Raw genomic sequence first — 62025 nt, forward strand, 5'->3', positions numbered from 1 at the left:
AGTCCCAGCTACTCGGGAGGCTGAGGCAGGAGGATGGCTTGAGCCCAGGAGTTTGAGGTTGCTGTGAGCTAGGTTGACGCCATGGCACTCTAGCCCGGGCAACAGAGTGAGACTCTGTCTCAAAAATAAAAAAAAAAAAAAAAGAAGAAAAACAAAATAATGTCCAAACGGGGAAATGGCTAGGAAATGGGGAAGGAATTCTGCATTTCTTCCGAATATTTTTAGAAAAGAGTCAGCATGAGGAACAGGAAATACCTAAGCAGCTACTTTGTGGGGACCAGTTCCTTCTTTTTCCTCTATGTGTTGACCTGAATTAAACTCTCACTTTATCCTACTAGTATTAATCCTGAGTTTCAGGAGAAGTACTGGGATTACTTTTTTAAAAATTAATAATTTATTAACTTAAACCCTCGGCATTTCGCACTCACCTCAAACTTCCCTTTGGCTTTTGTGTTCTGTTCTGTGAACCTTTGATTTGCTGTGTTTCAACTCAAAGAGAATCCCTTCCCTGAGTGACCCCAGGGTTCTGTACATGCCAGCACTCCCACCCCACCCCGTTTTAGGGATGGCTTTCCCATTGAGAAGGCTGTGAAGAGCCAGCCTACTGTTTCCCTTTCCTTTGTGCTGATCAGAAGAAAAATAGCTGCAGCTTTTCGTTGTTCCTTTCAAAACACAACTGCAGTGTGTTGCCTTTGATCCTTTAACAAACGTTATCCCCTTGGAGCAAGGACGAGCCATGCCTGCCCACCTGTGTCCTCTGTGACCTGAACTGGCCCAACTTGCCCCTCGAGGTTCCATTAGGGTTGGCTTAAATGCCACAGATCCTTCATGTCACAGGGCAATGTGTAGCCTCCTCTTGCGTGTCTTTGATATCACAGTGACTGGTTATCTGTAAAATCAGGTATTTTTCTGTGGATTCTATCAAAAGAAGAAATGTGAATCTTAAACCAGTGCTTGTGAAAAAGAAGAAATACGTGTCTTAAACCAATACGTATCAAGTTTGTTTTAAGGTCTTTATGCAAGAAGGGTCCCCTTTGCCCTGTTCTGGCCCCAGTGTCTGTGCCCAGCCCCAGAGGCCCCCAGTGCCCTCCAGCTGAGCTGCTGGCAGGGGCAGCTGTGCGGGACAGACTGCGCAGGCTCTCCTTGTCTCACACCTCCCTACAGGCTTGGGGGAGCTGAGGAAGGTGATGACAGAAGCAGACAATTCCAAAACACAGTGTTGGGCTTGGCATTTCCTTGGCAGTGCTAACACTGTGTGCCTTCTAGGAGTGTAGGGTGTGTGCATTTCCTGAACAAGAAGCAGCAGCTGCCTTAACCTTGTCTGTCCCCGCAGCAAGATGCTTCCCGTGCAGTTCTGCATTGGAACTACTGAACAGCAGGGAAAAATGACAGGCTGAGGGGGCGGGACTTTTCTGTTTTCTGGCAAGGCAATTGTTGGATAGCAATAACTGTTACTATTTTAAACATGAAGAGGCTTTCTCATTGAAAAAGTACGCTCCCTGGTTATAGTGTTGTCCCCCACCCCATCCCCACCCAGAAGTCCCTGTTCCCAGCTTGCACATCACCTTAGCTCTAATCCGTAACTGGTTCGGGAACATGAGGAATCCATGCCACAGAATCAGAAACTGGGGGAGACAAGCTGTGTGCAATTGGATAATTCTTGGCATATCAAAGATACCCACCATCTTGCTGTGGAGGGCATCATTATTTCCCCGAATAAATTGTAAAATTCCTAAGATGCCTGTACTAGCAGTGTAACAACACCACTGCATTCGTCCTGGACTGGTTCCCTTCAGTTCAAGGTCACTGTTGATAAAGTCCAGGGGCTGGAGGGTAAGTTGGCATAAACTTGATAATCTATGCAGCTCTAGAATTCCATACTTCTGATTTGTTCTTTCTAACAGCATTTAACTGTCTGGAATTTTTCCCATTTCTACCAGGGAGGACAGACATGTTTTGAATTCTTTCATTTGCATAGATAAAATAGCTGGATGATCAGCATTTTTGGTGAAACATATGGGCATGTGGGATATAGCCAGAAGTATTTAAAGGAGGTGACATTTATTTTAAGGCCCAGTTGTTACTTAATGATGATTTGATTTTAACACTCATTTCTGTGTAGTATAATGTCTTTGTCAGTTTGGGCTACTATAACAAAATGACCATAGACTGGGTGGCTTAGACAACAGAAATTTATACCTCACCATTCTGAAGACTAGAAAGTCCAAGATCAAGGTGCCAGCTGATTTGGTTCTTGGTGACAATCCTCTTCCTGGCTTACAGACAGATGGCTTCTCACACGTCCTCACATGGTAGAGAGAGAGAGAGAGAGAGAGAGAGAGAGAGAGAGATCTCATTCCTATCTCTTCTTATAAGGGCACTAATCCCATTCACAGGGGCTCCACCCTCATGACCTAATTGCCTCCCAAAGGCCCCACCTTCAGATACCATCACATTGGGGATTGGAGCTTCAACGTATGAATGGGGACACAAACTTTCAGTTCATAGCATATAGTACACCAGTGGCCAGATATGGGCTCTCTCTACACAGTTATTGTGTTTTGGAATAAACTGGGTGACTTGAAGCATCACAAACTAAGAAAACCGATACTGACCTTCTGTGGAGCTTCTACTTCTTTTTGACCACAACCTCTGACAAGAATGCTGTCTCTGGATACACTGTCACAACCATCGCAGAGGGAAAGAGAGTCATAGCCTGTGGCAGTGCAGCGTGGCACTTAAGAGCCTATATTACAACTGCCCTCAAACCTCTTCCCTTTTGAGGGACTTCCTGTGAAGTCCAGGGTATCCACCCCACTAACTCTTTTTATGTTCACACACCATGCACACAGATAACAGGGACACACCATGCACAGAGACAACAGGAACACACCATGCTCACAGACAACAAGCACACACCATGCACACAGACAGCAGGCACACACCGTGCACACAGACAACAGAGAATTTCCAGTACCATCTTCCCTTTGTTTAGTTCAGCAGAGACTACCAGGGGAAGCTGTAGGAATGAGGTGCTACTGAGATTACTGGGGGAGGTGAGGAGCATAATGAATGTCAACAGTCAGCAGTGAGGAGGGATTGGAAGGGGTTAGGCATCTTGGTGACTTATACCCCTTGGAAGTGCAGAAATGTGTGGGGAGGACATTGATGCAACAAGCTTCCTACCATCCCCATGCAGCTGGTCTCACCATTCCAGCTCTGGTCTTTGCTTTGCAGGGAGAGACACGCAGTTCAAACCAATACCTGTGAAGTTGGTTTTTAGGTTTTTAGGCAAGAAATGTCCCCTTTATACTTTAGTCACCTGTAAAGCAGTTCTTTGCATCTCTTTCACCCACTAGACTGAGTTTCTTGAGAGCAGGACCTGCGTCTTTCTCAGCATTATCTCCAGGGAAAAGAAAAGAAGTTATAGAATATTTTGGTGCACACAAATGTTCATTTTAAAAAGACATTCTCCACAAGCACCAGGGGTAGGGAGTGTGTTAAGCAACTGTGCTATGTTATTCTCCAAACAGACTAGCGCAGGCCTAGAATGTTCTAAGGCCTCGGTAACCCCTAGAGGCCAAAGCCCTGCAGGCAGTTCTGATGACAGCAGCCTACCCTACCTGGCCTAAAGCTGGGATTCTGCCAAAGGGGGGATGGCCTCAAGTCTGAGCCATCATTTACATGAAGTGGCTCCACTGAGCAGCTTCACATCTGCGGTCTGGTTCACCCCCTCCTTCTGTATTAGCTCAAGGCTAAGAGCGCAGGCACCTGTATTGGTCTTCCTGGGCTGCCATAACAAAATACCACAGACTGCGTGGCTTAAACAGCAGACATTTACTGTCTCACAGTTCTGGAGGCTTGAAGTCCAAGGTCAGGGTGCTGGCATGGTCGGATTCTGGTGAGGGCTCTCCTCCTGACTGGTAGACGGCCGCCTTCTCACTGTGTCCTCACATGGCTTTCCCTCTGCTCACGTGCATGGAGAGAGAAAGAGCTCGCTGGTGTCTCCTCTTGCGGGGAGGTAGCTAAGCTCCCAGCAAAAAACCGGGTCCCTTTGGTAGAGTTGCAAGGGATAAGAAAATTAATAGAGAAAAATGGAAAATAAAAGAATACACAGAGACAAAGATATAGTTTTATACGTTTATGAAGATTATAGGCAAAGTGGGATCTCAGGGGGCCTAGACCTTCTCCGTGGGTCTCAAAAAGCCCCAAATGAGGTCTTACATGGTAACTTATAGGGAATAGTGATTAATTGCCAGGGGTCACAGATTTACATAACAACAGGTAGTTCCTCTCAGGTTAACAGATTTTCAAAAGGCTTCTACAGATCCTTTAACTAATTCTATCTATGTGAACAAATGGTTACAAAATCTTTCAAAGGTTGACTTGTAAGTTCTAAGGTAAGTTTATCACTTAACAGAGGGGTTAAACAGAGATATGTTGGCTCCATATTTATTAGGTTATTGTGAATGGAGACAGGTAGTCTCCAGTGTTTAAACAAGAGCTTGCTTTTAGCCATTCGAGCAGCTGTCTGTTCCGGGGGGCACTCCATTCTCAGCTCTCATCCTGTAGTTTTTAACAGATTTGCTTTGCTTTACAAAGCAAATCCAAACCTTTAGGTCTGAGAAACGAGGCGCTTTATGGGATACAGCCACTATTGTCTTTCAGAGACGCCAGCCCTTCCTAGTGCAACAGCATTTGAAATGCAAACCAACTTGTTCACATATTCCTTCAGGGCAAAGCTTTGCAAAACTCCTAAGACAAATCTTGTCTGCAAACACATCTATATTAATTCATGGAGCAACATCCTCTTACCAGGACACTAATGCTCTCGGATCAGGGCCCGACCCTTATGACCTCATTTAACCCTACAAACTTCCTTAGAAGCCCCATCTCCAAATACAACCCCATCTCCAAATACTGGGGGTTAGGTTTAGGGGGGGCACGTTTAGTCCATAATAACTCTGCAGACAAATTGGCTTTCAGTCTCCACTCTGTTGGATAACTAGCTGTGTGACCTCGAGGAAGTTCCTGTAGCTCTTCTAAGCCTCAGCTTCCTCTTGGCAAAAATGGGGACAGTGATGGTACCTATCTCAGGGCATGGTAAGGATTAAATAAGATAATGTATATGATGGGCCCAGTATATAGTAGGTGTCCAATAATTATTAGTTAATGTTATTAGTAGGGTCCTCTGAGTTCTGAGAACGTGTTCCCTCTACGGTGGCCCTAGGAGTGCAGTGTAGCCCCATCTGCAGGACGCTCAGGCCTGTGTGAATGGGCTTCCTGAACCAGGGGGTATTCTTTTGGGGGGTCAAGCCCCTTCAGAGCCAGGTTAGCCTCCAGAGATTTCCAGCAAGAAAGTGGAAAAAGACAGGTTGAGTGGTGGTGGCAGCCCAAGGGTTCCGGAGAAAGGGGGTAAGTGTCAGAGCTGGTGGTGGCAGTTCCATCTCCCCCTCCCTTGCCCGTGTCCTCCCAGGAAGGATGCCAGAGGGAGGGACTGAGCCAGCTGCACCTGAATGAAGAGTCACATTGAATTCCTTCTGGCTTCTTTTTTGCTTAAAGAAAAAGCTTTTGAACATACATTTTCAGATTAGAAAAGGTAATACAACTTATTGTATAAAATTTGAAAAATACAGAAAACTATGAAGAACATAAAAATCACCTGTAACTCTGCTACCCAGAGTTAGCTCCAATAACCTTTCTTTTAAGTCGGGTGGGCCTGGGCCTGAAGCCCAGACCTCCCCCTGAAGTTGTGTGACCTTTAATGGGCACCTGTTATTTTCAAAACCTCTGTTTCCTGCTCCTACAGTGGAGCTAATACTTGCTGCTTTGTTCCCACTTGGTGGGGTTGCTGTGGGTTAAGTGCATGTAAAGTACTGGGCATGGCGTGTTAATTTACTGAGAGCTCTTGTTTCTGGTGAAGATGATGCCTTTGGTTTTGTTCCAGCATGAAAGATCAGGCAAGAAAACCCAGTAAGTCACTATCACACCACCCTTCCAGGTTCTCCACCCGCCAGGTGTGTGCCGTGAGCACGTGAGCAAACCAGTGTTGTCATTTACAGCATTGACGTAATGACTGAGCAGTTCTGTAGCATATTCCTATTTTTCCTCTTACCTTTAAGCTACTTTAAAAGGTGAGGAGTTGCACAGAGGATTAAGTGTGTGTCCTCTTTCAGCAAACCTTACCACTACCATCATTTCCCTCTTCTAACGCAAAAGGAGAACTTGGACCTCTCCTTTTGTAGTCACACGTGGGCTTGGCTTTGTAGTGAGAGAGAGAGAGACTGCATCCCCCAGACTGTCTGGTCTTCCTTTGGCCAGAGTGGCTGTGGCCATTACCTTAGAGCCAAACGTATTTCCTTCTCATTGTTTATGAAATTCAAACTCCAGTTTTAAGATTTTAGGGCAAAAGGTCCCCAGAATCTGTTCAGCTTCATCCCAGATCCAGACAGTGGCTTGTGGCTGTGGCTGTCCCATCATCCCCAATCTCTCCAGCCCAGTCCTCCCCACTGCCTGGTGCCTTCCATACTAGGGGAGCAGGGTCTCTTCTCCCCAGAGGTCAGAGTGATACCCTGCAGGGAGCAGATGGTCACAGAGCACAGTTGTCACTCCCAGCCACCTGTCTTGTGTCCGCCCCAGCACTCCCTTGAGCAGCATCCTCCAAGGGCCAGCTTTTCCTGACAGCAGGAGAACCTAGTGGTCAAGGTGTAGTCAAGGTGCAGCTTATACCAAGAAAGTGTAAACTTTCTCGGTGTTGAGATTCCATGCTCTCCAGCCTGGCCAAGTTGGCAAGAAATGAGCCAGCTGCATCCAGGAGAGCAGGCTAAGCTCTCCAGATATCTGACCTATGTCCTTACGACAGGTGCTCCTTCAAGAGATCCCAAGGCCTTTTCATCCTGGGACACAGCCTTCCCGGAACTTGCCTGGTGGCAGGCAAAGTGCAATGAGCTGGATGGGAGAAGATATGTTGCTTCCTTCCCTCTGTTCGCAGTCATGTGCTGTATTAGGAGGGATGAGTGTTGTCTGGACACAGAGTTGCAAAATAATCCCAAAAAATGAATTGGCCTACAACTGACTGCTTTAAACCATTTTGATTGTGTTAGGGTGCAACAAGTAGATGAGGTTATTCATTCATTTATTCACCAGTTTTGAGTGTCCCATACTGGACGCTGAGGATGAGGAGGGGGCGGGGACAAAGATGACTGATAGGACTTTGCCTTTGGGGACCTTAGTCCGTAGGAGGGAGAGAATCTAGTGCCATGGAAGCAGCTGATCCTGTGAAGGCACAGAGAGAGCTTCTCAGAAGAGGGGACAACTGAGTTGGGTCCTGAAGAATGAGAAGTTTTCTGAGTATGAAATTTGGCTTTTTTGACCTCAGAGACACACTGCAATGGTGTAATCTCCCTCCTTCTGGTCATCTGCCCTATATATTCTAAGTCTAAATGCAAATATTTTCTGTTCAGATACCTAAGGGTCAAGAGAGTTGCAGATCCAACCAGAGTGTGCTCCCTGGATGGAATTCTAATCAACTCATATGACCATGGCTGTCTGAGCTGCCCTTGGCACCCACTCCTTTCCTGTGTGCACCCCGCTTCACTTCCTAGGCCCCCACAGTGGCTCCCCTACATCTCCCACACTCTCCTTAAGTCTGCTTGCTCCTTACCACTCCCAGGAGCCTGTTAATACGGTGGATTACGTTGATTGATTTTCAAATATTGGACCAGCCTTGCATTCCTGGAATAAACTCTACCTGTGTAGTGTATAATTCTTTTCAGATATTGATGAATTCTATTTGCTAATGTTTTGTTAGGGATTTTGCATCTGTATTCATGAGGGACATTGCTCTGGAGTTTTCGTTTTGTGTACTATTTTTGTCTGGCTTCAGTACCAGGCTAATACTGGCTTCACAAAATGAGTTGGGAAGGGTTTCCTTCTCTTCTGCGTTCTGGATGAATTGGTGTTAATTCTTCTTTAAATGTATGGTAGAGTTCTCCAGCTTTTGAAAACTATTGATGCTGGGGGCTCAATCTGGACCAAACAAATCTGAATCTCTGGCCGTGGGGCTTGGGCATAGGCGCTTTTCAAAAGCTCCTCAGATAAGCACGTCGTGCATACGGCTGTGGAGCTTCAGTGTTGGTAGGAACTTCTTGAGCCTAACTCAGGAGCGTGAACGAATAGAATCCTGTGACAGAATGTCATGAACTAGACAGCTGTGAGGCTTGGAGGATTCGGCTCTCTGAGACACGCCCCAGGAGCCTCTGGTACCGTCACAACACCATGTAATGAAGTGGAGACGTTGGTCATACCAGACGTGTGGGTTTGACTTGGCTACTTGGTAGCCATAAATTCCTTAGCAATTTCAGCTTTCTCATCTGTAAACTGCAACTCCTTGGGTTGTTTTGGGAATAAAATAGACAGTAGATGTTAAAATGCTTTAGAACTCACATGGCATTTTGGGAAGGGTCATAAATGATGTTTCTGTGGGCCCCTGCTTCCCCCTTAAACTGCCTCTGTGTCCTGAGTCCCAGGACGTCCCACTGGGAGGCCAGTGGCAGGGTGGTGACCGGAACTGGCTGTGGGACTGGTTTCCTCAGGCCGTGGAGAAACTTCCTCCCCTTCTCTGCTCACTTACCCGGACCATGGAGGTTGGGCTCTGACAGGAAGGGCTGGGACCCTGGTAACATGAGAAGGGACTTTGACCTTGACTGGTGCCCCTTCACCTTCTGTAGGAACATGCTTGCCAATTCAGCCAGCGTGCGGATTCTCATCAAGGGAGGCAAGGTGGTGAACGATGACTGCACCCACGAGGCTGACGTCTACATCGAGAACGGCGTCATCCAGCAGGTGGGCCGCGAGCTCATGATCCCTGGAGGGGCCAAGGTGATCGATGCCACCGGGAAGCTGGTGATCCCCGGAGGCATAGACACCAGCACCCACTTCCACCAGACCTTCATGAACGCCACGTGCGTGGACGACTTCTACCATGGGACCAAGGTAATTTTGCTCCTGCCTGCCGAAGGCGGCTTCCTCTTTGGCGTCTTTATTCTGCTGCTCCAGACCAGACCCATGTGAGCCAGTGCTCCCACTGTGTTGCTAGCAGAAAGAAGGAGGGTGTCTCAGGGGGCCACTGTGGCAACTAGGATAGGTATTTCTGGCTTAATGTCATAGACTGCCATGATTGTGGAAAAGGCGGCACTTAGGCCTGTTTTGCTGATCACATCACTTACCCGTGTACCCAGGCTGGGAACTGATTTTATGTTTATGTTCTTATGTCATGTAATAGAAACCTAGAGGAAGAAGAGAGTAAGCTGGTGTTTATTATTGTGTGTGGGGGGGTGTTGGACTGATGGATTCCTTTTATGTATGATAAGCTGAATTAAATCCCCAGAGACTGTGGAAGACAAACATGCCTCTTCCAGGCAATTAGCTAGCTTCTATTATCTCTCCTAGCTTGTTGATTATTTTTAAAAATGGCTTGAAAAGTACTGGTGGTGGGTTCTCTTTTCAGAGTGAGTTATCATGGATAATACTTAACAGTTCCCAGGCTGGACCTGCGCTGCTTGCCGTAAGTGCCTGAATGCCAAATACAAAAATTCCAACCTGTGAAACACATGAATTAGGAGGAAACTACATTTTGCAAAAAGAGCCACAAATGGGTTCTTTTACCTTTCCTATGTGCCCCAGGGACCTGTGTTGTTGCTGTCATCCCTCTTCCTTATAATGATCTGTCACATGCAGGTCTCTCCTGGGACATTAGACTGTGGGCTCCCTGAGGGCAAGGCCTGGCTGTGTTCCTCTGCTTTCCAGAGCCTGCCACTGACCTGGAACTAGCTACCCTATAAATACACGGGCAGAGGCTGGCCCTGGGGGCATGGGCCTGCCCACCTCAGACAGATGGCCCTTAAAGTCTCCTTGAAGATACCATCCCCTTCCCAATCCAGGGGCTGCAGCTAGACCCTTGGGAAACTGGGCTGTGAGGAGTCACAGTAGCCATTGCCCGGCCTATGTGGAGGCAAGGATGCTCCTTGGCCTAACACTCCGGCATCTGGCTATACCCGCCCACTCCAGCAGAGCCTAGGGAAGACAGGTGGTGTGGGGACCCTGTCTACTTCTCCTCTGAGAATTCCCTCGAGCCCTGCAAGTGATGCTTTGATAATGAAATGGGGAACCCCATTCTCATAAACTCAGGGTCCTCTTGCAGGGTATGCTGGTGGCAGTTGGGACCTTTCTGAAGTGAGTGGGCGTATCTAACACCCCATCCCCACGCCCACGCGCTGAGCCAGGCCAGGCCAGGCTCATAACACAACAGACTATTCAGTTTGTTGTTATTGTTGCCATTTTATTGAAGTGTAAAGTATGTACAGAGAAGTGCACAAATTGTAAGTATACAGAATTTTCACAAGTGAGCACACTTGTAGCCAGCCCCCAAGTTAAGAAACCAAACATTACCAGCATCCAGAAGCTACTTGGAGTCACTGGTCCCCACCAAGGATAACCACGACCCTGACCTCTAATAGATTTTTTTTTAAATAACAGCTTAATTGAGATATAATTCAAATACCATACAATTCACCTATTTGAAGTATACAGGTCAATGGTTTTTAGTATATTTATCATAGATTGGCTTTGTTTATTACTTTATGCTAAATTAAGCAGTGTGTACACTTGTGTTGGCTTCCTTTGCTCAAAAATTCATTCTCCATCTTCTGAACCTGTTTCAAAAAAGAAAATTCATTCTTTTGCGTGTTGTTGTAATCCATTCACTTTCATTGCTTTGTAGTATTCCACCATGTGATATACCACATAGTACTTATCTATTTATCAATGAGCATTTGGGTAGTTGCCAGTTTGGGGCCATTTATAAACACTGTCACTGTGAACATGTTCTTGTACATGTCTGTGGCAAACACGTCCGTACATATTTTTTAGGCATATTCCTAGGAGCAAAATTGCTGGGTCATAGGGTACACGTATGTTCAGCTTTAATAGATGATGCCAAGTAGTTTCCCAGACTGGCAACAATTTATCCTCCCAGCAGTAGTGTAAGAGAGGCCACAGTATTTAACTGCAACAAACTGATAACCCACCAGTCCATGCTGGAGTCCATTCTGTAGTATTCTCAAGCCTTGCACCAAAAATTGCAGCTTTCTGGTTACTGTCCCTGCTTTTGGGATCCCTTTAATCCAGGGTTAGATGCCACATGGCCACAATGCTGACTTCCAACCTCTCGGAGGGCAGGCTGGCCTTCTTTGTCTTATTTTCCCCATTGTCATCTGCTGGGGCCTCATTAGCCAAGAATGACAGGTTTTCCCCAGAGAGCCATCAGCTCGTTATAGCCGGTGAAGCTGTGCACGTGTATCTTTGTGCAAGGTGCGTAACTCTTGATCTTCTCCAGGCTCCTCATCGCCGGGGGAGCTGCCTCCAGAAAACGTCCGAAGGCTCCTGTGTGATTAAAGGCCCCAGATCTCCCATGCCTGAAGGTTCAGGCTGCCTCAGGAACCCCAGTCTATGCCAGGCCCTACTTGTGGGGAATTTAAGAGACCACAGACCCTAAGTCTCTTGGCTGCTGGTGTCACCTAAACTGACACTTTTTTATATCCATCCCCTAAGTAAGATCGTACCTTGTCGCTGTGCGCCAGCCCTCATATTGAGCCTCTGCCTTGGTGACACAGCCCCTGCCCCAGTTCTGCCTGGAGCCTTTCAGTGCATCCTCCCAGCCTCCTAAGAGCAAACTTCCCGCCCCTGCACCCCTCCTCTCCACTCCTGGATTTCCCCTCACGAATGCTTCAGCTTCCTGTTGCCTCCAGTTCCTGAAAATCTCCTGGGGAGAGAAAATGCTCTCCTGCTGAAACACTGATCTGGGGACGTGTGGATTTAATTATTCACACTGCCGGTGGTGCTCGTGCAGAGACTGTGCACCCTGATAGACCGCCGCTGACCTACTTAGTACACTCTGAGAAAGGTTGATTCACTTTAAGCATCTGGGTTTATAATAGAACAATAATCCCAAGGAAAAGCTCACCCAAGTGATTAACCAAGAGAGAAGGAGAGATCAAGTTGCATCTTTTTGTTCTTGACAGACAGATCACGGGGCCTTCAACCCTGCACCCCCCTCGGCTACTGAGTGCCTGTTGATTTGGCAGCAGCAGCCATGGCTAGAAAAACAAAACAACTGAAAGCCTGGCCTTTCTGAGAACATCTGGGTCTCCATTGTACTCGGTCTACAGGGATTTCTCTCTAGCACTTCTTTAGCAAATGCTTTTCTGGCCTCCGCCTCTTTCAGAGGCCGTGGCAGGCCCTGTGGCAGGCTCTGCCTGGCTCCCCTCTCACGGCCAGGTCACCTGACCCTCCTCCCTGCCCCAGGCACCGCCTCCCTGACACCCGCTGACCTCCAGGTCCTGCCCTCCCCAGGCCCAGAACCAGGGTTTATGGAAGATGCCAGCCAGGACCGCTTGCTTGCTGATAATACAGACCCCATTCTAGAAGGTTATCCCCATGGGGGCGGTGGTGAGGAGAGAGGCCCAGTGACACCAACTGCATTGGTCAAGGTCTGGGATTGTGGTCAGGTCCTGGGGTCTTGTATTATTATTCTGCTTAACTTATGTAGCAGTTACATTTATTCTTTGCTATGTATCTAATGTTGCAGAATAAAGAATGTTCATACAGGCTCTTGAGCTCCACCCACTGATGGTTCTCCAGGTGGAAATACCAGAGTCAGGTTTTTAAAACTTGAGGCATCAGCCCCTTCACTAAGGTGTTGATAGAAGGGGCAGGCATGTGCAGCTGAAAAAAGCTTCCTACATGCCTCTTCTGCCTCCCTCTCCTCCAAAAATATTTTAAGAACTGCTGTCTAGGCCAATGATTCTCAACCTTTGGAAGAGAATTACATTAGAACCACTTGGGGAATTTTTAAAAGCCGAGACCAGTTAAATCAATGTCTCTAGGTCTGTCTCCTCCCCCACCATCCCTGGTGACTCTAACCACTGGCGGGCAGATTATTAAGGGACTTTCTTGGTGGTTTTGAATGGCACAGCACCCTGGCTCTACTGTCGCCCGCCTGACCTGCGCCTGGGGTGCTCTGTCACAGCTAACATCTGGATCCCCTGTGGAAGCCAGGGCCTGCCTTGCCTTGCCTTGCCTTTGCTGGTCTTATGTATTTGATTCTCTCTTTTATTCACATTCCTGGGCCCCCAAACCCCAGGCTGGTGCCTAGAGCTCCTGTACTTGCTAAGATTTCCTGGCCTGGAAAAGAGAGGAGAGAGAAGTTGGCACTGGTAGAGATGTCATCAAACAGAAGTACAGGTGGGCCTGGTGCTCTTCTTTGAGGGCCCAGAGACGCCCTCTTGTCTGTGCCAGGGGCTATGCAATCACAGAGACAGCCTCCTGCGAACTCAAAATTAGCATCAGCAGAACTTTCCTTACAGTCAACCTACAGAGGAAGCCAAATCCTAACCCGAGGAGTGCTTGTCCAGCATGGGATCAGCCTAGGGGACATTCAGTGGCATAGATTAGGACAGCCTGCCACATCCCGTCCCTGATGGAGGGTCCTGACCCTCCCTTCCCCTCTCCTGCTACAGAGGCTGGGACCCTGTCTGGTAGGGCCCTGAGAGATGCCCAGCTAAGACATAAATAGATTCCCTTCGGTGTTCAACCCTGCCATCATCCTTACCAAGGACCCCATTTATCCATTGAGTAGATGATTTTTGCTATTTTTATCTTTGAAATTTGCTCTCTTGGAATTAAACCTTTATTTTAATTAATTAATTAATGTTTTGAGACATTGTCTCTCTATGTCACCAAGGCTAGAGAGCAGTGGCGTCGTCATAGCTCACTGCAACCTCAAACTCCTGGGCTCCAGCGATACTCTTGCCTCAGCCTCCCGAGTAGCTGGGACTACAGGCACTCACCACCACACCTGGCTAATTTTTTCTATTTTTTGGTAGAGACAGAGTCTTGCTCTTGCTCAGGCTGGTCTTGAACTCCTGACCTCAAGTGATCCTCCCACCCTGGCCTCCCAGAGTGCTAGGATTACAGGCATGAGCCACCGCATCTGGCCCAGAATTAAACCTTTAAATACGGCTCACTTTCTTTCCTCTTCTTTGACTCCAGTATTCTGTCCATTTCTGTTTAATTGTGGACAAAATATCCTTCCGGTCTGTAAGCTCCGCAGCAGCACTTCCTGCTTGCAGGGATCCAGATTCAACATGGTCTTGTTATTAATTGATGCTCCTAAGTTCACATATTTCTTCGTTCCTGTAAAAAGCCAGAGGGCTCCTTAGAAATCATCTGGTTCCACCTTCCCCTTGACAGGAGACCCAGACAAGATGAATGAGTTGCCCCAAGTCCCAGAGACAGGTGGACTGGAGTGAAGGTTTCTCAGTCTGAGACCTTTTTCGCCACCCCACTCGGGATCTCCTGGAACCCCAGACTGGGCATTCACCCCTTTCCGACAGCCTGTGACTGCTTGGTTGGCTGCATGCAAATACTTCCCATGACACTCCATGTCTCCAAACTTGCCTGGACCACGTGAGGGCATCTCAGAACTGACACATTTTAGGCAGACAGCTGAGTGCACCCTCTGCCTGCCCAAGACAACAGCTTTATGAAACACCACTCCTCCCTGCAGAAGTAACCTTGGGCTCCAGTTATTTAGAGCAGGACAGTTTTTACCACATATAAATGGTAGTTGTAAGGATTAAGTGAAGTGATGCATGACAGACGCTTCACGCAGTGCCTGGTGCAGAATACACAATAGGTAACTGTCAGCCCCCAGGCTGGGACTACCTACTTCCACCACCCCAGGCCAGGCCTTGGCTCTGTCTTCCAGTTTCCCGGTCCCTGGAGAGAAGATCCACCCACTTTGGCTTCACAGTGAAATTGTTCCGCTGTCCATGCAAGTGATCATGCTGCCATGTCCCTGGGCTTGCCAGCAGGGCACCCCGGCCAGCCTTCTCTGGGAATCAGCCCTCATCCCCAGCTTGTTTTCCATGCCCGTCTGTCCTGCTGTCCTGCCACCCTCCAGCCTTGCTTTGCCGGTGGGGATCAGAATAGCTGGGCTCCTTGCTCCACTGTCTTCTCTGAGTCACCCACAGCCTAAAGAACCCTATGAGGGCTTCATGAAGTGACTTCCCTGCCCCAGCCACCTAGAGGACATCCCTTCCACCCCTCTAGTGGGAGCTAGTGCACTTGCAGGGGGTATATTAGTTTCTGCTGTGTAACTAATTGCCTCAAACTCAGCAATTTGAAAAACCCACTTATTAGCTCCCAGTTCTGTAGGTAGAAGTCTGGGCATGTCGTGACTGGGTGGTCTTCTTGGCGTGTCACAAGCTACCATCAAGGTGTCAGCTGGGCTGCGTTGTCATCTGGAGCTCAAGATCCTCTGCCAAGCTCATGTGGCTGTGGCAGAATTCAGTTTCTTACAATTCAAGGACTGAGGTCCCCATTTCCTTGCTGGCTCTCAGCCTGGGGTCCATCTCAGCTCCTAGAGGCCGCCGGCACACCTTGCCTCCTGCACCCTCCATCTTCAAAGCCAGCAATAGACTCACCTCGAATCCCTCTCCCATTTCCAGTCTCTGGCTAGAATCTCTTTCACTGGGAAGAAACCTGTCCCCTTCATGAGCTCACCTGATTAGTCCAGGCCCACTGCGGATAATCTCCCTTTCTCAAAGTCAGCTGTGCCATGTAGCAGACCCTAATCCCGGGTGAGGTTTCCCATCTCATTCCCAGGGTTCTACAGGGGGATCTTCCCTTGGACACCTCCTGACCTGACTTTGCTATCCCCATTTTGGGGCTTTCAAATCATTTCCTGTGTTAAGCGTGTCTCAGCAAGATTGAAGACCCTTTGAAGGGGAAGAGACCACGATTTGTGTTTAACTTGTGATTCACCACAGAACTCACGTAGCTCTAAACGAGTAGTAGACATCCAAGAAATAGATGAGTGTCAGCATAGCATGGTCGTCACCAGCACAGACCGGGGCTACGAATGCCAGAGTTTGAATTCCATCTCCATGATCATTGGCTGTGCGATTTGGGCAAGTTACTCCCTCTGTCCCTCTATTTCCTTACCTGGAAGATGGTGATTACAATGGAACTTTATGTGCATTAACTGGGTTACTATTTGCAAATAACTTAAAATAGTACTCAATGCTTATGAAGCATTGTATGAGTGTTTGTTAAATAAATAAATAGATGATGTTGGCCTCAAAGACGTACCCTTCAGTCCACTTGTATGGTTCCTCATGAGCACACACATTAAACCGTTAAGCATCAAGTAGGAACTAAACAAGTTAGATTCCATTTCTACTGGTAGGGTTGACTCTGTGTGTTTCAGATTTCAAATAGAGTGTAAGAGCAATGGCGATGACGTCTAGATAATTTTCTTTCTCTCCCTTTCTCTTAGAAGCAGAAATAGCCAGTTCTAAACTCTGCAGGCATCAGGAGCTATTTAAAGATGTCCTGCTTCAAACCAACTCTCTTGCTTAACAAAACCTTGCTGGCAACTCTCACTCTACGTCTACACTGATTGGCAGGCCAGAATGTAGGCCAGGCTGACCCTTCAGAGAGCGAATGCAAGTGAGGAGGGCTATTGTTTCTTATAAATTTTTAGTATTGAAAATGAGATCTATCATTTCCTTATAAACTGGCACATCTAGTGCTGGAAAAAACCTCCTGTGGTGACCAAGCAGCTCCTCAAGTCCTAGAATAGTGTTTGCAAAGAATTTATCAATACAGAGAGATCATTGCACTTTTAAAAACTTTTGTTCAGAATAGAAACAAATACACCCTCTGTGATTGAGCCTGAGCGTCTTGGAAAATCTATCATACCCAGGACAGGAAGCTTTCCTTTGTACTCTCATCCTCTAGAGTTTAAAAGAGAAGTAAAGGAAGAAGAAAAATATATCCTATACTCTATGTGTACTTCAATTATATATATTGTACTTCAGTGATATATATTGTACATGAATGACATATTTTCCTTCCTTTTTTCTTCTTCCTCTCTTTCCTTTTTCAAAGCTTGCATTTTTTTTTCGATATTTCAAGAAACATTTGAATATGGCCTTATCTCAGTTGAAAATATCTGTTCTCCCAAACCTCACTGAGGTTGCCTTTGAAATTGCCGCATTCCTGTGTTGAACATAAGGTGCGTGTCTTGGAGTGTTCGTTAACAGGTAGAAATGTGTGTAGGTGTTGGTATCTTTTCCCTGGAGTAGTTTTAGCCTCATTGGTCCCTCGTGTTGTCACGGCAGCCAGCCATGTTTTTCTCTCTGCCTGCTGATTTTTTATTTTTTGTTCATTGAAATTTAAGAGCTATAAGGATCTTTAATTAGTGACTACATAAAGATAAAACTGTGGGCCAACTATCGCAGGAACTTTACTGACCAGTTTCTCTCTCACACTACACACAGAGTCACACACTTACACTTTCTCACACTCACGCTTACACACACACACACACACACACACACACAATTTTAGAACTGGACGTACCCAGAGGTTAATTAGTCCAGCTCCTGATCCATAAATAACTTAACTGTTTAGATTTAAACTCTCCACAGTATTCCCAATTAATATTTTAAAATAAAATTAAACTTGGTATACATTGGTGAACTCTACCCTATGGAAGGGTATGTATGGAAAGAAGAAGGTCACAGTTAGGTAACCTGAGAAGCCACCTTTTTCTTAAAACAACTCAATGGAGGTATAATTGATGTACAATGAGCTATAAATTTTAAAGTGTGCAGTTTGATACATTTTGACATATGTATACACTGTGAAGCCACCACAATGAATATAGCAAACATATCCATCACCCCTCAAAGTTTGTGTCTCTATAACCCCGCCCCCAGGTAACACTGTTTTCTGTCACTATAGATTAGCCGGCATTTTCTAGCATTTCTACATAAATGAAATAATGCAATATGCATTCTTTTTTTTGTCCGGTTTCTTTCCCTCAGTATTATTAAGTTTTTGGCTATTACAGATGAAGCTACTATGAACATTGGTGTGGACATAGGCTTTTATTCCCCTTGGGTAATTACCTAGAAGTGGAATGTCTCAGTCATGGGAGGTGTACGTTTAGCGTTTTAAGAAATTGCCAAACTGGTTTCCAACATGGTTGTATTATAGCACCTTATATTCCTACCAGTGGTTGCTCCACATTGCTGCCACCACTTGTTGTGGTCAGTCTGTAATTTTAGCCATTCTAATAGATGTGTAGTGGTACTTCAGTGTGGTTTTAATTTGCATTTCCTTAATGACTAATGCTGAATCTCTTTACATGTGCTTATTTACCTTCCGTATGTCTTTGGTGCAGTGTCTGTTCACATGTTTTGCCCATGTTTTCATTGAGTTTTGGGCCTTCTTTTTATTGGATTGTAAGAGTTTATAAAAGAGTTACAAGCCCTTTGTTAGATGTACGTTTCACAGATATTTTTTCCTAGTCTCTTACTTTTTTCATTTTTCTTAATAGTGTTTTTTGAAGAGTAAAAGTTTTTAATTTTGAAGTCTAATTTATTGATTTTTTTCTTTTTATACTTCATGCTATTAGTTGTGCTGTAATCAAGAAATTTTTATGAAATCCAGGATCACTAAGATTCTCTCCTATGTTTTCTTTGAGAAGTTTTGTAATTTTAGCTTTTGCAATTACGTCTATGATCTATTTTAAGTTAATTTTTTATATATGGTATGTGGTAAGGGTCTATGTTCAACTTTTCTTGCATGTGGCCATCCAGTTGTTCCAGCGGCATTTGTTGAAAAGATTATCCCTTGCCAAAAATCGATTGACCATACATGTGCAAGTCTATTTTGGGGCTGTCTTTTCTCTTCTTTTGATCTGTTTGTCTGTCTTTACACCAATACCACACTCTCTTGATTATTATAACTTTACAATAAGTCTTGAAAGCAGGCAGTGTCAGTCCTCCAACTTTGCTCTTCTTTTTCAAAGTTGTTTGGCTATTTTATGTCCTTGGAAGCAAATATTTTTAGTGCAGGCCGTAAACCCAAAACTTAAAGAACTATGAACCAAATGTATTAACCAAACACTTGATAAACATTCCCAGTCCTTGTCATGGTCCCTTCCTATTAGATAAAAGTTAGGAATTTTCTTTAAAAATTTCTCAAGTTATTTGGAGGGGAAAGAAATTTATGACATGATTATAAATATTGATGTCAATATATTGTCTTTACATAATCCCACGTCTAAGTTAAAGTAAATTGTGACAACATCATGGGAAGATCTCATTCTGCTTCCTCTGTGCCTTACATTTAGAGTCGTCAGAGAAGAGGGGTAGGCTGGGCAGTCCCGAGTGGACTAGATCGGGATAAAACTTTTCCTGTACTGAAATTCTAACCACTGAGCCATTACTGTCCTCTCCCCTGCTCTCTACCAGATTTCCATTTCTTGCGGTTTCCTTTGTTGCCTCCTGGCCTGGGCTGTAGCTTCTCCTGTCTGGTTCGGTGCCTTGGCTGTCTTTGCCAGGCACAGCATACTCTGGGACTTGTGTTTGGGAGAGCACTCTGGCTCCTAATCTCTAAGCCCTAGACTCGGTGGCCACCAAAGGGTATATTTTTCTTGCCATGGAAAATACAGTGCTCAGAATGGGGCACATTCAGGCCCTGATGGGCTCCGGGACCCAGACCCCCACCTGGCACGTGGCAGCACGTGGCTCTCCCAGGACCTAAGGTTTAGCTTCCATCCCCCTGGCCCCCTCTGCAACAGGGGTACACCTGAGCTGTCAGGCCTGGGCCTTGGGCCCACTTGTCAGGGCACTTCTATATCCGTGAATCACTCATTTGATATTCGAAGCCCCCCTCAGGCAGGTTTATCATCCTTCCTTTGAAGGTGGGAAGCTGAATCTCAGAGACGAGAAATAAGTCACCAAGCTCGTAAGCAGACAGGCCTGTCTGCGTCCGACCTCTTCCAGCCCCCGTTCGCGATGGCACGTTTCCAGGCCGCTTTCCTGGCAGCTCCTTCAGCAGGTTTACGGTGCTGTCACCACTTAGGTGTCGGGTAAAATGAGGACCTTGCCACGTTGAAGCAGACCAGGGATGAAACGCGAGTGGGGTTCCATGTTTCGTTACTCGACTGAAGCTGAAACCCTCCTCTTGGACATCTGTGGGCAGCCTGGACTTTAAATAAACATCCTCATGGTCCGCTTTGGGGTTAGAAGGTGCTTTGCTAAGGAGGTGGGTGACAAAGGGCCTCTGCGTGGCTCTGTTTTGGAGTGGTCCTCAGAAGCCCGCAGTCACGTTCCCTCTGCCACACAGTGCCTGTGAGGATCATCTCCAGTCTCCATGGCAACTGTATGTCGGGAGACAGCCGGCTGGGTACTGTGGCTTTGTATCGAACTCAATGAATTTAAATGGGATGCTCGGCAGTGGGGATAATCACTCTGGATTAGAGAGAAGCCTGGAGCTCCTCATTTCATCATTTTAAATGTTGGCACAATTCTCAGTTTTAGCCCTGTAATTCAAGCCCAAGCCACGCCCATTTCTCTGTCTCTAAGCTGCAGTTAGGTCTAATTTCACTTGGGCTTTCCTCTGGGCTTTGAGGAATCGTGGAGCTCGGCGCCCCGTGGTCAGGCCGCCCTGTGGTCAGGCCAGGGCTCCTCCAAGCTCTGGCTGGGGTTGCATAATGTAAAGAAAACCCAGGCACCCTGGGGGCAGATGGACCCTCCTTCAGTCTGGCTGTGGGATTTCCTCTGAGCCCCAGTTTTCCTATCTGTAAGATGAGAAAGTACCCCCTACTCCAGAGTCATATTTTTTTAAAAAATTTATTGCAGTAAAATGTATATAACATAAAATTTATCATTTTGAATATTTTTAAGTGTACATGGTGTTAAGTAGTTTTAGATTGTTCTGCAACCATCACCACTCTCCATCTCCAGAACTTTCTCGTCTTCCCCGACTGAAACTCTGTACCCACTAAACACTAACTTCCCATTCCCCTCCTCCAGCCCCTGGCAACCACCATTCTACTTTCTGTCACTCAATTTGACTGCTCTAGGTCCCTCATGTGAGTGGAATCATGCAGTATTTGTCCTTTTGTGACTGGCCTATTTCACTTAGCATAATGTCTTTAAGGCTCTTCCATGTTGTAGCAGGTGTCAGAATTTCCTTCCTTTTTGAGGTTACATAATACCCCATTGTATGCATATGCCACATTTTGCTTATCCAGTTATCTGCCAGTGAATACTTGGGTTGCTTCCACCTTTTGGCCGTGAATGCAGTGAACATGGGTACACGAATACCTGCTTTCCATTACTGGGTCATTTCAAGGATCCAATAAGATAGATATTAAGAACATTGCACATAGTAGGCCATCAGTTAGTGATAATTTCTTTCCTAAAAGTGAGTTAAACCCAGGAGCTACTGCTCCAGTGGCCTGTTGACTTCAGTGAGAGTGACGTCACTTTTGCCAACAGGCTGCTTCTGTATCCCTGGGACTTGCTAGTCTGCCGTGTCTGGGAATTAACACAATTCATTCCAGGATTTCAAGGAAATGTCTTCACCGTGGAAGTGTGCATGATGTCTCAGCATGAAAACCACACACACTTTTACATTTCCCCTACCAGTTGGTATTCATGTGGTCCTAGTTCCAAACCGAAAAACATGTTAGGGCTGATGTATGCACTTCCTTATCAGTGGTCTATTTTAAGTATACCCTCTGGGAGACCCTGAAGTTGGGCTGGGATCGCCCCAGTTCTGTGCTTAGTTACTATTTCAGCAGCATCAGACCTGGTCTCAGTATTCCAGAGGAGTGTGGGATTTGGAATAAAAATACCTGGATCGCAGCCATGGCTGGTCTCCCAACAGCTGAGAGGATGACAGTGTCTGCCACACATGGCGGTTGTGAAGATTAGACGGGAAAGTGCTTTGCTGCGCTGATGACCACTCTTAGAGCACTTTGTGCCAGAGTCAGAAGGAACCAGGTCCCTGGGCCGGTTTGCAGCCCTCTAGGAGATGCTCTCTGGGTCTAGTTTCATGTAAAAGCTGTAGGGGAGCACCCCCTTGTTGCCTTGGCCCATCTTTCCCTGTGGGGTCCTCTGCAATGAGCCTTCCCAGGCTCTGGCTGGTGTTTCTGCCACCAGCGGTGCTGCCAGCACAGCCAGCTCCCCTTTGTACTTAGGAATTTTGTGACAGAAGGGAAGGGGGCGGGGCTCTTGCACAGCCTCCTGGCCCCTGTGTGACTGGCTGTTCTGTGCAGCTGGCCGGGAGGCCTGTTCTTTATTGATGAGGCTGAAGGGAGGAGAGGAAGTGGGCATTGCACACCGAACCACAGACCTTCGTCTCACTTCTCAACAGCAAGTGCTGCCGCCCGTAGTGTGATGTGCGCCTGGAGTCTGTCCACCTGTGGAGCACCAGCCAGAGCGGGCTGACATCGGGGGCTTCCTAAGCAGATGTGTTCACTGTCTCTGAGACACGAAAGGTGCCCTGATCTTCTCACCTGTGGGGAGCGGGAGCTCAGGTCTCCTGGGGAGGGCCTGCATCTTAACCTCTAAGGACAGCTCACTTCTTCTTGACGCCAGTGAGCCCAGGGAGTTTCCATGCCTGGCTCCCATTATGCCACGCCAGCCTGGGCTTCCTCCTGCCTCTTGGCAATTCCTTCCCAGTCTCCTTCCTGCTGTTGTCTTCATCTTGATGCTGCCTTATGTTGCTGCCTCTCAGGGTCCTCTCCCACAGTGTCTCCTCCTCTTCCCCACCCTCTTTCCCTGGGTAATCTGTTACCAATGACTCCCACTTTGTAGCTACAGCCCAGACACCTGTGCACCTCCCTACGAGACACCTCGCCTTGGATGCCCCAAGGCCTGACTTAACACGTCCACTGCTGGGCTTTTTGTCTCCCACCAGAACCCCATTCCTCTTCCAGGGATACCTGCTGCAGGGAGTGGTCCCCCATCCACCCAAGCCAGGGATTACTTGCTCAAGACCGGAGGACTCCTAAGCGATGCAGCCAGAACTTGAATTGGGACCTGCCAGGCTCTAAGGTTCAGGCTTCTCCCCCCATGACAGCTGCTTCCAGGCACCACCAGAACTGAACTGCATTTCTAACAAACTTAAGCATGCAAATATCACTCTAAGCCCCATCCAAACTTAGCCTGCCCTGGGACCCCTCCCATTTTGTGTCTGTGCCGGACTTCTGCCTAGACCGCTTTGTCAGCCATCCCTGACTCCTGGGCACCCTACTCCCAGCCTGCTTTCTCTGCCCCAGCGCCTGGTCTCCTCCCATTGCAATGCCATATTAACTTCAGCCAAGCTCCGCTACTGCCTCGCTTGTTGACTCTGCAGGGCATTTCCCATACGGTTTCCCTAAACCTCATCCTGGCCCATAACAACACTCTGATTTCCCCAAAACCTTCCCTCCAAGCTTTTGGCTTCATTTCCTGTTTCACTGAGAAGTCTCAGACAAAGGGCCTTCACTCTCTCAGCTCCCTATGTCACCTCTGACTGTCTCCTTTATCCACCCCCTTCCGAATGGATGGGAAGAAGTGTCCCTCCTAGCCTAATAGATAGAAATGTCAACCCTCAGTTTCTTCATCTGAATAGTGGGGATAATGGTGGCACCTATTTGGAGGAGAATTAAATAGGCACAGACAGTGCTCAGTAATGTTAGTTATTAGCAATTGTCATCAACACTTGAATGTCCCTCAATCAGTTCTATCTCAATATGTCTAAAAACTCCCTTCCCCCTAAATTTGATCTTCCCTCTCCTAAAACAATTTTTTCAGCCACTCAAGCATAGTATCTCCCGCATTATTTATTTTTACCTCCTTATCTGTCATCAAAACTTGTTTCTTCTTCCAGGAAGCATGTTTCACATAGGTCCCTTCCATCCCAGCCCCCAAATTCAGGGGCATGATCCCAACACTGCTGTCGAGCTTGCACACCGCAGCCAGCGTCATGTTCCTAAGGTTGCTTTCACGTTCTTCCTCTGCCCAGAAGAAGCCTGCTGTGGCTGCACGTGGCTAACCGCAGACGTCAACAAGGGGTCCATCCCTGACAGCCTCCCTTCGTGGGCCTTTGACGTGTCCAGGGACGGGAGGGTGGCCAGAGTCCTCCCTGTAAATGTTCTCCTAAACCCCACATTCCCCAAACTCCCTCACTACCGCCACCTCCACGCACACAGTTGACAAACTTTGCCAATCTGGTGGAAACCAGGTTAATCTAGGTCCACATAGTTTGGTCCTAATCAGACCTGCCTCAGTCCAAACCAAACAGGTCTATTCTCTGTCTTCTGGCTGCACCCCCGACTTCGCCACACCATTTTCCTCCCTGGAGCGCCTGGCCTGGTCATATCATGCCCACCTACCGCTCACAGCCTTCCTATCCTAACGTGACCTCTCCTCCCATTTGAACTTGATGCTCTCCGTCATCACCAAGGAACATTATCTTGTGCTCCCTTGTAGTCTCATGTTATTTTGAATTCATTTCTATTAAAAATGAACTTTCTTTTGGTCCTGTGTGCCAATTGGACTCTAAGCACCTTAAGGTGATTACATTTCCCTCTTCCTTTGGAACATCTGATACACACAACAGAGGACACGTAGTGTGCATGTGAGTTCTACCTACAGATTATGCCTATTGTCAATCATAACAATTTACTGGGGCTCCTACTGTGCGCAGGCACCGGCTAGGTGCTTTACTTCCATCTTCTCACTTAAATATCATAGTAACTCCATGTATTATTATCTCTATTTTACAAATGGAGAAATGGAGCTCAAAGAGATGAAATAACTTGTTCAAGATCTTACAACTAATAAGTGACGGAGCTGGGATTGAAACTTAGATTTGCCTGCCTTACAGTCTGAATCTTGTCCCTATACTATTTTGCCTCTAAATATAGCATTCATGTGCTTTAAATGGCAGGCAGATTAAGTATAAGGAAATGTTTTTTTCTTAAATACGTTGTGGATTGAATGTTACCTGTTTCCTCTGTGGAAAGTTGAAAGAGTGAAGTGCGAGTTTCAGATATGGTAATACTTAGAGTAGAAGCATTGTAAGGTCAAGAAGTTGGATCGTGCCCTAGATGACACGTGGACCCAGAAGGTAGGAGTGGAAAGTGAAAGGAAGTTTAAGAGTGCAATTAATTACATATGTGCCCTTTAGAGAAAACCTGTCAGCTGCAGGATGAGATCAACAGGCCGCAGATTCTCAGTCAAGATAAGGCTTGAGGGCTGTATTGTAGCCAGAGGGGCGGAGAAGTTGGCCTCAAGGAACTAAGCATACATCACCTGAATGCTCTAGAAGAGGGTGCTTTCTTAGGAGGCATTTGATAGAAGGTGTTGGGGAGACTGAAAGAGGAGTGGTGGTCAGCATTCTGCAGCCTTGAAAGGAATTATCAGAGAAAGGGTCAGTGAGCAGGTGTCCTCAGCCCCCTGCGTGAGCTGGCTGAGATGACAGCGAAGCCCAGTGGTCGGCTGTTAAGAGCCTGATCAGGCCAGTGTAAGTGATGAGCTGGTGGCAAGAATGGCTACATAATTTGTAGAGCCTGTTGCAAAAGGAAAATGTGGAACTCCTTGTTAGAAAATTATTAAAAATTTCCAGGCAGTGAGAACAGAACATTAAAGCGAGCACAGAGCCCTCCTAAGTGCAGGGCCTCGTGCAGCTGCACAGCCACATGCCCATGGAGCTGGCCATGGCTGGGGGGCTTGGGATTCAGGATGTTTCCTGGTGTTTCCTGTGTGCCAGGCACGGTTCCAGGTACCGTGGATGCATCATCCCACTTGATGACATGCTTGGGCCCTTTTTCGGGGGGTTACTCGTGTCCCAAGCGATGGTCGTGCTAAGAGCTGGAGCTCCAGAGGGCCAGTAAGTTGCCTGGAACAGTAGAGAAACCACTGAGCTGGTTATTTTTTTTCTCTTATACTTGGGGAAGGTGTGAGTAAAAGATGGAAGATAATTTTAACATGAAAAGAAAAGGAAGTGGTTCAGCAATTCCAAGAGAAGTAGATCCACCCGAACAGGTGATGGCTTCCCAACAGCATGAAGAAATGCAGAGATGTCTGCACTGCAGTTACCAGTTTACGCACACATCCGAGTGCTTGTCATTTGATTCTCAGTGCAGTGTTGTTCCCTCTTTAAAGATTGAGTCGCCCTTAATCTATACACACCCAGGTAGTAACAGATCCTACTTTTCTGATTTCAGTCACCTCCTCAAACACACGCATCAGTATGAAAATGTGCTCTAGGAAGTTTCTCTCTCTTCCTCAGTGAAAAACCCCATGGATTGGCTCTGGCCCAAGTGCGTTCTCAGCAGCAGAGCACAAAGTTTGTGCCTTGACCAATTGGTTCTTGGCCTTGGAGCAAGAAAGGCAAGTCTTGTGACGGAGGGGAGGGCGGTGAAGGTCAAGTGGGGGCTTGGGGGTGACTATTGCTGTGGGCAGCTAAGCAAAATATGACTGGAGCTGTAGTCTTGTAGATGGCAGGAGAGTGACTCTTCAAAGGTCTTTGTCCTGATTAAGCTAGGAGGGACAAATACATTATTCTCTCCGACACTGTAATGTCAGCAAATATAAATCATAGCTGAATGGGCACAAGTATCTGAAATGTCTTTCTAACTTGTTGGGCTGGTCTCTGGTCAATATGGAGACCTCCATGTGCCCCATGGTGGTCTGATGAACTTCCGAAGCATAAAGATGACATTTATAAAAGGCGTAGGTTGAGTTCTAATACAGGTTCCTGCTCTTTGCCAAGTGTATGCCTGGAAACTGTGTCATAAAAATGGATTACCATTAAGTATATTGGGTTTTCTTAGGGAACTAATGGGGGTGGCATTACTGGACATCAGATAAATCCAGATTTACCCAGCATATGTCAAAATGTAAAAAAAATAATGGTGACCCTTTGAAATAGTAAAATTATGTTTAGTATCCTGCCAAATGTGTACAATGGTGCTGTGTCTGTTGGTTATACCAATGGCCCTAATGTCTCTGTTAATTTAATAGTGATGTGAAGTCCTACATTCAGGATAAAAAACAAAAGCCCACATACACAATAGGGAATGCTTAGCTAGACATGCTAAAAAATATGCTTATGTATGTATAAAATAAGGGCTCAAGTTGATAAATGGGCAGTTTTGATGAGCCACCAGATTCAAGGAGGCCCTAGTGAGACCAGCTGTTCCACGGTCAGATCTGGTATAGCTGAAGATGAGCATGTTCCATGAAGCTGCAATTCCACTTCTTGGCAACGTACATCCTGAATGTGGGCTCTGTCCACATGTGCGTGAGAATGCTCGAGCGCCGTGGGAAGCACTAAATGTCTGTGAGCTCCGAAAGGAATACATACATGAAGGAATATTCATACAATGAATTAATTAAAATGAATGAAATAAATCTACAAAAATAAATCTTAAAGATAAATGTCAAGTTTCAAAAAAGCAGGTTGCAAAAGAATATAGACAGTATGATAGATACCATTTGTATACATTTTTTTAAATTCACAAAGCAAACAGAAAAGCATAAAAACATAGATGCAAGGAATTTTTACCATCTACAGGGAAGAAAGGGATGGGAATAGGGTGGAGGGCTTTAGTTGTATCAGAAATACTTTACTTCTTTATTTAAAAGTATCCGAAGTAAATACGGCAAAAATGTTAACATCTATTAAATTTGAGTAATGGGTACATGGGTATGTATTTTATTATTTTCTATACTTTTGCTCTATCTTTGAAATATTTCTTAACTTTAAAATAAAGTATAACTTTAAAATAAAGTATTTTAAACACATTAATCATGGCTAACTAAATTTTAAATACTGTAGTTTTAGCTTCCTCCAAATTTATTTTTTAAATGTATATTATAAAAGTACTGTAATCTCAGCGCCTTTGGGAGGCTGAGGCAGAGGGATCACTTGAGGCCAGGAGTTCAAGACCAGCCTGAACAACATAGCAAGGCCCCATCTGTACAAAAATTTAAGGAAAAAACTAGCTTGGCATGGTGGTGTGTGCTTGTATTATAGTCCCAGATACTTGGGAGGCTGAGGATCGCTTGAGCCCAGGAGTTTGAGGTTGCAGTGAGCTGTGATCGTACCACTGTACTCCAGCCAGGGTGACAGAGCGGGACCCTGTCTCTAAAAAAAAAAAATAAAAAAGTAATATAATCTATTAAATCAGTTTTGGAAAAGTAGAAAAAATAGATAACTTAGAATCTTATCACTCAAAACAGCCATAATTGATGTTTGGTCTGTTTCCTTCCACTTTTTTTTTCATTGTGTGGAGTATGTGTGTTTAAACATATTTCTAAGCATCTTGAATCCTGCCTTGTTCATTCATTACAGTATAACCCTTTTCCACGTTATGCCTTGGCTTCCATGAACATCATTTTTACTGACTTCCATTAAAGGTCTCCCACAGCATACTTAACCAGCACCATTTTTGCATAAAAAGTCATGAACGTGCAATGGTCACATAGTCTTAAACATAATCCTTAAACGAGATTTCTACAAGGCTGTTCGGCATGGATGATGCTAACAAGGTCTGTCACATCTGTGGGATCGCATTCCTGTGAGGACTGAGCTTGTCAGCATCATCCCGTGGGTGGGACCTGTGCATATGAGAAAAGCCAGCTCAGTGTGTGTCTCGCCTGAGAGCAAACAGGTGCTGAGCATCCAGTGTCTGCTGTGGGCTCAGGAGCCTGCAGCTGGGGCAGAGTTTGCTGATGCTGTGAAACTCTTGTTTTCAGTCCTGTGGTGACAACAGTAATAATTATTCCGGATCCTTATGTGCCCTTCCCAGCTTACCAATGCTCTCACACCCAGTGCCACCTGACCCTCTCGGGGGCATATGGCTGCTTCTGGATTACAGCCCATAGGTGGGAAAGTCAAAACTACCACCCAATGCTTCAGACTCCTTCCAGAACTCTTTTCAGTTCCCATCCTTAGACCCAGGCAAGACCAGCCTCTGCCCTGGGCTCTGGACTCTGGGAGACCCTCCTCGGGCCCTCCAACAACTTGTACCCCTGCCCCATGGGTCTAGGGGCCATGTCTGCCCAGAGCCCACTCGCCCAGTCCTAGACTACACTCTGGGTCCTTGGGATTCCCTGACAGATGGCCCTGAGCATTTCCAGGGCCTACACAAACCTGAATCTGTCCTCCTGGAGGACAGACCACCAGTAGGTGCACACTAGGCCCATGGGCAGCATTTTGCAGGAGGTAGACAGAGCTTAGAACTGTGGGCTGCAGGATGAATTCAGGGTGGGGGGTGTGGGCTGGGGATAGGCACAGAGGCTGAGCCTGACTTTGACTGCAGTGTAGCTCAGAATTGCAAGGACCCCAAGAATTCTGAATTCAAGCCTGGCCCCTCTTGGTCATTCTGAAGATATATTAGACAGAGTTGGGGGATAGAATGTATTCTATGTAACAGTTTGTTAGCTTGAGCTATAACTTTTAAATATTTAGAGATTCAATACTTGGACCTCCTTATCTGCACTTGCTCTGGGACCTGCAAGTATTAAGAATGGTCCTGGTGGCTGGGCATGGTGGCTCACACCTGTAATCCTAGCACTCTCGGAGGCTGAGGTGGGAGGATCATTCGAGGTCGGGAGTTCGAGACCAGCCTCAGCAAGAGCGAGACCCCATCTCTACTAAAAATAGAAAGAAATTAGCCGGGCAACTAAAAATAGAAAAAAAAATTAGCCAGGAATGGTGGTGCCTGCCTGTTTTCCCAGCTACTCAGGAGGCTGAGGCAGGAGGATCGCTTGAGCCCAGGAGTTTGAGGTTGCTGTGAGTTAGGCTGACGCCACGGCACTGTAGCCTGGGCAACGGAGCGAAACTCTGTCTTAAAAAGAAAAAAAAAAAAAAAAAAAGAATAGTCCTGGCTCTTTTATCACACTGTGCTGTTTCCAGGTTCCTGTTTTCTCTCCAAGGCTGCAGATGTACTGCGGGGGTGTAAAGCAATCTAGAACCACAGAAAAATAAAACAACTGAGTGTGTAAAACCTCAGTATGTCAGACACCCCCGTATGCACGTGTAAAAGCAAGAAATGCATTTCAGGACAAAATAGAGTACAACCACCTGCTGTGAGGGTGAATCAGCCTGGCGCGATCCAGCAAGACCAGAAATAGAAGGCTGCTAGTAAAGCTACAATCTGCTCTGTGCTTCCCCTTCTCTCCGATTCTCTGCTGCCCCGTCCTGTCTCCTACGTGGAACCACAGAACTGCTACCCTCTGTTGGTCGCTTTAAGCTATGCAAGAAGTCAGACCACTGAGTTCCACAGGATGACACGGGTAATATTCTCAGTGGCCCTGCCAGTGAAAAATCAAGGTTGGAAAATTTGCACTTTAATTGCTGTTGGGCCACTGAACTAATTTTTTTTGCAGCTCCTTATTCCCCAGCAATATTTCTGATTTGTGACCAAGGACTTAATTGCATAAAAGAAGCATGGAATGATTACGACAATGTCATTATGTTCTTTTTCTCCCATACAGAAAATAGAGATAAACATCGAAGTTCTGAAAATCCACGTTAGGACACTTTACCCAATCCATTCCATAGGTGACATCTTGCTTGACTTTCACAGCTGCCCCACTTGTATAGGTAAAGAATCCGCACCTCAGCGAAACTCAGTAACCCGGCTGAGATTATCCAGCTAGGAGGCGGCAGGGCAGGGACTTGAACCTGGAGCTGTGATTCCAAACCTGTGTAAGGATTCAGATAGGAAAACAGGACTTTTTCAACTTATTTCATCAGAAAAAAGAATCGCCTTATATTAGGGTCCTCACGAAGATCATATTATGGGGCTCTCTCTCACTGATGTCAATTTTAATGACAAAATTTACTGTGTTGTTTGGGAACAACACATTAGCCTGAAATAGCCTTTGGTCAGTGCTAGTCTTGGAAGTTCACGGAAGTCACCTGGCCAAATTGGTTTTTAAATAGTTGAGGGGGGCAATCTTTAATACAGATTGAGTAATCTTTCCTCGGGGTATACACTTTGTGATTATGAGTGGTCTTTTAAAGATTTCTTTTTAAAGAGGTATCTTGCGAAGATTGTGCATAGGGTGAATCTTCACTACATACATGCATCTAAAACATGCTCTGTCTCAAGATAGCTGGAGAAAAACTGAAGATAAAGACCCTGATGTTGAAGATGCATGTGAAAAGTTTGAATAAAATTGCCTCATGAAATTTGAGAGAATAAAACAAAACAATATATCTAAATTGACATTTTACACATTATGGTTTAAGTATATGTGTGTAACTAAATTAGTAAATAATATAGACATTTAATTATGTCATCTATATTATTATATTATACTAGATTATATTATATATTATGTTACAGTACATTATATATCGACATTTTAATGTCGTCTGTATATTTGAATTGGCTAGAATTTGTTTAGGGAGAGAATCTTCTCATTGGGAAAATTGGGTTGGTCTTAGGCTTGGTGACACGCTAAGTGGGTTTTCCAAAGTGCCACGCTGAACCCCAAGCTGAGGAAGAAGCAGGTTTGTGGACCCAGAGTAAAGATGAAGGTCACCTGTCACCCAGAGTAAAGATGAAGGTCACGTATTGGCTCCCGCACCTCTGTACAGCTCCTGACAGTTTCCCAAACATTGTTGCAGCCTGTTGTGAGGCAGGATCTGTGGGTGTCCTGAATGTACCCCCAGGGACCGTGTCTCACCATGTCAGTGGCGTGGGTGCAGGCAGAACTGTGATGAGACTGCCTTTTCCCATCCCCCTCAGGCAGCGCTTGTTGGAGGCACCACCATGATCATCGGCCACGTCCTACCCGACAAGGACACCTCCCTCGTGGATGCCTATGAGAAGTGCCGGGGCCTGGCTGACCCCAAGGTCTGCTGTGACTACGCCCTCCATGTGGGGATCACCTGGTGGGCACCCAAGGTAACGGCACAAGGAGGCTCAGTGGTCTTACAGATAGCGGAACTGTTTGGTCTAAGCCAGCTAGGGTGTGGTGCCCTCCTGCCCGTGTGGGGCACCTCTCCCACCAATATTGTGTCCCTCCCCAATGGCAAAAATCAAAACCACTTAGGATTCCATAAGGGGAGTGGATGGGCTGTCTTTCCTAACTTAAGGAGCCTGTTTTAGAGCAGGCACATAGAGCCCTGCTCTGCAACAAAGAGGCCAAGGCCAGAGGCCAGGCCTTGCTCTCACCGCAAGGTGCTTAGCATCTCCTGATGTTTACATGAGGCGTCACCTCATGGCAGTGCTGCCGGACAGTGGGCTGAGCAAGGCTCAGGTGCAGTGGGACTGTCGTATTTGTACTGAGAGTCGACAGCACTGAGCCGAGCTCTCCAAATTGAGGGCTTCATCCTAGTTCAGCAGCACCTGGTATAAACGGACCCAGGTGCACCCCCTCCCTACTGGGGCCCAGCTCCTACTCTGAGGAGCACTGAGGCTGTCCTGGTCTGTGGCTGAGTCTGCTCCCACAGAGCCCTTCCTCGGTCCAAGCCTCTGCACCTTCTTTGTGTCTGTGCCCCTGGCCTCTGGCCTTCCTGTCCTCCCCCTGCCAGGTCCCAGGGTCTGAATCTAGTCTCCTGTCCCCAGATTCCTGCTTCCTTGCTCTTCCTGAAAACAGATATACAGGCATTTAGATATTGCTTTGTTTCTGGAGTTTTACTGCTTATGCTTTAGGGAAGCAGCCTGGATATTCATTCTGTCATCAATTATTTATTAAGTCCCATGTGCCAGTACATTGGTGGGTGCCCTGGAACCATAAAAATAACAAGCATCAGGAAGTTATACAAAGTTCTTCAGTCGTAGACCCTGGGCTAAGGGCCATTTAACTCCTCGCTGTACTTCTGCCCTCAGGTTTTAGCCTGGAGCTGGGGGCTTACCCAGTCTCTTCCATTTTTCCTGACCTGGTGCTTATGGAAGGCCTTGGGGCTCCCTGATCTCTGCAGCATGAAGGCCCCTCTTCCTGGTACCAGGCCAGAGGCACAGATCACACTGAGTGTCAGATGGGGGTCTCCTTTTTGGACACCTTCCTGGGCAAGTGGCCCCTACCCCCAAGCCCCTCTCCATTCCCTTGCCCTGGAGTTGGCTTGGAACAGAGGGTCGCTCAGGTTCCTGGCAATGCCGAGGCCAGGCCAGCCATCCCTCAGTTCCCAGAGGTGGTGGGGACTCTCATGTGTCTAGAATTTTAAATTCTTTTTTATAATAATCAAATAAATTTTTCTAATTACAAATGTTAAAAATAGGAAAGAAAGGAAGCACATAATCCAATAACCCAACACAATGCCCATTGTCAGTGTAATTTCCTTCTTCCCAGTCGCTTTTCATGCTGTGTAGTCTTCATGGCCATCAGTGTAATGGCCACCGAATGTTCCATCAAGTAGATGAATCTGATGTTATTTTCCCATTGTCAGGCCAGTGCTGCTTCCATTTTTTTTTCCCCAGTATAACTAATGTTGGGATGAATATCCTTATTCCCATAGCTTTATCCATGCTTTACTTTGTTCCTAAATTCGATTTTTCAGGTTCTCTGGATTTTTAGCGTTAGTGTGCCTTCTCTGTAACACTGCTGCCATTATGGGTGCTGGGGGAGCAGGCCACAGGAATAAAAATCGTTAATGCTGTGTTCATCATTAAGGCTGGTTTGAAGGCAGAAACGCAGGCCAAGCCTATGTGATAGGAGAAACGTGCCTATAATGTGTAACAATATGGTTCCTATAATGGTGTCATGCTTGACGATTTTCAAAGGACTTCTGCATCCATTTGCTCAGGTGACCTCACAGCAGCCTGTGGGGTGGGAGGAAAGAGAGAGAGAGGCTGTGGGTGGCCATGCGGTGACTCAACCAACTGAGCTTGGGCGGGCCCCTCATCTCCTCCATGCGGGGCCTGCGCCTGCCAGTCCGCCTCCTGAGCGTCCGTGTTCACGTGGCATCGCCTTTACGTTTGCTCCCCAGGTGAAAGCCGAAATGGAGACGCTGGTGAGGGAGAAGGGTGTCAACTCGTTCCAGATGTACATGACCTACAAGGACCTGTACATGCTTCGAGACAGCGAGCTGTACCAAGTGTTTCACGCTTGCAAGGACATTGGGGCGATCGCCCGCGTCCATGCTGAAAACGGGGAGCTGGTGGCCGAGGCAAGTGTGCAGTAGAGAATGTCAGATGAGGGGGCAACAATGGAGCCAGTTCTCAGGGGGATTCCTGACCACCCCTCACTGATCCTATAGGGTTCAGGTAAAACAGGTTGTAGAACAAAGTGTAAGGTATGAACATCCCAGATGACAAATCTTGATCAGAAAATCCAAACTTTTCTACTGTCTGTAAAAAAAAAAAACCTCTCTTTATGGTTCAAAAAGATTTCTACGTCTTAGGTGATAATGTCTTAATTCTTATGCTATGATATTTAAATTCCATTATAGCAGAGAATTGGAGCACTTCTTAGAAATGTTTTTAATGAGATTTGACATATTGAATAAATAAGAATCAGCTTTCCACTTTCCTTTCCCTCTGTAGAGGGGCTGAGATATTATGGAAATCTGTTCACTGGAACCAAGAAAGACAAGCCTCTGTGTACTTGGGGGTCTTGGGGTAACAGCTGCCCCAGGAATTGCTGGAACCTAGAGACTTGTCTAGATTTGCCAGTGAGGAAATTCTGAGTTTCAAACCAGTCAAGAGTGCTTGTCTTTTGTACCCCAGGCCTGCTGGCTAGTCACTGAGCTGTATTTTTAAGAGAAAAAGATATGTCCAGTCATTTCGAAGTGAGAATCAGGACAGCCCTGCTACACAGGCCTGTGCGTGCCCTGCCCTTTAGAAGATGAACCTTCCAGAATTGAGAATAGTAGCGAGCCTGCTGGAACAGGCTGTGTCAAGCGGATTTTAGTCCCTCGGGTCCAGTGTTTCCTTACTCAGTGTCTCTATGAATCTTTCAACTTTCTGTCTCTTGCTGTTGTTCAGGGTGCTAAGGAGGCACTAGATTTGGGTATCACAGGCCCAGAAGGAATCGAGATCAGCCGCCCAGAGGAGGTGAGAAAGACTCTGTGTCCTTTGTTGACATTTTTCATGTAGATTCACAGAATCTTTTAGGATAGAAGAGACATCAAAAATATAAGTTGTATCCCTTTCTCCATGGGAGAAATTCCCATCTGGAAGCTTACCAGGGAACAGCTCCTCCATGCTGAGACCAGGTTGGCCTTGAGCTTCCTTGGAGGAGACAATTAGGGGGGCCCACACTCACCCATTTGATTCTGATTTCCGGGATCTGGGGGAGACAATGTCAGCACACCAGCGGGTGCTTTGCCCAACACAGAGTCGGGAGACAACAGACAGACTGAAAGGCCTGCAGGCGTGAGAAGGAATTCCAGAACAGGAGCCAAGCATTTCGGGGATGAGGTCCCTTTGTGCCTCGAGGAATACTTTGGACCCTTCCCACCAGAGACAAGAGACATACATGTCCATGCTCCCTCCCCCTTATGCTGAGATGGTCACTAAAGGCCCTGTTCTCCTTCTGCCCCCTGGGTTTATTGCGTACAGTGTTGCAGGGCATTGACACAAACTCCCCACAGTCTGCCTGCTAAATAATTCTGCCCTGGAGGGACCACACTGGACAAGTAATGCCTTCTTGCCCTGTGACCCTGTTCAGACATTCTCTAGCATGTGTGGGGAGAAAGCCTTAAATGCAGAGCGTTGGTTGGATGTCCGTGAGGGACACAGGATGTGGTGGCACTGCCATCACTCAGGAACACGTTGGCCCATAATGGGCTGGCTGGGGAGTCCCACCTACTTCTGCCCTCATCTGTCCCTGTCTGTCAGAGCCCTTGAACACAGATCCTGTTTTGGCACCTCCAAATTGGTAGAGAAAGACCCAGCAAGTGCACCGAGGGGCCGCCTGTGAGAGCAGGAGTGAGGAGGCGGTGGCCACAGCACTGGGCTTTCTTTGTTGAGTAACACAACGGAGACAGCAGGCTTTGGCTGTAGTGGTGGTAACAGCAGTAATAAACACCACCGTCATCTGTTGGTTAAAGAAGAGGGTCCTGGGGCTACGCCAGGGGAGAGTTTGCTCCCCAGGGAACATTTGGCCATGTCTAGAGATATTTTTGGTTGTCCCATCTGGGGGAGGATGACGCTACTGGCATCTAGTAGGCAGAGGCGAGAGATGCCGCTGAACGTCCCGCAGTGCACAGACAGCCCCGCTCAAAAGAATTATCCAACGCAAAACGCCAGTAGTGCTGAGGCTCTGACTCCCTGATCGAGGCTAATTTCCAGCTTGAAATCAGTCACTTTTGCTCCTTCTGCAGTTCTGAGGTGGCTGTGGAAAGAATGTACCAGAAAACAGGGAGAGATGTGACTCTGGGTTTTCATTTATTTAATTTTGTTTCATTGTCTTTGAATTAATCCCTGTGTAGCAACTAGCAAGGATGTGTCTGGCATCTAAGTCCTAGGATTCTCTCAGTGTGCGCCAAGGTGGTCAGAGCCTGGTGCTGCTGCCCAGGCCTTGCCCCGAGCCAGCCCCTGTGGGTGCAGATATTCCAGCACTTTCTACGCAGTGGGCTCTCAGGCAAGTGTGGGCTTGCTTGGAGGAGATGGTGAAGTTTGGTTTCTCCCTACTGTTTGTTTCTAACAGCTGGAAGCTGAAGCCACTCACCGTGTTATCACCATTGCAAACAGGGTAAGTAGCCCACCGTCCACTCTGGGAGTAGAAACCGGCCTCTGCAGTGCAGTCTCATTCTGCTGTGGTGCCAGCACCACGCCTGGCCCACAGGGCCCCAGAACTGTTTGCTGAACCAGCGCCGTTATGCTGCAGTTCTGGCGTGCATCCTTCTTGCTGCCAGCGCTCTGTTCCACCCAGCACTGTTCCACCCCGCTGAGCTTGCTCAAGAGCAGATGGCCCCCCAGGGAGAGAGGGGAAGGTGCGGGGACCACAGAGCCTCATGCAACTGGGATCTGTTTGCTTAAAGAACCATGATTTACACTTACGCCACTGGGCGGGACCATTGTTCTCACACGTTTTTCCTTAGTGTGGTTCAGGGTAAAGCCCCCGAGGGTAGTGAGTGCTGATAGAGTGTGGTGGTCGACCAAGCAAGAGATGTGGCACCGAAGTTCTGGCTTTGGCCTTTACCAAAATATACGCTGTCTGATCACATACAAGTCCCTCAGCCACTCTGATACACTATTTTATTACATTAAGATGAAACTGTAACGATAGTGTGCTAGTCCCCCCTTTATCCGTGGGTGATACGTTCCAAGACCCTCAGTGGATGCCTGAAACCACAGATAGTACCAAACCCTATATACACTATATATATGCATACCCGTAAGTTTTTCCTATACATGCACATGCATGATAAAATTTAATTTATAAATCAGGCACAGTAAGAGATTAAAAACAATAACTAGTAATAAAATAGAGTAATTATAACGATATGCCAGCATCACTACTCTTGCGCTTTGGGGATATTATTAAGTAAAATAACGGTTACTTGGACATAGCACTGGTACCACAACAGTCCATCTGATCACTGAGACAGCTACTAAGTGACTAACAGGGAGCGTGTACAGTGTGGATATGCTGGACAAAGGGAGGCTTCACATCCTGGCCAGAGCGAGCGGGATGGCATGAGATTTCATCACACTACTCAGAACCATGCACAATTTAAAAATTATGAATTATTGATTTCTGGAATTTTCCATTTAATATTTTCAGACCTTGGTTGACTGTGGGTAACTGAAACCATGGAAAGACAAACCCTGGATAAGGGGGGAGTGCTGTGCCACTTTTCATTGGATAGTTGTGGAGATCAAAGGAGCCGAGGAAGGGAAAGCACTTTGTAAACAGTAAAGCACTGTACCAAGGGCACTTCTCCTTCTAAACCATCATTAAACGTTCCCTTCACTCAGATCCTCTGAACTACTTCCTCTAGAGCAGGTGGTTTTCAAAATGTGGTCCCTGGACCAGCAGAACCAACATCACTTGTTAGAAATAGAAACAAATGCAAATTCTCAGGCCCTGTGCAAACCCACTGGATCAGAAACTGGGGGTGAAGCCCAGCAACCTGTGTATTAACAAGTCCCCCCCAATGGTGCCAATGAGCACTGATGCTTGGGAACCTCTCCTGGAACAGCCTGGGCTATCTTGAAAGATGTAAGCAAGAAAGTGTGGTCTTAGGAACAGCAAGGGGAAAACAGAGAGGTTGTAGATCCAGCTGATCTCAGAATTAGTCAGTAAGCTTGTGTTAATAGCATCAAATCTCAGGCCAGTTCCTAAACTTCATGTCCTCCCAATTTGATGAGCAAAGAGGGAATCAGAATAACATTTGGGGAAATAGAGTTTCCCATTAGCACTTTATAGGTCTGGCAGCTGGACAACGACATTGTTTTATTGTCATGACGATGGTTATCTTATCAATTACTTCCTAATGGAAACTTACCCCAGAATAAGGAAAGACTTGAACAACAAAAAGGCAGCTCCTTGTGTTTTAGTTCGAATGTAAACCCAGAGGAGTTAAGTCATTGACCTGGGTGTACAGCTTAGTAGAGAAAAGGCTGATCAGTCTTAGAATCCAAGTGTCTATCCGCAGGGTCAGTCTTGTCTGGCTACACTCTGAAGCCTACCCCACTTGTATTCTGTTCTCCAGGATACGTTCTGTCTACTGATAAGCAGCCTTCAGACAGCAGATGTCATAATTTTAGACGTAGAATATAATACATGACGGTCTCTAGGTCACCACGTTTATGAACAGTAAATTAAAATAGAAAAGACAGTCCCTCCTTTTGAATTGCAGTCATGGTTGTCGTATGGGAGAAAACGTGAGGTTCAGACTCAACAGTCTGGACCCATCATTGCCCCACATTTGGCCTTCCTGGTGGGCGCAGGTGTTGGACGCTGCTCGCTGCCTCCTTGCTTCATTCAGTAGCTCAGCCTGCAGCCATGCTCTGGCTGCCAGCCCTATATTCCCAGCATAAGATTGTCACCTTGAGGGTGAAGTTGAGCCACCCAGGGGAAGGTGCTGGTGCCGGCATTGATTTTGTGGGGGTATTTTGATGCTTGTTGGGTTTATGGGCCGATGCTCCCTACTGCCTGCTGTTTCCTGTGTCTAGACTCACTGTCCGATCTACCTGGTCAACGTGTCCAGCATCTCGGCTGGTGACGTTATCGCAGCTGCTAAGATGCAAGGTGAGTCCTTAGGCTTGGGTGGGCAGTGCACATAATATGGTGGGACTGGGGAATGACAAGGCCCACCAGCTGTGTGCACTCCCTGGCCCTGGCTCCAGGACCTGAACCCACCCTTCCCTTTGCTCTACCACTGTCTTCCTCAGAACCCCTACACTAGCCTGGCTAGATCCTGAGCTGGTTCCTCTGCATGTTTATGGCGTAACAGCTTCACAGAATTGTCTGTCACCTCTCCTCGGTCTGGTACAATTTTCTAAGTTTTAAACTCACTCATTAATCGGTGTCTTTTTGGCCCCTTAGGTTTTACTAGAGGTTGCCATGACAACTCACATAAAATCCTGGACCAAATCCATTGGGCATTTCAAGGGGTGTCTGGGAAGTCCCTGGAAAAAGAACAATGTGCGGGCCCAGGTTCCCTTTACCCTGGAACCCTGTGAGCCTGAGGGGCACTTGTATGGCTTCTATTGCTGGTCGCCTGGCAATTCCTGAAGGCTTTGCAGTTGCCTGTAGCCCAGCCCAGGGTGCTGGTGAGGGCCTGGCAACAAGAGACATGAAGTCATGGTCACAAACCTGGGTGTGTGAAACAGATGCAAGGGCGTCCCAGCCTTCACACCGCGTCCCCCTCTAGATCCCACCCCCTGCCTCTCCCCTCACTGAAGCTCCTTGTGGGGTCCCACCTAGACTGTTGTCCCAACCTGCTGACTGGGCTCCCACCTCCTGTCTCCCTGGCCCCCAGCCCTACTGCGGAGCCCACCCCCAGTGGTTCTCTGAAGCTGCTCACGGCACCTGCCTGTTCAGAAAACAGCCCCGACTGCTCCTTAGCATTCTCCGCCCCGCGTGTCTGTCTACCCACTAGCAAGCCCAGTCTCCCAGCAGCACCCTGCACACACCGTGCTCTAGCCACGCCCAACTCCCCAGAGCACCACTCGGTGCTGCCTGGCTGTGGTGCCTGTACCCTTCTCTTCTCCTTGCGGGCAGTCGGCAGGGGAACAGGGAAGCTCTCTGGGCTTGAGCCCAGCTGTGCTCTCAAACGCCCCAGTGAGCGTAGACAAGTCCCTTCCTGTCTCTGACCTCAGCTCCTTCACTGCAAAATGTGAGTCTCAGACCAACGATCTCCCAGGTTCAGTGGCTTCCTGGTCATGGTTTTGACCCTTCTTCTTCCAGGGAAAGTTGTGCTGGCCGAGACCACCACGGCACATGCCACGCTGACAGGCTTACACTACTACCACCAGGACTGGTCCCACGCAGCCGCCTACGTCACGGTGCCTCCCCTGAGACTGGACACCAACACCTCAACCTACCTCATGAGCCTGCTGGCCAAGTAAGGTGTTTTAGCAGGACTGCTGTGGCCTCCACGGCACAGCCATTCAGGGAGTGTGTAGATCTTGAAGAAGATGTCATAGAGGCCCCAGGAAATAACTCTGACCTGGGATCGATTTTATTATGCCCACAGGATTATCTTGCTTTTATTGCCTTCCCCAGAGCCCACCAGATAACTGCCATCCTGTTGGGCTTCTGTGACCACTTGATTTGGAGTGAGAGCTTCTGAAGTATAAGAGTAAAGAGCATATATAAAACTGTGAACAATGGTCATTCAGACTTATAAGGACATGGATTTCTTACTCTAAAGCCCAGTGGGGAGCTGTAGGATGTGGCCTTTGCTAGAACAAACGGGGTCCTTTCTGTCTCTTCTCTTGACCCCTCTCTCTTTTCTTGCCTCCCACGTTTCCTCTCCTTGCATGTACCTTTCTCCTAGGTTTCTCCCTTCTTTCCTTCCCCTTCTCCCTTTTTCTTCTGCACTTTCTCCCTCTTTCCTCCACCCCCTCTCCCCAGATCTCCTTTCCTCCGCTCCTCTCTTTCTGACACTGCTTTTCCCATTCGATCCCAATTTAAAGAAAATGGTTTGATGAACAGTCTACTCAAGTAGACTCAGGAGATGCAACTCATTTCTATAAGAAAATATGAGCTCCTTCATAATTATCTGCTTTAGGATGTGATTTGTTAGGCTATATAGGAATAAGATGTATCATACAATCTATAGATATAAGGATTTGTTCTTTATTTAAAATCTGACTTCTTAAAGGGACCAGAATTTTTTTTATGTGAACATGTAAAGTTTTAAAGTACTTGACAAAGCCAGTCGTGTTTTAAACTTGAAGCAATTTGGGTGGGTGTTCCTGTCTCCCAGATTCAGGGCAGCGTTGGGAGACTTCTGGAACGTGCCCATATTCATTCACTCCTGCTTAGGGGGCACCTACTTGTGTAGGAGCTTTTTGTAAGAAAGTGGGGTGCTCAGTAAGACCTGTTGGTTAAAGAATGGGAGCTGAGCCTGTTGTTCTCGGGGTCCCGACCTGCCCCAAGGAGCAAGTGAAACCCATCCATCTCTGGTGGGTTCTGCAGGTCCAGAATGTGGGGACCCTCAGGGTCTCTAGAACACACCCTCTGCTCTGTGACAGACTCTCCACGGAGCGTCCGAGAGGGCCCAGAGCAGCTTCTCTGGCCCAGGACGATACCAGCACAGAAAGAGCTAAGACATCTGACTGCGGGTTTGGCCAGAGACGCTGGTCATCTGGCAAGAGCTGTGACTGTTGAGTCCTGCCAGGCCCCTATGGGGACAGCCCTGCATGCAGCCTGACTGGCTGTCGTCTGAGAGCCTCAAGAATATGCTTCCTCACCAGGTCAAATAATGCCTTCTGCTCCCAGATTGTCCTTCCAAAGCAGGCGTCTTAGATGGTGCACACGCGCTCACAAGGCTTTGGTGCCTCCTGCAGAGTCAAATGACTCCTCACTGACCCTCAGGGCTCCCACCGTGTGGCCCTAGCAGTTGTGCCTCTCCCACCTGACTCCCCTGTTCCAGCCAGCCCCTCCCTGCCCTCCAAGGGCTCTTCCTCCCGAGGTGGCCCAGGCCTAGCTAAGTGGGCATCCTCTCTCCTCTGTACCTCGCTGCCTCTGAGCGTTGGCTACAGAGATCTCTGCACATGGGCCAGCTGCCTGCCTCCCTCATTTTGCATAAGGTCTGCTGCCGTGTGCCCTCTCTCTGTGTCCTGCCCCAAGTCTTAGCTAGCTGGGAACCCCTCCAGGGCCTGGCTGTGCCTTGTCCACCCACAGCCTTAATTTCCATCTGAGGACCACAGTCCTGGACAGCACAAGGGTGAACCGACCGACTTGCACACCACCATTGGTTTATAAGTCTGGCTTCTTTTCTGTCTTGTCCCTCCTTCCCCTTCTAGGCCATTAGAGCCCCCACATCCAAGGACGGCTTGGGTCTGAGTTGTTTAGCAAAGCTTAACACTGAATTGTGAATGCTCGTGGCCAGCAGGTGGGGGTCAGGGAGCCAGTGAGAGGGAGTCAGCACGTGATTCCGTGATGCTGAAACCACCTCCACTGTCTCTGTAGCTAAACCCTAAGTTCTGTTTTTCTCTGCCCACTATGTAAACTCTTAAAAATTGCCATCCCAAAGGTTCTCACCGAAGTCTCTTGTGACATGGATGGTCTGTGCCACACTCCTCGAGAATTGCCATTCTGTAGATGAACAAACAGATGCACGTAGATGAAGGAACTCACTAGAGATCACAGAGCTACTAGGTGGCAGAGCTGAAATCGGAATTAGCTTTGCCTTGTTCCCAAGCCAAGGCTTCTTCCCTGTGCCTGTCCCCATCCTCTGGGGTCCTGACCCCTCCTCCCCTTACTGGCCACGTCCTTCTTTCTACCCAGTGACACTCTGAACATTGTGGCATCAGATCACCGGCCTTTCACCACGAAGCAGAAGGCTATGGGCAAGGAGGATTTCACCAAGATCCCACACGGAGTGAGTGGCGTGCAGGACCGCATGAGTGTCATCTGGGAGAGAGGAGTGGTATGTGTTCTGGGCCCCGTCCCTGCTCTAATCCTAGCAAGAGTTTTCACCCCACAGATCCTGTCAGAGAGCATTCTTGGAAGGGCTGGTTCAAGCCCAGCTCTTTGCTTCACGCAAAAACGAAACAAAAAAGGTCTTTATCCCCCAATTAGAAAGGTAATAAGACCTATTATAGAAATTTGTAAAATACAAAAAAAGTATTAGAAAAAAATTCCCATAAATTAATACCTAGAAATTAAACTACTGTTAACATTTTGGTGTATTTATTTCTAGTTCTATGCACGTACTATACATTATTTTAACAACTGGGTTTATCTTTTTTCTTTATATAACAGTATACCTTGAGTGTCTTTTTTTTTTTTTTTGAGACAGAGTCTCACTGTATTGCCCGGGCTAGAGTGCCATGGAGTCAGCCTAGCTCACAGCAACCTCCAACTCCTGGGCTCAAGTAATCCTTCTGCCTCAGCCTCCCGAGTAGCTGGGACTACAGGCATGCGCCACCATGCCCGGCTAATTTTTTCTATATATTTTTAGTTGTCCGATTAATTTCTTTCTATTTTTAGTAGAGATGGGGTCTCGTTCTTGCTCAGGCTGGTTTCAAACTCCTGAGCTCAAACAATTTGTCCGCCTCGGCCTCCCAGAGTGCTAGGATTACAGGCGTGAGCCACTGCGCCCGGCCTTACCTTGAGTGTCTTAAGTCAGTAAAAATATGTAAAAAGGTTTTTAAAGATGTCTTTAAAAACATCTTTTTTCATGGCTGAATAATATTTCTTCCAGGGGAAGTACCATACTTTATTTAATCCTTCCCTGATGTTTGGAACTTTTGGCTGTTTCCAGTTTTTGCCCTTACAAATGATGCTATAGAGAACCTCTTTGTTGATGAGGGTTTGTCGGCTTTCTAATTATTTCCTTAGGACAGATTCTTAGAAGTGGATTTTTGGCCCAAGTGAATATGAATATTTTAAGGCTCTTGATATATTTTGTCTAGTTGCTTTCAAAAAGATGGGGCCTGGGACTTCATTTGAACACCACCCGTTCTGCCCACGAATAAGTGTTTTTGGTCTTGATCTACCGTGGGTTAGATTCAACACAAAGTATGAGCCCCAAAGAGATTTAAAGTCCTCAAGACTAAGCTCATGGAAAGCCTAGGAGATGGCTCGGGAAGTCCCCTTAGAAGAGAGTCCCTGTGCTTCCGTGGGTGGGGCAATAAGATGCTTTTCCAGAGCACAGATTATATCACCCTTTGTAGATGCAGGGAAGTGCCTGACTCATCCGTAGTGGGCACGTGAGCAGAGCTGGTTTTATAAATAGGAGGTAGATTTGCACCAGGTAGGCAGCCTTTTGGAACAAAGGCCCACTCACCGTTGTTGCTGGATAAAAAGAGAAAGGCGGAAGTGAGCACAGGGGACAAGCGTGGTGGCTCATCTGAGTTGGTGCCCACAGCACTGACCTCCTTGGGACTATGGTTCTGACCAGCTAAGCTAACAGGTCCCAGGCGGGCATCAGAGGGGACTGGGGTGTGAGGCACCACCCCAGCCTGGTTGACTTGACACTTGCGCCATGTTTCAGGTTGGAGGAAAGATGGATGAGAACCGTTTTGTGGCTGTTACCAGTTCCAACGCCGCTAAGATTCTCAACCTGTATCCCCGCAAGGGCCGCGTCATCCCCGGTGCCGATGCCGATGTGGTGGTGTGGGACCCAGAAGCCACAAAGTAAAATTTGCTGCTGGTCTCCAGGGCTGGGGGGACTTGGGATTTTACAGAACTGGTATTACAGAACTCCAAAGGCGTATAATCTTTGCAACTGCTTCTAGCATGGAGAGTTTGACCCCAGCTTACCCACGGCCATCTCTCCTCTGTGCACACATGTCTGGGGTTTCAACCTCCTCTTCTTATAAGGACACCAGTTAGACTGGATTGGGGCCCGCCTATATGACTTCATTTTACCTGAATTATCACATTTAAGGCCCTATCTCCACATGTGGTCGCATTCTGAGGTACTGGGGGTTGGAGGACTTCAACATAAGTATTTCGAGGGGACCCAATTCAGCCCATAACAGCCAGGCTTTGAGGGTCGCCCTTCCCATTGAGCTGCGACATCTTTACCTCTCCTTAGAGCTTTCTCTCCGCGTTGCCTCCCCACCAGGACCATCTCAGCCAGCACCCAGGTGCAGGGAGGAGACTTCAACCTGTACGAGAACATGCGCTGCCATGGCGTGCCGCTGGTCACCATTAGCCGCGGGCGCGTTGTGTACGAAAACGGGGTCTTCATGTGTGCTGAGGGCACCGGCAAGTTCTGTCCCCTGAGGTCCTTCCCAGACACTGTCTACAAGAAGCTGGTCCAGAGAGAGAAGGTAAATCCAGGGCGGGAGGAGGACGTGTGGGAAGAGGTTGGCACCCCTGCTGGGGGGCATCTTACATGACTGTTTTAAATCTCATGGGTGTTTTCACTCTGTTTTTCTACCAAATTCTGTTGCCATCTATCCAGTATTGAGAGGGCAGGGTGTGACAGGACAAGGAAGAGTCAGAAAATGCTGATTTCTATTCCCCATCTTTGACTACCAGATAGAATTTTAAATGATCAGGCAAACAGGGAGTCTTGGAATTCCTGGAGGCACAAGAGGGAAATGTGAGTGTATGTGTGTGTGTGAGTGTGTATGTGTGTGTGTGTGTGTGTGTGTGTGTGTGTGTGTGTGAGACCTCTGCGTTCCTCTTGATGTGCAGGCTCAGGGGTGCCCCTGGAGTTACAGCCGCTACCTGGTTCCCTCACACTCTTGCTGTAGTAAGCGGTGGTAGAACTGGTGTTTGAAAAGCCATCATCTATAGCGTTGGAGTAGCAGGCATATTAACACAAAAGATCCACTCTGTGGCACGCTTTCCACATGTGAAGGCCCAGAGCTTTCAGAGAAACTAAGGCCAACAGTCGGAAGCAGTCCAGAGCCTGGCCTGCTGTTGGGGAGCAGGCCTGGGCTGTCTGGAGAAAGCATGACTTCAGTTATCACACTGTGAAATCCAAAAGCAAACCCAGGGTAGGTGAATGGTCAAATCTCCAATAGGCTTCCCAGATGTGGATGATGCACAGGAGCCTCAGCCCTCCCCCTGCAGAATGTGCTAGACAGAGCTAGGAGAGCAACGTATTCACTCGTTAGAATACTGACAAAGGGTGGTTCTGATCAAAGAACATGGAAAATAACAAGTGTTGGTGAGGATATAGAGAGATTGGAGCCCTCATTCTTTGATGGAAAGAATGTAAAATGGTGCAGCCACTTTGGAAAACAGTTGGGCAGTTAAATGTAGAGTTACCATACGACCCAGCAATTCCATTCTCAGGTACATACCCAAGAGAAATGAAAACATACATCCACACATGTATGAACTTGTGCGTGATTGTTCATAGCAGCATTACTCGTAAAGGCTAAGAAATGGAAACAACTGAAATATCCATCATCGGTTGAATAGATAGATTGTGCTATATCCACCCAACAGAATATTCTCCAGCCATAAAAAGAAATGCAGTACAGAGATAAATGCTACATACAACTTGATGAACCTTGAAACATTATGCTTAATGAAAGAAGCCAGACGCAAAGGCCATATATTGTATGATTCCATTTATATAAAGTGTCTGGAAGAGGCAAATCCATAGAAAGTAGATTAGTGGTTGCTTAGGGCTGGGGGGAGGGGAGAATGGGGAGTGACTGCTATTAAGTATGAAGTTTCTTTTGGGGGTGATAAAATATTTTGGAATTAGACAGTGGTGATGGTGTGAATATACTAAAAACCACTGAATTGTACACTTTAAAATGGTGGATTTTATGGTTATATGAATTTTGTCTCAGTTTGAAAAAAAAAATCTTCCAACAGTCTGTGGCCATCCCAAAAAGATATTTTAGTCCAGAAATAGGGTCAAAAGAGGGCAGAGAAAATGGTTCAAGCCTCTAAAATCCAACCTCACAAAAATGTAAGGTAGATAGCAATTCACAGGAGACCACTGCTTTGGACAGCCACAGTGGGGGACAACAGCTCCCGGACCCGATTGGAAGGAAGCTTCCCCAGAGCTCGTGGCCATTATAGGAAGGAGTGGTTGGAGGAAAAGGCACACACTGGATGCTTCGCAGCTCACACTAGGTAGGAAATCTACCCTCCTGTTCCCAGAAATACTACAAAGGAAAAGCTGCAGTTACGAAGATATTCCCGCACTCTCGTGAATGCAGCACTTCAGCTGACTCCAGGAGAGCTTCAGGACCCGGCACTGCCGAGAGTCAGTTACCGCGTATGCGAGGGCCTGGGTAGACCAGTTAGTCCTTAGTGGTCTAGTTTCAGGAGCCTGAACTTCCGCCCACTGGGGGTTGTGCTGAATATCTGTTTGGTCTACCCGAGGACCTGCCTACTCTGTGAATAGTGTACCTGTCCTTCTGAGCAACACCTTATTTCCTCCACTTTCACCTGGGGGCTGTAGTGAAGCTGCCAATTTCTAATCTTCATCCAGTCAGCCATGGGGAGGGGTGGGGCACGCGGCCCAAGATGGCCCAATCCGAGCACTTCCAGGGAATTTGCTGAAGAAACGGAGGGAGAAAGCCCTTCTTCTGGTGGCAAAGCTGAGGTGATGCTAGCCCAGAAGCCACACAAGCCATCTTCCCTGGGGTGGGAAGCTGAGAGCACAGAACTGGGTCGTCTGCTCTCCAGTGCCTGTGCTCACAACTTCTAGAAAGAACTCAGGTCCTTGAAGCAGATGGGGTTACTTTTGTAAAACACAATAGAGAAAGTTTGGCAAAGTCAAAAGACGACAGATGGATGGGGAAGGTATTTTATTAAGAACAAAAAACAACTTTGGGGAAAGGCTAAGTAAGCTTTGGAATCAATAATAAATAGAATGTTCCCTTCTTTCTGTCTCAGCCGGAGGTCGTGAACGGCATTACGGTGTTGAGCCAGCAAGCCCCAGAGCTCGGCTTGACACCTGGCCCGGCTGTTTAGCAGCTGTGCGACCTTGGGCAAGTTGCTTAACCCCTTGGGGCCTCAGCTTCCACCTGTGTGCATGGGTGGTTATAACACTCCCCTCATAAGGTCGTGTGAGACTTACATGCATTAACACGTGGAAAGTCCTGAGAACAGCGTCTAGCCCATAAGTGCTTAAGAAATGTTGTCTATTCCTCTCTTCCCCATGTCTAAGAGGAAAAAAAATAAGGAAACAAGTTGGTAGAAAAAAATTTAGGAAGAACATTCCACATCTGTTGTTTCTCTCAAGATTTTCAGTAAGTATCGAGTAACAGGGAGGTTGAGGTCATGTCCCTGAGGGGTGCCAGTGAGGGGATCGTCTGTACTGCTCCTTCGGACACTGCAGCACACCCCACACTTCCTCCTCCTCACAGCAGCACTGCTTACTGTGGCATGGGGCCACAAATGACTTCTGCAGTAGTAATTAACTGCTAGTACTTCCATGTCGTGTCTGTGCCAGAGCAGTTCTTTGAGCTTTAAATATATTAACTCGTCTGATCTCACAACAGCTCTGTGTGTAGGTACTAGTATATTATCATTCCAATAAGGAAATGGCCACAGAAAAGTTAGGTCAGTTACCAGGGTCACTGTACAAGTGCCAGGGTTGGGACTAGAAACCAGGCAGTATAGGCTCCTGCAGAATACAGGCTGTTAACTCTACTGCTTTTGTGAGTACAGAACTAACCAGCATTGCTACTGGGGGACTCTCCTCTCCAGGGTGGGTATGTTTAGCCTCTCTTCCCACAAAGTTGTCAGACCACAGTGAAGGGTGTGGCCTCTTCGGAGCCTAACAGAGGAGATAACATTGCTCTGTGTGAGGGGTGCTCTCTTAAGGTTGAGCACCTCGGAAGTCTGCCGGCTACCTTGGTAAGGATTCCACCCGTGCTGAGTGGCAACCAGTGGGTGTCTCCTCTCTGTACGTGCACACACACACGCACACATGCACGCATACTTACACACACATGCACATGCTATTTAGGAGATACAAGAAAAGAACTCTCCAGCCCCTGGGCTCAAGGTATAAGAAGGATTTGTCACCTGCAATCACTTGGGTCCTGAGCAGAGTGGCAGCATCTACAGTCCTGTTGGCCGCCAAGGAAGCTGCAGTCGTGTCACTCAGCTCTAACAGTGTTGTCCTTTCCCTTCGCTCCTCCTCCGTCCTTCACTAGACCTTAAAGGTTAGGGGAGTGGACCGCACGCCCTACCTGGGAGATGTCGCTGTTGTCGTGCATCCTGGGAAAAAAGAGATGGGAACACCACTTGCAGACACTCCTACCCGGCCGGTCACCCGACACGGGGGCATGCGGGACCTTCATGAATCCAGCTTCAGCCTCTCTGGTAAGAGCCGGGGCGTGGCGGGAGGAAGTTGGGGGAGGCAGGAGAGGAAAGGCGGGGGTCGGGGGAGGAAGGGCCCACCCAGGCAGTGGGACTTAGTCCTGCTTTTCCCCTGCATCTCCTCCCTCCCCCAGCCCATGTCCAGTGGTGAGTACCGGTTCCAGTATTGGTGGGGATGGGAGGCTCTCCTTGCCCATGGGCACCAGCCACTCCAACAGGCCGTGGCTCTCCCATGGTTTCTAAGTACAGATATTTTTGTCCCTTGAAACATCTTGAGGGCCATGCACACAGGGGGTGCCCCAGAGGTGATCTGAGCTCAAGAGGTCAGCCCTGTGTGTGGTTCATGGGACTGCACTCCATCCCCCTGCCACCGTCCCCCACAGCCCACACCTCACAGCCTCTCTGCAGCGCCCCATCCTGCTGTTCTGTGTCCCTGTCCTCCCTCCCCGTTCCACACTCGGCTCCACCCCGGCCCTGTCGTCGCCTTCTTTTTTGCCAGGAATTACATAGACATCATTAATTTGCAGTAAAATGTTTTCTCTCGTGACCTCTGATTCCCAGTTTCTTCTCTTAGCTTTCTGTCCCCTGGGTCGTGTCCTGGCCCCAGTCCATCTACAGAATCTGAATTCCTTGGAAATGTCCTATCCCAGTTCTTAATGCCAAGATCTGCTGTTTCCTGCCCCTCCCACCAACACCAGCACGCCCAGCCGTGGGCTCCTCTAGGTGGTGGCTGTCTGTGCGCAGGGGTTTTGTTATTGTCAACAACACATATCTCAGGTGCTCTGTGGGATTCGAGGGGTGGGGGTCATTCCCTCATAAACGGTGACCCTCAGTGGAGAACAAACAGAGGCTGGGGCCTTCGGGCAGCTTCGGTGGAAACTGTCACCATCACTTGGAGGGGTAGGGAGCCTGGGTGTCCCTGGACACAGCTGAGCCGCTTTCAGAACCAGCCCAGAGAGGGACCAAGCATCCGCTCTAAGGCTGGGCTCGAGCAGGCACAGCAGGAGAAGCAGGAGCCAGTCTGTGCACCCGGCTTGTGGAGTGCACTGGGGAGGTGAGACCCGTACACAAACCATCCTCAGACGAGAGGCGGAAGCAGAGGCTGAAACAGGGGCTGCCGAGGGCGCGGGGCCTGCGTGCTGAGCTTCCTGTGTGCCCAGAAGACACAAGGTTCCTGTTGGAGGTGCTGGTAGCCTGCGGGGAGTGGTCCTCTCAGAGCCAGTTTCATCGCTGAAATAATGGTCTCCCACCCTGAGGGCCACTGCCACTCCCACCATCGATGGGACGTGAATGCTAGGAGCCAGAAAGGGACTCTTGTATGAAGGCCTTGTTCCCGGACACTCAAGCCTGTCAGCCCTGCAGGATGGACTCCCACGGCTGCCTGGACATGGCCCCGCCTGCAGCAGCAAGACCCCAGAGCCACCTCTTGTGCTCCCAGACAAGAGCCAGGACTGGGCAGAACCCCCTCAGACACAGCAAACATCAGACTGCCTGTCACCTCCCCTCCACCCCAAATCTTGTCTGTTCTCAGTGGTAAGGGCTGAGGAATGTCCCACTGTGCCCTCTGGGACACGAAACCCTCCCTTTCTTACTAAGTCTTGGGGTGTCAAGATATGGAGCCTTTCAGATACGGTTCTTTCATTTTCCAGAACAACAGAGCACCTCTCTTTTTTCTGCCTTTCTTACTCACCGAGGTCTACGTACCAAGGCCCGCAGGCTAACAGGCTGGTCCAGGGCCTGCATGCATGGCGAGAGACCAGGTGCGAGGCTTGGGAGCAGTGAAGTCGGCATAGTGGGGCAGTTAACAATGTAGGCTTTGAATCAGGAAAACCTCGATTCAAATCCAGGCTCCAGCACTTACACACTGTGTAACACAGGGCAAGTTACTTAAGCCCCTGAGCCTCAGTTTCCTCATCTGTAAAATGGGGTGGCATTGTGCGGACTAAACTAGATAACACACACAGAGGGCTTAACTCAGCCCCTGCGCGTACTGAGCCCCCAGTAGATGCTGGCTGTGGTTTGTCACCCAGGCCCGAGAGCCCGCTCACCCTCTGTGCTTCCTTCCCTGCAGGTTCCCAGATCGATGACCATGTTCCAAAGCGAGCTTCGGCTCGGATCCTCGCTCCCCCCGGAGGCAGGTCAAGTGGCATTTGGTAAAGGCACTGCCCAGCCCCCCACGTGAGGATGCACCGCTGCCGCCAGCCCGCACACCCTCCGGCCACAGCTGCAGCGGGCAGGAGAGGCTGGGCTGGGCAGCACACCACCTGAGGGGGGCCCTAGGACCCCGGGAGCCCTCCCATGTCTGAAACGTGATTCACTGTGCTTCGAGCCAACCCTAACAGGCACTTTGAGATGTGTTCCTCCTACTTGGTCCTTTCCTGCCTTGGCCTCGGCCGGCTTTTCTGGGGCCCAGGAAGCCCACACTATGCACAGAGCCCACTGCATAGAGCCCTGGCCAGCCCCTCCTCTCACACTGCCTCCATGTGCTGGCTTTGGGAAAGCCCAGACTTTAGTGCCCTGCCCCCTGCCTGACCGGCCGGTTGTCCAGAGCACTTTAGCAGATGTGTTTGAAAAGTGAAGGCCTCCTCCCCCACTCCCTTAGGCCCCATGGTGACATTTCCCAAGTCAGACAGGTGTCAGCTTCCTAGCCATGCCCAGGACGTCCAGTCCTCCCAACTCACCTCTGGCCTTGTGTGTGCGGTTGGGACACCCTGGGTGTGGGTGCGGTTGGGACACCCTGTGCCCTTTGCCAGCCTCCTCCACTCCCCACCCACGCCCTGTGGGAGTCACAGGCCCAGAAGGGTAGCTGGGCGGGGCGCGAGGCTGGTGCCAGGCGCGTGTAAATGGTTTTGTTTTGCACGTTTGGTTTGCGCAGTGGTTTGGTTTGACTTGTTTGTGCATCCTGTGAAAAATAACGGTGCTTCGTGTCACTAGCATAGAATAGCAACAGGAGTAGATGTGGTCCTTAGGAGATGCTGCACTCGACACCAACCAGACAGCACAGGGCAGAGACGGTGGGGGCCCCTCTCCTCCCCACCTGGGGTCCTCCGGGCTGCCAGAGGCCCCAGCCCAGGCCTTTCCCTTCCCCTTCCCTCCCAGTCTAGGTCCCTGTGTTCCGAGGGGGTGCCTGGCATGCCAGCCCTGAAGATGCTGGCCCTTCAGGCAGCAGGGTGACTTTCCCCGTCTCTGCCCTTGGTCACTCCCAGCACTAACACCACCACCCCCCCACACACACACACAACTTCCCGTAACTTCCCCCTGCTGGACAAAGGCCCGGCGCTACTCCATGTGATTGGCAAGAGGCCTCATGCCTGCTGAGAGAGGGGAGTGGGAGAGGGCTTGCCAGACACCAGGGAGGGAGACTCTAGGCCCGCGGGACCCGGCTGCAGAACCTGCGCCTTGCTGCACAGGTGCCGTGGTCTCCCGCGGTCAGCTGCACGCCCTCACCGGCTTGTGGCCTCAGCTCCTCCCACATCCAGTTGGGCCCTACCTGCCCCTGTAGCTCAGCGGATGTCTCCATGGAAACACTAGAGGCAGGGTGATTTCCATCCACCCCAAGTGATCAGCCACCTCCACTTGTTAGACCTTGTCTCCCCCTCGGGAAGTAATTTCATGTTGCTCATAAGGTTTGCATGAGACTCCTGGACTCTTGACTACTGGTCATACCCTTGCACATTTCTATAGTGCTTTCCATGTTTTCAGACCACTTTCATATATGGCCTCTCACTTGGTCCACATGACGATGCAGCATGTATTATTCTTCCCATTTTACAGATGAGGAAACTGAAGCCCACAAAGTTTAGGCCCTCTGACCCCAGAAGTGTTCATACTGTCTACCCCCACCATGGAGGGGAGGTGCAGGGTGACATCCATTGTAGATCCCACCAGAGGATTTAACCAACTAGACGACTTACTTTCCTGGTAGGCATTCTGCTTTGTTTTGCACAGGTAGATCGATTTTTCTCATCTTCGTTGTAAACAAACTAATGCATATTCTCTGTTCGAGCCAAGACTAGTCCCATGTTGGGGGCTTGCCACGTGGTTTGAGCTGCATCCACACCCTCACTTCTCCCTTCGCTTCCAGTTTCCTCACTCAGGGGCTGAGAGGACAGAGGTGGTAACCCAGGGAGCAGAGACAGTGAAGGGGCTCATGGCAGGTGGCAGCCATGGGGACAGGAGGTAGGGACCCGGGCCTGGGAAAGCTACCATAGGTGAGGGAAACCGTGACACTGACTCCTGGTACAGTGCACATCATCTTTATCCCTTTCATCCCTCGCTGGGTCATAAGCCTTGGGCAGATGCCAAAGAGCCAAGCAGTGGTGGTGGCCATCTGGGCAGAGTGTCCCTGCTTGGGCCAGGACAGCTTTACCTTCCCTGAGTGCCTCCGCCCGAGAGATGCGTGATCGTGGCTCTGGGAGACCACATCTTGGAGTGGTCCTCTGTAGACCTTCCACTTCATCCACCCCTAGCCCTTACATAGACCCTGCCCTCACCCAGGAGCTTCTAGATGGAAATCAGGAGGTTCAAGGAGCCAAATGAGCGGTCATCCCCCACCACCCACTCCGTGCCCCGTGCAGAGCTCCAGCCAGCACCATCACCAGCTCTGTCACTGGCTCCTGGTTGGAATAAAAGGGTCTCTGGTTGCACTGAATGCAGCTCTCAAACTGGTCTTGTACTTGCTGAATAAATACTGTTGTTATTGCCTTAGCTGCTCTCTAGGTTTGTGGGGTTAAGTTACCAGAAAATTGTGCTACTGTGTGTGTGCGTGTGTGCGTGTGCGTAGTGCTAGGAGTCCACAGTAGGTCTCTGTCAGGCCAGTGTCGTGATGAGGGCTTTTCCGATACTGACCCGGAAGCCACAGAACCACGCAGAAACCCAAAGCCCCTCCAGCTCCTGAGGCGGCAGGCACAGCCTGGGGTCAGGGAGGAGCCGCCAGCTCCCCAGCGCCCAAGCGATTTCCCACTCTTCTGTAAATGTCATGGTGCTAAGATTGTGTCAACCAAGACGACACATGGTCCTGTGCTTTGGCCACCTGTTTGAGGCAAAAACAAAACAGCCCGACACGTTGTGTTCTGGTGCAGGTTTGTATTAAACTGTAGCTACTTCTCACTTGGTCTCTGTTGTGTTTCTTCCAAGAAGAGGGAGTCTGGCAGGGGATGTCTACCGTGGCTGGGGCGAGGCTTCAGTACTAAGAAAACTCAGCTCTGGTCCATCTCTGCCATTGGGTGGCAGCTCACTGGGACACCTGAGTAGGGTCTGGAGATTAAAAAAATACGTTGAGGGACAGGAACCTCAGTGGCCAACAACTACGAGTCAGCCCTCCCTCCTGAGAGATTCACTGTGCTTTTTGTTCCCAGAATTTCTGATGGGAACAAAACCAAGGTTTTTGGTGCCAGATTCCCCAGAACAAGGTTGCTAAGCCATCTGAAACAGAAATAATTAGGAGGAAGCATTAGATACAAAAGGGAAAAAACTACATTGCCCCCCCCCCACCTACCTTGAGTCACCGATTGTCTTGGCTGCCACTTTGGAAGCCCATAGCCCTCTCTCCATCCAGCAGAACCCTTTGCTGCTGGAACTGTGGCCTCATAAGATCACACTAAAGAGTGAATGAAACTGTTGCCTTTAGTACTGTGGGGTCGCTTGTACTTATTTCCTAACCTCAAAATTCAAAACCCTGAAGAGGGAATGCTGTTGGTGGCAGGAGAACTGCCATCAAATGAGCAGCCCATCTACAAATGTGACTGAAATACGGGAGCACTGCCGCCGGGGCCAGGCTCTTGGCTGTGATGAAATGGGCTGTGTGTACCAGCTCTGGTGGCTTCTAAGCCAGGTGTGAACACGGGGTGCTGGCTTGAGATGGATGCCAAGTCCCTGGGATGTACTGAGCCAAAGCGTCTCTGTTACCCTATTTCCCATAGCACGAGAGCACACCAGAATTGGATCAACTGCCAAAAACCCATAGTAACTGTTTGGATGAAAAAAATAACATGGCCACACATCTGGCACGCCATGTGCATGGCATCCGGCAGTCTACAGAGAAAAAATAAAAGATACCCAGGAAGACACAGGATGCCTTTGTATGTATGTAGTTGTACAAAACTAAGAGATCATAGACTGAGACCTTAAAATAAGGCTTGATCATTTACGGGAATCTGCATTTGGGGAAACCTGAACCAGTCAGCCGCTGGCAGCCATCAGCCTCAATTTCTCAACTCAGAGTCACAGGTTGACTTCTGTATACAGGTGCAAGCTGGGTGAGAGTGAACGGGGGCTCTATTAATAATTATCTGAGGCAGTAGACTTAAACCAGCATTGTCCGGGGCAAACCAGGGCATCTTAATACTTAGAATTGCTTGTGGTCAGTGGAGGACAGAGGGTCTCATGACAGACACCCCCGGTATGAAGAAGAAACCTCATGGCACGCAGGGGCAGTAGACCTTAGAGTCCTCAGTTAATAAACGTCTGCTTGACAGTGTTGTGATAACATACATTTGAAAGGGCGCTTAGTGCTTTTCCAGTAGAACACTAAAGAATCTGGCATTTTGTTGACACTTGGTACTGTCTTAGGATGGAAGCTGAGTTCTTTACTTTCTTCCCCTTGTGGATTTACAAACTACACGTTTATACCCAGAGGGACCAGATGCCCCGGGTTGCCCAGGACAATGCTGGTTTAAGTCTGTTGCCCCAGAATAATTATTAACAGAGCCCCCTTTCACTTTCACACGTGTCCTGGTTTGGACAGTAAGTTACACGGTCACCTGATGTACACCTCTACATTCACTGGGCTATTGCTATGCCTGTCCAGGAGTTAATTTTTCCATCACTGAAAGACAAGAGGTGGCCTAGGGGGTGGGGACGTGGAAAGCTGGGTTCTTCCACAGCGACTGGTGACTTAGCGCTTTCCCGCAACAAGCTCTTGGAGGCTTGGTGAGTCAGCACTGTGGATACCACAGGCTGGTGAAGGCCTTGGGATGCTTTTCTAAGCTTTCCGGTTGACCTTATGGACCTTATTATCTCATTAAAAGTTGTGAGTCTACCAAATTCTGTCACTTGCTTTTAAGGGCCTTTGATTCCATTTATGAGCTTAAACACTTTTCAGCATTTTAAATGACATGTAAAATTTTATTTCCCTTTTAAATATTTTTGCTAAGTGCAAAATAATTATTACCAATCTAATAAATTAAACATAAATATAGTGAGTTAAAATCTTAGATGTTTCGATGCTAAGCATACAGTTAGTAAGATTTCAATTTAAAATCATGTTTTAAATTATACATTTTAAATTAGTTATGAGGTGCTCTAACAGGCCAAAATTTTCTTACAGAAATACATAAAATGCCAAACATTCAGAGAGTCCCTCTTAATATAAAAATTTTAATACTACAGGTTTGGTTCTTTAAAACCTTTATTTTCTGAATTCTATCCTTTCTGCCAGTTCTAAGTTCTCACTGGGCTTTAGCTTCAAGTCTTTTCCTGATGGCAAGTCAACTCCTAGAGGAGGCGAGAAAGGTCTGCTTACCAGCGTCACTCAAGTGGCCCAAATCTCCAGTGTACCACATTTTCACTCGACCACTATCTGGTCATCTACAACAACTGAACGCATAGTTAGTTAGTGCAAGGTTTACATATATATATGTATCAGTTCTAGCCAAGGGAATTCTGCCTCCATTTAAATTTTTTGAATAAATTAGATCTTTTGTATATTAAAGTTTCTTTAAGTTTTAACTTAAATTCTTTTTTTAAATTAACTTAAATTCTAGCTTTTTTTTTAATGGGCTTTATTTTTTAGAAAAGTCTTGATTTACAGAAAACTTGAGGATCCCATATACTCCCATATACTCCCACCAAGCTTCCCCTAGCAGTGACATCTGACATCAGTGTGGCATATTTGTTATAATCAGTGAGCCAATATCGATACATTATCGTTAACTAAAGTCCATACTTGATTCAGACTTCCTTAGTTTCCATCTAATGTCCCATTTCTGTTCTGGGATCCCACCCAGATTACATTTACATTACATTTAATTGTCTCCCTTGGGCTATGATGGTTTCTCAGAATTTCCTTGTTTTTGATGACCTTGACAAGTTTTGAGGACTATTGTTCAGATATTTTGTAGGATACTCCTCTATTGGAATTTATCTCCCGCTTTTCTCAAATGGTTAGGTGGTTGTTAGGAGTTCTTAGGAGGAAAACTATAGAAGTGCTGTTTTCATCACCTCACATCAAGGGTGTGTACTGTCAGAGTGACCTTTAATGATGGTGTTGACCTTGATCACCTGGCTAAAGTCTGTTACAACTCTTTAAACTTTGTGGTTCCCTTTTATGAGCAATAAGCTCTTCTTTTTACAGTGACTAAATATACTATGTATTTTTATACTAAGTTTTTCAGGTGTTTGCTAAATGATTATCCCAGTTAGGAATTTTTTTAAAAACTCACAATCAGTTGTAAAATTTTTAGTTTGACAATGGGGGACCAAGAAGATACCAGTATCTTAGAATGCCAAAAGATTAATAAGAAATAGTCTTATAAATACAAGCTCTTGAGGTTTTATCTGAAATCCTGACTCACAGGTCAAAATTTAGGCCTTAATTTAGGACTTTATACTCCTTCACTCACACACACACACACACACACACACACACACGCGTGCATTTACATGCAAACACAGAGTAAGCTTATTTTAACTACATAACACTGACTTTGTGGAGCCTTTGAAGAACAAGTATCCATTACCTTAATGCTATTTGAATTCAAACTTCCAAAATCCAATTCTAGGAAAAAACAGAGACTAACCAGGTAAAATTAATAAGGAACTGTTCAGAAATTATACGAGATATTATTCCTTTAATGGTACCCATAAAGTTAAGTTGAAACTTCTCTATTGATTCATATAATTTCAGATTATGTGAGTTTTATTGAATGATTTGATAAAGGACATGTTTTTCCAATTATGACATTTCAGTAGAATATCCTAGAGTACTATCAAAATCCCACATTTTACATTTACAAAAAAATTCAGCTATTAATTTTAGTGCAGAAATTCAATTTTTTTCTCGTTTGGAATTTTCTAGCTATGAAATGCAAATTTTTATTGAAATCAGTTATGCTATCTCCAAAATCCCTGATTCTCATTCTGCATTAATTTATCATCTCAAAGGTAAAAAAACAAAATTTTACATTTGTTTAAATTAACTTGTTAAATTTCTAAGCTTCATTATACACTAGGTTTTAATCACCTTTTGAATTTGAAAGGCAACTAATACTGAATTCTCAAATTTGAAAAATGACATCTTAAAACAGCAATAAGAATTATAAATGATTCTCTTACCAATAATGAGGGTGGAAAAAAATTAAGTCAACTATCAATTTTCTAGAAAGGTCTTTGCCTTTTATTATTTTTTGGCCTGTGACCTGTTCCTATCAGGAATTTTTCTTTTTTGAGTTTAAGACTATTCTAAAAATTTGGTTTAAAAAATCTTGGTTTTCATAGTTTCTAGCTCTACAGAAATACACTCATGCTATCATACTGTCTTTCTGGCTAGAATCACACAGACGCATTGATGGATATTTTCCTTGAAATGCAAATTCTTCACATTTTTACTATTAAAAGCAAACCATCGTTCTCAAGACCCTGAGAGTTCTGAATGCCATTTTTCACTGGACAGATTGACAACATGGTTATTTGAACTACAGCCCTTCAAGCCCCTTTGAAGAGAAAGATTCCTTACCTGTAAATCCAAGATCACCTCATACTAAAAATGGTTGCTTACAGTTATGCATATTTAAATTTCATCATCTGCTCATTGCCTCTTGCTTTACTGGAATTCTTGATTTGAAATTATCCTCTGAAGTTTTGTAGTCGAGGTTTACTCTGAAGGGAGTTACTCCCTTTTGATCAGTTCCCAATGATGCCAAGTTTCCAGACACTGGAGAGGTTAGTTTCAGTAAGATAGACTTCTCCTGGGGACAGTCTTTGATCCCTTTACTGCTTAGGGAGCAGAAGCCACTGGAGAGCAACTTCTCTTGGAAGAGACCATGGATATTATGGGCCCTAAAGGGAAGGAGACTTCTGAGGCAGTGCTTCGAGGGCCTATTCCCATCTTGCAGTCGTCAGGCAGAACTCCTGGTGTCTACAGAAAAGAAAAACTGGAGGCTCCATTAAGGGTGTTTTAGCCACCCCATGTGGGAGTTGCTGAGGTTGATTCAGACATTGAGTTTTCCAACAGCCAGGCTTTATTGTTTTATTTTTCCCCAATGTGGCCTTATGGATGTCTCTTTTCTAAGTTATAAAAGTTTGTGCTTTGGGATGTATCCTTTTTCTCAATTAAAATGTTGTACTTCAAGTGTAATAGTTTACAAAAAGTGCACAAGATCTAAGTCTCCAGCTTGATAAATTTTATAAAGTGAAAACCCAGATGGAGACAGAACATTAAGAGCACCTGAGAAGCCCGCTTTGTGCCCGCTAACTCTCACTGTCCCCCACCAGGATAACTGCTCTTCGGACTTCTAATCCCATCTGTTAGTATTGCCTGGTTTTGAACTCCGTACAAGTGGAATCATACAATACATACTGTTTGTTCTGGCTTTTTTGGCTCAACATTAAACTTTTAAAATTTAAAGGGCATATCATCTTGCCTAACTTTTTTCCTGTGCTTATGTGCAGCACTGTTTAAGATGGAGCAGCTGACTTTGTCATCAATGTGCACATACATATAAACTTAAAGTATGATGTATACTTGAACTTATGTTTATATGATGTATACTTAAACTTAAAGGGATGTATACCTGTGAAGTACAAGTGCAAAGTACTTTTTCCATTGATGGAGAGTGAGACTTGTGTACCTTAGTCATGATCTTTACATAGAAGTAGAGAAAGTCTTCCAGTCAAGATGGCCAAGTGGGTTCAGATGGAAACCCTCTATGCCCCCAACTACAGACACACAGCAAATAGAGAGCATACTTGCAAAATTTTAGAAATTCAAAGTCCATTAAAAATAATAAAAACATTTCTGTGAACTACAAACAGAATGAAAACATAGCTCTAAGGAGAGTAAATGCCACAGGGCATTGAACTGGTCTTTGAACAAAAAATAGATTTGGGAAGAGAGGGTATCATACACTTGGGCAGTGGGGACCAACAGCATTTCATGCATGGAAGGGTAGCAGAGCTAGACTCAAACCATGAAGAAGATGGCAATGGCTGGGCTCCTCCACTCATACTCACAGCTAAATTGAGCTACTGCCTGGGATGTGGCTGATAGTGACCTAGAGAAGTGAAAATAGGTAGAGACAACTCAGAAAATGGGGATGGGATCAACCTATGTGGTGGCTCAGGTAGGATCTGAAATATCCCTGAAGGTTCAGAGCCTGGAGCCATCAACATAAGAATAAGTATAAATAACATAAAACAGTAAAGGAGGAATAGAGGAACAAAAAGGACATAAAACATCAAAAACAAAAAAATGGCAGATGTAAATCTAACTATAACATTAAATGTGAACAAATTAAGCAATCTGATCAAAGGGCAGAAATTGTTAGACTGGATTTTTAAAAGATCTAACTATATGCTATCTACAGGAGGTAGACTGTAGATTTTAGAATATAAATAGATTGAAAGTAAAGGAATCGAAAAATATATATCATGCAAACAGCAACCACAAGAAAAATGAAGTTAAATAAAGTCTATTTATCAGATAAACTTTAAGACAAAAATAAAAGGTTATTAGGGGTAAAGAGGGATATTTATGATGATAAAATGGTCAATCCATAAAGAAGATATCACAATTATAAACATATATGTACCTAACATCATAGCTCCAAAATACATGAAGCAAAAGCTGTCAGAAATGAAAAGAGAAACAGACAATTCAGCAATAATAGTTGGAGACTTTAATACCCTACTAGTTGGTAGAATGGTGGCCCAAAAGATGTACCCATGTCCTAACCTGGTGACCTGTGAATGTGACCTTATTTGGAAAAGGGATCTTTGCAGGTGTAATTAAGTTAACAATCTCAAGATGAAATCATCCTGGATTTAGGTGGGCCCTAAACCCAATGACAGGTGTCTTTATAAGAATAAAGGCAGAGGGAGAATGAAGACTTAGGCACAAAATGGAGAAGGCCATGTGAAGATAGAGGCAGAAATTTGAGTCATATAGTCTCAAGCCAAGGCACATCTGGAACCATCAAAAACTGGAAGAGGGAAGAAAGAAGTCTCTAGAGCCATCAGGAGTGTTGCCCTGCTGACAGCTTGATTTTGGATGCCTGGCCTCTATAACTGTGAGAGAATAAATTTCTGTTGTTTTAAGCTGCCCAGTTTGGGGTAATTTGTTATGGAAGCCCTAGGAAACTAATACATTGATAGAACAACTAGGCAGAAGATCAGCAAGAAAATAGAAGATTTGAACAACATTGTAAACCAATAATACCTAACAGACATCTCTAGAACACTTCACTCAACAACATCAGAATATTCTTCTCAACTGCACTTGGAACATTCCCTAGGATAAGCAATATGCTAGGCTATTAAAAAACTTCAATAAATTTAACAAGACAGAAATTGTACAAAGTATATTCCCAACCACAATGGGGTTAAATTAGAAATCAATGACAAAAAATGTGGGAAATACACAAATATATGGAAATTAAACAATATACTCCTAAATAACCAATGGGTCAAAAAAGAAATCAAGATAGAAATTAGAAAGTACCTGGAGATTAATTAAAATGAAAACACAACATACCAAAATTTATGGGAT

General features: G+C 47.0%; 1 protein-coding gene across 1 annotated transcript; it reads left to right on the forward strand.

Annotated features, from left to right (window-relative positions):
* Positions 1-8729: 8729 nt before the first annotated feature.
* DPYSL5 (dihydropyrimidinase-like 5) lies at positions 8730-51622 on the forward strand. Its single transcript, XM_012652471.1, has 12 exons — positions 8730-8994; positions 31685-31843; positions 33868-34047; positions 34865-34933; positions 36531-36575; positions 39005-39080; positions 40242-40398; positions 42792-42933; positions 44503-44645; positions 45079-45286; positions 49097-49265; positions 51334-51622. Exons 1-12 carry the CDS (start codon positions 8734-8736, stop codon positions 51417-51419), a joined length of 1695 nt encoding a protein of 564 aa, XP_012507925.1. The 5' UTR covers positions 8730-8733; the 3' UTR covers positions 51420-51622.
* Positions 51623-62025: the final 10403 nt, after the last annotated feature.

The sequence above is a fragment of the Propithecus coquereli genome, unplaced genomic scaffold (genome assembly GCF_000956105.1).
Source record: "Propithecus coquereli isolate 6110/MARCELLA unplaced genomic scaffold, Pcoq_1.0 Scaffold39, whole genome shotgun sequence".
Taxonomy (NCBI): Eukaryota; Metazoa; Chordata; class Mammalia; order Primates; family Indriidae; genus Propithecus; species Propithecus coquereli.

What these genes read in the sequence shown, in the direction of transcription:
- DPYSL5 (XM_012652471.1), top strand. Translation starts at nt 8,734, where the DNA reads ATGCTTGCCAATTCAGCCAGCGTGCGGATTCTCATCAAGGGAGGCAAG. An exon ending in CTCATGAGCCTGCTGGCCAA is followed by an intron (nt 40,399 to 42,791) that starts GTAAGGTGTTTT and finishes CTTTCTACCCAG; the next exon opens with TGACACTCTGAACATTGTGG. An exon ending in ATCCAGCTTCAGCCTCTCTG is followed by an intron (nt 49,266 to 51,333) that starts GTAAGAGCCGGG and finishes CCTTCCCTGCAG; the next exon opens with GTTCCCAGATCGATGACCAT.